Consider the following 72,089-nt stretch of genomic DNA (forward strand, 5'->3'; position numbering starts at 1 on the left):
GGGCGGGGCGGGGCTCCACCAGCTCCAGCATCCTGACCGCTCGGCGGCTCAGGCGGTGGCGCCCGCGGCTCTTCCCGAGCCGAGCGCAGCCTCTCGGGCTTCTGTGCCCGGCGCTCAGCGACCGCGGAGACAGCTGGGCCGAGCTTACCTGCAACAGGGACCACCAGTCCTCGGTCTGAAAAAGTGTGCCGGGGCCGCAGGAGTTAAAACGCTCTAGGCTTTCGCTGCGCCATCCTCACCTCCTCTGGGAATGCCTCCCCGCCCTCGGCGGGCTTGAACTCGGCGGTGCGGGAACCCGACTTATCTCTGTGGCCTTGGCCGGGACGGCGTGGACGAGTCCTGCCCTCAGCATTCGGAGCCACGCTGCCCCCTGCTGGACAGGCCTGGAGGGGCGGCCCAGGAATCGGGGCACCTCGTGGTGTCCTGCCCGCAACCCCGAGTAACTTCCGCCGCAGGTCCTGTCTGCATCTGGTCTTGCCCTCCAAACCTTCTTGACGGGTCCCAGAACCCACTGAGAACGAGGGGCGGGGCGCTGCCGGTTCTGGACCGGCCTATGGTATCTCCGCTAGTCAAGCAAGAGCCCAAGCCTTCTTACCCCTCGGGTCCAAAAGGACTCGCCGCAGGAGAGAGCGGAGCCCGTATCCCAGAGAACTGGGACCTCTGGGCATGTGGAGGGAGGGTTAGTCAGTGGGTTTTGGGCTTCGACGGCTTGGGCCCAGGCAGCGCAGGCTGTGGTATGGGTCGCGCTTGGCCGCGACTTGTGTTAGCGCCCCAGGGGAGAAGCCACATCTGTTCCTTTACTTGCCCGTTTAAGTGATTGTTCCAAGATGAGGACAGGGCGTGGGTACACACACACATACACACACACACACACGCCCCACTACGGAGAGCTTTGATCACCTCTGAGGACCTGAAAGAGTGCCTCATTCAGTTCCTTTACTGTTTTAGGGAGTCCGTTTTCCTCAGGGATTGACTGCTGCTGCCCCGTGTCCCTCACATTGCACCACCTCCCACCTCCCCAGGACACAAAGAACCTCTGCCCCAACTCAAGGACTTAGTAAGGACTGTGAAATGGGGAGGTTTGCCAAGGAGGGTTTTCCTTTCTGGCCCACCCACCTCTGATACCATGAATCCCCGCCCCTCCATCCCCAGGCCCTGCCACGGAGAGACTTTCAGCACCGAGTGTCCGTCCTTGGAAGAATGAATTCCTAAGCGCAGAGGTTTGGGGGATGGGGTGGGAGTGGGTGCTGCCCAGAGACCTCCAGCCTGTTCTCAATGCCTCTATCATCTTGGTGGACGCAGAAACCACTTAGCAGCGTAGCTGGCTGCAGTCTATCCTCATGGCAGTGATTTCATACACTGCAGTAACAGCGACTGCAAATGGAAGGGCAAGCCTGGGTCGCGGACCACCAGACCCCACACAGGCTACAATTCCCTGATCCTACTCTATGGGTCGCATGAAAAGGCAACGAGACGGTCAGAAATGCTGGGTGTGTTTTATTGCCTGTCCACTCTACAGGTGGCCAATTTTTTCCTGCTACACCTCTGGAAGATTCTGAACCACCCCCCACCCCCCGTTTTCAGACATTAAGTGTCCTTTGGCCTCACATGCCCAGCGTGGCTCAGGCCGGTTTTCGAGAGGGAAGGAGATGAGAGTTCGGCTGGGGCCCTTCCCAAAGTTGCTAGGCCTGCGATTCGTCTCTAGCGCAGGAGGTGGGGCAGCTACCCGGCTGGACTTCTCTGCTGGGCGGGTGGAAGGCGCGAGAGACCCTCGGCGCAGCCCGGAGCTTCCTAGCGCTCGCTCTGGGAGGAGAACAGGAGCGCCCTGGGGGAAAGAACAGCCCGCAAGGGCTCCTTCCTAGAGGAAGAGTTCAGGTTCTACCCCCTCCTTCCGGAATGTAGCTAGGGGTTTGGGGCGCACGAAGGGCCTTTTTCCTCCTTGTCTCGGGATTCAGGGCTAGTATAGGGTCCTGGGGGGAGGGAGAAACGCAGTAAGATGGTCTAGGGCTCCCGGACGGCACCTCATCTGCAAGAACGTGGGACCTGTGATATCATTCCCACCCCCTCCCCTGGAACCTTGGCGTCCGTAGAACCGACTCAAAGGCGTCCCATCCCACCTCCCAGAACATTATGGCACTGTGACGTCAGGGCATCCTCCCGATGACAGTGATGTCACACAGGCCTCTGGCAAGAGCGCAAGGGGTCCGCGACGTCTACATCGGTATCTCATTTCCGTACTTCCATGACGTCACAGATGGGCCACACCTGAAGCAGTGACACTATTGCTCCCACATTTCCCGGTCCCGCCCCTCAAATCCTGCCCACAGGTGCGCCAAGAATCGGTTCGTCCCCACCGACAGAATCCGCAGAACCGAAGCTTTGGCAGGTGCCCTTAGTGAAGGAGGGTGCCCAGCAGCTTCCGCCTCCGGGATCTGGTGGTTTAGAACAGTCTCCTTGCCCTAGGGTTTCAAAGCACCAGCTGCCGTGGGGTACTCGCCCCGCCCACCTGGCCCCACCCGTCCGCCTCCCCGCCCATTGCGCAGGCCCGGCGCGCAGGCGCAGCCGGAGCTCACCACCCCGAGCAGTGGGCGCGGGGGCGCGGTGTCTTCAGGCGGACGTGGGCTGTCGCTTCCGACTTCTGTGTCTCACTTTCAGGGATCACAAACTCGGGGTAACACTGGCCCGGCGGGCACATCCAGCTGTTGGCGTATGTGAGCGCCAGAGATGCCGACGAGAAGAGGGCAGCTCCGGGTTTAATGCGGGCTGGAGACCCATGGAGTTCCTTTGGCGTCTCGAATCCAGCGCAGCCGTGGTCTGACGGAGATTCCTGGGATTCGAGCCGACAGGGATGGTGCGGCCGGACCCTGCCCTAGATCAGAAAGTCTCGTACGTCCCCAGCCTTTTCGGGCACCCGGGTCTCTGAGGCAGAGGTCTCGAGCCCCCGGCGGGGCCGAGCTCTTAGAGGCGCAGGCTTGGTCACCCACCCTACGCGTCCAGCCCGGCTTTTGGGGCCACCTCTAGGGCCACACTGATGGTTGGGCCCAGTTTGCGTGTTTCAGATGAAAAATTCACAAGGGACATGAGATTCATGTCTCATGGGGATCAAACCTCATGTCAGTGGCACAGGAGGAATTAGAAGCTGTGTTTCCTTTGAGACCTGAAGATCCAGCTCTAGGTTTTCCTGCTGCTCCCAAGCTTTGGGCAAAGTACCTACACTTCTCTGAGCCTCATAATGGTGATAATACTCTTCCCACTTACCTCATTCAGTTAATGTAGAGGTCAAAGTCATACATGTTTTCTCAGTCATTTATTAACTGCTTGAACCCAAAACTGGACCCTAATGTGTTGCAGAACAACTTTGGCATTTTTGAAGCACCGTGTAAAAGTATTATTAGAAAAGCTTCTCTCAGCCTCCTGAAGTAACCTGCCTCCCAAGCTGCCTTATTCCTAGGAGAATCTTCATCTCCACTTTATCATAGCCCAGGGATCCTGAAGTGGGATGGAAGAAGGGTATCTGACCTGGACTGGTGGTCTTGAAACCTTCTGGAAAACTGGAAAGAAGACTTTTTTTTTTAACTCCATGGAGACAAATGGATTAATCAGTTCACAGATTATCATTATGTTTGGTTGAGAGAGGAAGTCTGGTGACAAAATGTAAGTGCCCCATTCACACCACTCCTTTGAGGCATAGGCTTAGGGAGAAAAAAAATCCCCCCTGTGGGGCAGGGCAGGGGCCTATGTATGTGGCAGGTGTCACTGAATAAGTGGCAGGGCGTCTTCCACTCTGCAGACACCTCCCTCGGTAGTCTCCTTTGGATCTGTGCTTCCTCTGACTTGTGCTAGATTGTCCTAGCCCACAGAAAAGCTGGTCACATGATACTATCACAGGGACATATTTGCAGGAATGTTTGTGTCATCCCCCAGCCGCCTAAGCCGTGGCATCTGCTGCCATTTTTTTTTACATTTTTAAAAATTGAACTATAGTTGATTTACAATGTTGTGTTAATTTCTACTGTACAGCAAAGTGATTCAGTTATACATATGTATACATTTTAAGAAATATTCTTTTCCACTATGGTTTGTCATAGGATATTGAATATAGTTAGTTCCCTGTGCTATACAGTAGGACCCTGTTGTTTATCCTTCCTGTATATAATAGCTTACATCTGCTACCCCCAACCTCCCACTCCATCCCTCCCCCAACCCCCTCCCCCTCGGCAACCACAAGTCTGTTCTCTATATACGTGAGTCTGTTTCTGTTTCGTAGATAGGTTCGTTTTGTGTCATATTTTAGATTCCATGTATTCCACGTATGCTATCATATGGCATTTGCCTTTCTCTTTCTGACTTACTTCACATAGTATGACAGTCTCTAGTTGCATCCATGTTGCTGTAAATGGCATTTTTTCTCTTTTTTTATGGCTGAGTACTATTCCGTTGTGTATATGTGCCACATCTTCTTCATCCATTCATCTGTTCTTCCATTCTTGGCCATTTTTCCTGGCCAGTGCCGGTTCCAGCTCCAGCAGTAAGAATATAGAAGGACTAACCCAGAAAAGTGGGATGGTTTGAGATGGATGAAAGATGGGATGAATTGGCTGAGAGTTTTGTTTTTCCTTTCCAAACACTTAGCTGGCTCATTTAGCTCAGCAATCTCTGGGGAGGTATAAAGCGTAATTAATTTATTTTTCATGATTGGTTTGATTGAACTCTTTTACTGGAGAGATAAGGAGTTTTGTCATGACAGGTGCAGGGATGGATTGCTTTTTGTCATTCACAGCAGTGGGTACCACTTGGAGCCTGTAGGTAGGTGGTGGCATGAGATGAGAAACTTTACAGGGGACATGAAAGAAAACTAGAGGAAATGGGGCAGGAATGGCTAGATTCTTTGCCACTCCAAGGACCAGAGAGGGAAAATGAGCTTTCAGAGAATACAGGCCTTGCCTTAAATAATGAGATTTACTTGGAAGATTGGTTCACTTCTTATTGACCTGGGTCAGAAGCTGAGCGTCTTTGTGCAGTCAGAGTTCAGAATATCTTCAGTATCTCACAGCACGCGTAGCTCCTCCTGTAGGTCTGCAGTAGGCCAAGAACCAGAGCAGGTGTGATGCTGTTGCTATCAGGAACAGTCTCCATGGTCTTGTCACTGGAGAGATCAGCTGACACTGACATTTTTTTTTAAATTTTTATTGGGGTATTTACAATGTTGTGTTAGTTTCAGGTGACACTGAAATACTTGAGCAGTTACTCTTAAGGCAGGTGGGACAGCTTGAAGAGTTCTTGTCAACTGTTACAGCGATCTATGTATCATAAAATCCATCTTTTTTCATGATAAGGTTCATATCTTCTATATTCTTTCTAATTTTTCCATTTCTTTGTCTATTAATTCCTAACTCTGGTACTTAATGTGTTATAAACTCCCACCATGATGGGAGTTGTTTTCTTATTGTAGTTCTAATACATATTTCCCGTAAAAGTAAATTTACCCCCAATATAAGTATATTTTCAACATACATACATAACCCAAAATTCGTTTGCCTCTTCACCACCACCAACATGCTTCTCAGTACTCCTAGGCCTCAGGTGCTCACATAAGGGGCATTAACTCCTTTAAATTTTGGGTACCTTCTGGGAAAACCAGATTATCTATAAGCCCAGCCTGGTCTTGTCCAGGTTTGTCTCTCCCTGACAATCAGTAATACTCAGAGGAGACTTCTCAGTTTGATGGTGTGGACAATGGCACTGCCTGGGGCTTTACCACTATGGGAAAAGTGTAAGGCATTGGTAGGGTTTCTCCAGCCAGGAAGCCAGGCAAGCTTTCTCCCATGACAAATGATAAGTTTTATTTTAATTATGATAAGTATGTATTTAACTGGGCCAGGGAGGATTGGGCATGCTGGGGGAGGGCATTGAGTTTTGATATGTTCCCTCAGCTTCCCCCTCCCAGTATTTTAATTTAAACATTTCCAGGCATACAGAAAAATTGAAATAAATTTATAATGAACACCCAGTTACTCATCGCCTAAATTTCCCAATTAACATTTTACTATACTTGCTCTTTCACATATCTGTCCATCAATCCATCCCTCCAACGTTTTAAAAATGAAAATCTACAAACATACCAAATAATTGAAAGAATAGTACACGGGGGGAGCACCCTCATACCTTCCTTAGAGAGTCAACAATTGACAATGTTTTATTTGTTTCTCGCTGTCTTTCTCCTTGAACCATTTGAAAGTTAGTTTGATTATATTTCATCCCTAAATACTTCAGCACACATCTTTTAGGAATAAAGGCATTATTGTGTATAACCACAACATTACTATCACACTGAAGAAAACTAACAATAATTTTATCTAAAATCATCAAAAATATCCCATCTATATTAAAATTTCCCCAAACGTTCCAACCTTTTGAATTAAAAAAAATCATAATCCAATCAAAGTAGATTTTTGTTGCGTATATGTCTGTAGCATCTTTTAATCTAGAACCATTTCCCATTTTAAAAAAACTTTTTATTTTGAAATAATTATAGATATACAGGTATTGCAAAGATAGTACAAAGAGGTTCCATGCATGCTTCACCCATTTTCTCTCAGTGGTTATGTCTTGTGTAATGATTAATGTAGTATCATAACCAGAAAAATCAGTGTTGGTACAATGTGTGTATATTCTTATGCTGTTTTTTCACAGACATAGCGATAGTAATGGGTGGATTCCTGTAACCACCACCACAATCAAGATATAGATTTATATCATCATCACAAAGATCTACTGGTGTTATCATTTTACCACTTTGAGTGAATGTAGAAACCTTACCCCCTGTTATGGACTGAATGTGTCACCCCAAAATCCCTGGGTTGAAATCCTAATCCCCAGTGAGATAGTATTAGGAAATGGGGCCTTTGGGAGGTAATTAGGTCATGAGGCTAGAGCCCTCATGGATGGTATTGGTGCCCTTTCAAGAAGAGTCATGAGAGAGCTTGCTTCCTTCCTGCCTTTCTCCACCGTGTGGTGACACAGCAAGAAGACAAGATGGCCATCTGTAAAACAGGAAGATAACTGTCACCAGACACTGGATTTGCTGGCACCTTGACCTTGGACCTTCAGCCTGTTGTTTAAGCCAAGAAGTCGATGGTATTCTGTTATAGCAGCCCAAACTAACTAAGACACCTCCTTTTAGGCTCCCTGTTTATGTCATAATAGTCTTAAATATTTACTCTATATACATTGAGATGCAGGCCAAACAATGCTATGCTTTTTGCTTCGACCATCAAGCATAATTTAGACAACTCGAGAGGAGAGGGAGAGTCTATGTAGCCACGTTTTTGCTTTTACCATTGTTCTTTCTTTCTTCCTGATGTTCCAAGTTTCCTTTTTTAAAATCATTTCCATTCTGTTTTGAGAACGTTTTAAAGCCATTATTTTAGAGCAGGTCTGGTGGTGGAAAATCCTCTTACTTTTCCTGTATCTGAGAATTTTTTTATTTCTCCTTCATTCCTGAAAAATAATTTCACAAGGTACAGAATTCTGGGCTAACAGTTCTTTCGTTTCAGCACTTGAAAAAGGTTGTGCTAGAACCATCCAGCTTCCATGGTTCTGATGAGAAATCTGCTGTCAATTGAATTATTTCTGCCCTTTATGTGAGGTGTCATTTCTCTCTTGCTGCTTTCAAGATATTTTCTTGGTCTTTAATCCTTTAATTGTCTGAAGTTTGATTATGATGGTTCATGGTATGGATTTCTTTGGGTTTATCCATTCGGGGTTTTGCACAGATTTTTAAATCTATAGGTTTACATCTTTTTCCATATTTGAAAGAACTTCAGTTATTCTTTCTTTTCCATATTTGAAAAATGTTCAGCCATAATTTCTCCAAATACTTTTTTCAACACCGTTCTCTTTCTCCTCTATTTCTTAGACTCCAGTGACACAAGTATTATATCTTTTGTTATGATCTCACAACTTTTTGTGGTTCTGTTCACTTTTTTTCAGCCATTTTCTCTCTGTTGTTCAGCTCAGGTAGTTCCTATTGTCTCTTCCACTTCACTGATTCTTTCCTGTGTCCCCTCTGTTCTGCTGTCTTTAAAACATTCAATGATTATATTTTTTAAAATTCTAAAATTTCCATATGGGTTTTCTTCACATATTCTGTTACTTTACTGAGACTTTCAGGGGTTCATAATTGCCCACTGAAATATTTTTATGATGGCTGCTTTAAAATTCTTGCCTAATTCCAACATCTGCGTCACCTTGAGGTTGATGTCTGTCGATTATCTTTTCTCTTTCAAGTGAAGATTTTCCTGGTTCTTGGTCTGACATGTAATTTCCAATTGTACCCTTGAAATTTCTGGTATTATGTCATGAGAGTCTGGATCTTATCAAAATCTATTTCAGCAAGTCTCCTCTGACTTGCTGCGCTGGTTCGGGAAGAGGGAGGTTATGCTTTGCTACCATCACGTGGGGGTGAAGGTCCAGGCTCCCCACTTGGGCTCCCTGGGCACCCTGGGAGGACAGGGGTGCTTGCTTACTACTTGGTGGAGGTGCTAGGCCTCCGCTGACGCCTCCTAGGCTGGGAGGAGCGAGGTCCAAGTCCCTTCTTGTTGCTTCTGCTGGGGGTAGGTAGAAGGCCTCGTGACCTCTGGGTACTGGTGTAAGTTTGGCTTCCCTCTCAGCCTTCTCTGATACACCCGGGTGGGGCAGGGGGGAGCACCTTTTTACAGCCAGGCAAAGATGGAAGTCCAGGCTCCCCACTCAGTTTTTGCTGCCTGGTAATCGGTGGCTTTTTGGATATCTTGTTGCTTAAGTGAACCAATATTGGCCTTACAGAAGTATACACCAAGTGACAGATGTCTCCACAAATTTCCACTTCCTGGGATTGCTTCTCCATTTATTGTTCTAAGATGATCCTGGGTTGCCACTCTAATACACTGTGGTGTTTTACACTTCCTAATGCAAAATTATCACCCTATGTTTTGACAGAAAATGCTGTGGAGTGGTACTTTATTATAAAATTACAAAACTTTTGCCTGCTCTCAATTGTTGGTATGTAGGGTCTCTGTGGATAAAAAGAACAATCGATATTTTTAGATTAGCTGTAACCTCTTGAGTTTTGATCCAGTAAGACTCAGTGTTTTATTACATTGTTTATGAAAAAAAAATCTAATGTATATAGTGGCTGGGAGCATGGATTTATTTTTTGCCCTACTCCCTTGTCTGGATTTCAGATCATAATTTAAAATATACATTTGTCCATAGAATTTTAAGCCTCATTTAATTTTTGCCAATGGAATTTCAGGAATCTATCCAAAATTTTCTAAAATATTAGGTTAGTTTTCTTCACTGTCAAAGTATTTCCTAAAGGGATAGGATTTTTCTTTTCTCTTCCAAAATTGTGCCTGATAGATTTCTTACTGTTGCCTTGGTCAGGAAGAAAAATAATTATTAAAGCAAAAACTTCTCTTCAGTTAATATTATTTACTGACTAAAGTCTATGACTTGCACTAGAGAATAGGCTAAGTGTGGACATTATACAAAATGAGATCAACAGTCTGTGCTTTTTCCAGATATATGTGTTACAACCTGACGTTCACTTCAGTAAGTCTGGCAGATAAGCCACATAAAAGGAACTGGGAAGCAGGAGACCTTAGTCTCAGCACAAGTTTATTGCTGAACTTTGCTGCGTCACCTTAGTCAAATCCCGTAGCATCCCATGGTCTCAATTTCCTTACCTGTCAATGAGAATAAAAATACTTATCACTTCTAACTTCTACAGTTTTTGTCAGAGAAAATTTAAATTTGTGCCATAAATATAGATAATATTGCTAAAGATTATCTACCTTTTTTTTTTTTTTTTCCTAAAAAAAGTATCTGAAAACGCACCTAGCTTTTCAGCTGCTTCTGGTCTCGAAAATGTCTTCGAGCAAAGGGAATCAGAAAACTGCTAGGATAGATTAAAAAATTTTCAGACTGCATCTACAGGATTGACTATGTCCATTTTTGCTAGGAGTGAGAACCAAATTTATTTCTCTCTCCTGGATACTCTGATTCTTTAGCTGTTGGGCATCTAGTTATGTCACCCATGCGGATTAAGGCAGAAGCCTGGCACATGGTTTGTAGAACTGTGTAGCAGACATACATGGGTTGAAATAATTGTAATTAGAAAGTCAATCTCACCTTTAGGAAGTAGGCTGAAGCATGTGGATATTCTGACTTGTCCCAGAAGCACAATAAAAATAAACCAAATGCTCTCCAAGTAAGAACAATGATAAAAATACAAAATTTGAAATGATGAACACAAAGATTTGAATCATAAATATTTATTTCTAGAGAAACAGTAAAGGCAAACTCATTTCCTGTTTCAGAGGAAGAGGGCTCAGTGGTAGTTGGACCATACCAACAGTACCGCTGTGTCGAAATGGGATTTTCTGCATGAGGCCTTTTGTAGGGGGCAAGAAGCCCTGTCGCCACCCTCATGGTGGACAGGATCTCTCTCCCTGCATCTCTGGACTGGTTCTTAGATGTGATAAGGAACTCACGAAATGACCTTGCAGATTTCATCTTCTATTCATAACTTCAGAGTCTGAAATTAGGGAGTGAGCCAAAGCTAGGTATTCCATGGACTTTCGCTGTGGATGTTAAGGTCGTTTCACAATTGGCTGTGAAGCACATTTTTGACTGGTAGAAAAACTGCAAAGCAACGTTTAGAGTTTTCTTTACGTGTCTAATAGTGGTTTACTTCCCTGCCGTGTAGATGGCTCTGAGGAGTGCAGTATGTACGGGCCAGGAGGCCGTGGGGAGGGAGGATCAGTGAGACTGCGGGTGTAGCCGCTGAGGAAGCCAGGTGAAGTCATTCTGCCTTCCCAGCTTGTAGGTTTCATTGTTTTACACAATGGGGTGATCGTCCGCCTGCTTGGCCAACGCCAGGCTCTTTGAGGTGCCCAGAAAACCCCCATGTAAATGCACAGCTAGACAGTTGGGTGTACAGCTGACTCTGTGTCTCATGCAGCCCTCGGGGCAGGCTCCCCTCTGGCCCAGGAGGCTTGCCTCTAGGTTGTGCAGAGAAACTGCCTTACTTGAAAGCATTCCCGTGGGCAGGGTGATTTCAGAGACACCTGTGAGAGTCTCCCTCCCTCTGAAAACAAACAGAGCCCCTCCCCTGCCTCCCTTCCCTTCTCCCCAGGGACCTAGAATCCCTCACGTTCTCATGAAAGCTCTTCATTCGTTAGCGCTCACGTTTAGAATGCAGGCCCAGGGGAAGGAGCTGCGATCGCTTGAGGCCTTACCATATAGAAAACCCTGTGCCGGGAGATTGACATCCAGAGATGTTATTCTTATTTTTTTAGATGAAGAAACAGAGGCTCGGAAGTATACCTTTGCACAAGGTGACAACGTATGTCATAGAACCAGCCTTCAGACCCAGATTCTTCAGACTCCAAACTCCCTGCACTCTCTGGGCCCTCTCCTGTCTCCCTGGAACTGAGATTTACTGACGTTCCCACATTCCGGTTCACCTTGCCTAGAAGGACACAGAGTGCTGGGCTTTAACCCCTCCTGGAGACAGAGAGGGCAGCTAAGCTTTGTGGGCTGAGAAAGCTTTGGGCCTCCCAAGGTGCACGGAGTCCAGGCCCAGAAATGATGAAGGCTGGGGTCCTAGCTCTGGCCTCCAGGCACAAGGCAGGGACCCTCCTCCTACACCACGGGGCGACCTGCCAAGGTGTCTCATTCAGGCTGGAGCCCCTTGAGGGAGAAGGGGGAGAGGGTATGTGTGGCTGACTCCCACCTGCACCAGGGCTCTCGTGCCCCTATTCCATCCGGAGGGCTGCAGCTTGCTTGAGAGGGCAGTGCGGGCATAAAAGGTTCCTGTGCATTCTGTTCATTTCACCAGGTTCCTATGTGTTTCTGTTAATTTTACTAGGTTCCTGTGCATTCTGTTCATTTCACCAGGTTCCTGTGTGTTTCTGTTTGTTTTACTAGGTTCCTGTGTGTTTCTGTTTGTTTTACTAGGTTCCTATGCATTTCTATTCATTTCCCTAGCTAGGGTATAAGCTGTGAGCCTGAGTAAGAGTGGAGCACCGAAGCTGGGCTTGTCAAGGGCTGATGGCAGCGTGGAGTGTGAGGCCCCAGAGGGCTCTCTGGTGCTGTCTTGACGGGACATGCCTGCAGCTCTCCACTGCCCTTCAGAGAGGTTCATCTTGTAGTTGAGGCATGAATGATCAGTGTGGCTGACACACAGCTGGAGAAGGCAGTCGGAGTAACTTAGGTCACTCGGACTAGACCCCTCACCCTTCACTGTCTGGTCCGGGCATCTCTCCCATGTGCTGCTATAGAAACCTCAACCTCTAAGACTGTATTATGATTATCTGTTTACTTATTGATGGCAGGTTCCCTGAAGACAGCAGCCAGTTGTGCTGGTCTCAGCACGCCCCGTGTCTTTTGTGACACCTGAACGTGAGGAGATGTTCCTAGCTAAGCTGGAACCGGACAACAGCTTTGGCCCAATTACAGGAATGAGGAAGATTTCATCGGGAATGGGGAACAGAAGGTAACTGGTTAACTGTGTTTCTGGAAAACGTCTCCTTCTGCTCAGTGGGGCTGTGAACGAGAACCATGCGTGTGAACTGGAGTAGGAGGCACTGACCGCAGCTGCCTGGACCCTGGCTCCAGCCGGGGAGACGGGGCTAGCTAGAGGGACTTTCCAGAAAAGGGAACAGCAACCTTGCTCTGGGACAAATCCTATAGTGCTTTTTCAGGTAAGTGTAATCTTTCCATTTTACCTGGTATTTAAAAAGAAACCCTTGAAAATTCAGAAGGCAAGTAAAGCAATCCTGCCAATTTAATGAAGAGGAAGCTGTAGGCGTGTCAGCCACTCACTGAGGAACCTGGCAGCCAGAGGGAAGGAGGGGAAGGGCTGTGCTGTGACTCATCCCACGAGGCCAGGACTTTTTCTAGTTTTCTTTCAGCACGTAGGGTCTCTGAAGGGGGCGTGGGGAGCTCTGCTATGAAGGAACCATCCAGAAACCTCAGCCCTGTGAATTTTCCCTTCCACTTGCCTTGTTTTGTCTCTCCACGATGAGATGGGAGGAGTGACATGGCTGTCAGAACACCCTCATCCCTCTGGGTTGGTGAATGTCTCCCTCTGGTACCTCTGAGCCAAGGGGTCCGTACTGAAGACAAGCCTCTGTCCGGTGCCCTCTGAGGCACACAGCCTGTCTACAAAGCTAGTCAGAATGCAGGGGAGGGAGGCCTGTCTGTCCTCTCAGTAATCCCCTTGTCACCGCACCTCCAAGGGCTGCTCACCCTGACAGAGGGGATGTGACGGGCAGCCTGTCAAATAGATTGTGAGTGCATTAGCAGGATTAGCGGTGAAGGCGAATATTTCAGCCTTTCCAAAGTTCATTCACAGCCTCTGAGACTGGCCTGCTCAGCGTTTCTGTATTTTCATTCCACAACAGAGTTTAATTTATAATATTAGTATAGAATGCTATCTGAGATTTCTTTTCCTTCTTACTGATAAGCCAGCTGAAATACTTTAGCAGCCCTGCAAAACCAGATGCTTTGTTCTTGGCAGGGATTGAAGTATGACTGATTTTATTTTTGGTTGTTAAAGTAATATACCCTCATTGTGGAAAAATTGGACCAGAAAAGTATAAGGGAGAAATTTAAAATATTTGGTCCTTTCACCAGATATTACCTCTGATGCCATCTTGTGTCTTCATGCAGTTTTTCATCTATGCATAGATATTAAACAAAATTGAAATTATATTGTATATTGGATTTGGTTTCCTTTTTTAAAAAAACAAATATATCATCAACTTTTGCCAGTTTTCTTGCACTTTTAATGAAAACACCTGTGAAATATTTTATGTGAATATATTTGCAGTACTCTATTGATGTGTAACAAATTACCACAAACTCAGCAACTTAAAGTAATACCCATTTATTAGCACACAGTTCTGTAGATCAGAAGTTGGGGTCTCTGCACAGGTCCCAGAAGGTCAAAATCAAAGTGTCAGCTGGGATAAGTTCTCCTCTGGAGGCTCTGGGGAGAATCACTTACAAGCTCATTCTTGTCATCAGGTTTCAGTTCTTCGAGATGGTACGGCTGAAGTCCTCATGTCCTTGCTGGTTGTTAGCTGGGGACTGCTCTGAGCAGCTGGAGGCCACCTGTCTTCCTTTGACATGTGGCTCCCTTGATCTGCAAGCCCGCAGTGGTGCATTGACCCCTCATTGCGTTTTGAATCTCTGGCTTCTTCTCTGATCAACTGAGAAAACGCTTTGCTTTTCAAGGACCCATCTGATTAGGTCAGGCCCACCGGAATACTCTGTCTCAAGGTTGACTGTGTCCTATAACAAGACCTAATCAGGGGAGTCAACTTCATCATATGATAATCGCCAGGATTATGCAGGGCATGTATCTCTACTTACCACAATATTATAATTTACTTAATAGTCTCCCTGTTTTAAAAAACTGAGTCATATGGCCACAATTTCTTAGTTACATCTGCTTCCTGGATAAATGAGATACATTGCCTCTTTGGAGCTTTGTTTGGGAATCCTGCTTTTGGTGAATCAGATGTGAGAGTGGGGCTATTGCAGTCTTTTGCTGCATTGTAGTACAGTTGGTGTATTAGCTTTCTAGGATCACAGTAACAAAGTATCATGAACTGAGTGGCTTAAAACAATAGGAGTTTACTGTTTCACAGTTCTGGAGGCTAGAAGCCTGAAGTCAAGGTGTCAGTAGAGCTAAAGTCTCTCTGAAATCTGCAGAAGAATTCCTTCTCGCCTCTTCTTGGTCCCTGGTAGTTAGCTGGCAATCCTTGGGTTTCCTTGCTTTGTAGCTGCATAACTGCAGTGTCTGCCTCCCCCATCAGTGCCATTGTTTCTGTGAGTCTGTGTCTCCACGTGGACATCTTCATATAGGGACACCAGTCACATTGGATTAGGGACCCACCCTACCCCAGTATAATCTCGTTTTAACTTAACTAATTACATCTGTAACAATCCTATTTTAAGATAAGCTCACATTCTGAGGCTTTGGGTGTTAGGACTTTAGTATAATTTTGGGGGGTTGGATACAATTCAACATTTAACAATTGGTATAGAATGTTAGGTGACTAGCTTAGTGGAAACTGAATGGACACCTAGAGTGGTAGGTCTTGAATCAGAAGCAGATGCCACAGGTGTAGTTATTTCAGCAAAGATTGGGTAAGCTGGCTGGGCCGTGGGGTAGCATGCTAGCAGGTGGTGCTGGGCCAGGTTTGACTACTAATTCCTGTATATAGGAATATAGTGATATCAATATCCTGGGGTTAAGGCCATGCCTGAAATTTCCTGTTGTAAAATCCTTTGCCCAAGCTCTGACTAGTGGCCCCGAGGTTCAGTGAGCTGAGCGCTGTAGACAAAGGGCAGATACAGCTAAGGCTTCTCTGAGAAGTGGTCCTGGAAGCAGTGACTATGTATAGTGTTGGAAAATGTATTTCCACCTCTCTTTTGCTTTTGCTGTTGACTTAAGTTTGCACAGATCGTTTTAGTTTGGAAAGTGATTTCACAGTTTATTATCTTTTATAATTTTCACATCCACCCTGTGAAGTTTGAAATGGCTATTTCCTTTTAGGTATAGTGAAATTAAGTATTATTATACAATAACTGCCAACACAATCAAAATTACATATTACTGTTTAATTTTACAGATGAGAAGCTAAGAAAGGTTAAGGGACTTGTCTCATGGCACTTGTAAGCTGTAGAACTGGGACCGGGACTCATGTCTGTGTCCTTCCTAGGCTTGTGCATTGTCCCCACGCTGTGCTACCAAGCTGACCACTAACTTGGACCTGCCTAGAGAATGTCAGCACCAGCATAGCACAGGGATGCCAGAAGCCCCACGTTCAAAAGTATTCTCTAGACTCAACACTGTGTGACCTTGGAAACTTAGGTTAATTTTCCTTGGCTTCATTCATTCATTCATTCATTCACTCAACAATTTTTTCTTACAGTTTCTTTTTTTTCCAGCTTTATTGAGATAAAATTGACATATAACATTTTGTAAGTTTAAGGTGTATAATGTGATTATTTGACACATGTATATATTGTGAAAATGATTACTACAGAAAGATTGGTTAACACCTCCATCAACTGACATAATTAGCTTTTGTGTGTGTGTGGTGAGAAGATTTAACTTTTTTAGCATCTTTCAAATATACAATACAGTATTGTTAACTATAGTCACCAGGCTGTGCATTAGATCCCCAGAACTTATTTATCATAGAACTAAAGTTTGTACCTTTGACCGACATCTCCCCACTTCCCCCACCCCCAGCTCCTAGCAACAACCATTATACTCTGTTTCTACGAGTTCAGCTTTTTTAGATTCCACAAATAAGTGAGATCATACAGTATTCTTTTCTTTGTACAATTTCTTTGCTTATTTCACTTAGCGTAATGCTCTCAAGTTCCATCTATGTTTTTACAAATGGCAAGATTTCCTTTTTTTAAATTTATAAATTTGATTATTTATTTATTTTTGGCTGCGTTGGGTCTTCATTGCTGCACGTGGGCCTTCTCCAGTTGCGGCGAGCAGGGGCTACTCTTCATTGCGGTGTGCAGGCTTCTCATTGTGGTGGCCTCTCTTGCTGTGGAGCACGGGCTCTAGGTGCACGGGCCTCAGCAGCCGTGGCATGCGGGCTCAGTAGTTGTGGCTCACAGGCTACAGAGCACAGGCTCAGCAGTTGTGGCACATGAGCTTAGTTGCTCCACGGCGTGTGGTATCTTCCCAGACCAGGGCTTGAATCCGTGTCCCCTGCATTGGCAGGCGGATTCCCAACCACTGCGCCACCAGGGAAGTCCCAAGATTTCCTTTTTTTAATGGCTAAATAATATTCCTATATTTACGTTTTTATCTAGCTATCTAATGTATGTATATATAAAATGACATTTTATTTATCCATTCATCCACTGATGATCACTTTGGTTGTTTCCATATTTGATTATTGTGCATAATGTTGCAGTGAACATGGAAGTGTAGGTATCTCTTCAAGATAGTACTTTCATTTCCTTCAGATACATATCCAGAAGTGGGATTGCTGGATCATATGGTAGTTCTATTTTTAATTTTTCAAGGAAAAACTCCTACTGTTTTCCATAGCAGTTGTACCAATTTACATTTTCACTAACAGTGCACAAGGGTTCCCTTTTCTCCACATCCTAACCTACAATTGTTATCTCTTGTCTTTTTGATAAGAGCTGTTCTAACAGGTGTGAAGTGATATCTCATTGTGGTTTTGATTTGCATTTCCCGGATGATTAGTGAGGTTGAGCGCCTTTTCATGAACTTATTGGCAATTTGTATGTCTTCTTTGGAAAAGCGTCTATTCAGGTCCTCTGCCCATCTTTTTAATCAGACTATTTGTTTTTCTGCTACTGAGTTGTATGAGTTACTCCCCTTCATCCCTGGCATTTTTGGTTTTTGATGTCACGATTTATGTCTTTTTATACTGTGTGTCCATTAACAAATTATTTTAGCAATCGTCTCACTCTCTCCTGACGTGCAGAGTTTCTGCTGAGAAATCTTCTGACTAGCCTTATGGGGGTTCCCTTGTATGTGAAGAATTTTTTTCTCTTGCTTCTTTTAAAATTCTTTCTTTGTCTTTGATTTTAGACAGTTTCACTATAATGTGTCTTAGAGAAGGTCTTCGGGGTTGAAATTATTTGGAGATGTGTGAACTTCATGAACTTGGATGTCCACATCTCTCCCCAGTGTTGGGAAGATTCAGCCATTATTTCTTTAAATAAGCTTTTGCCCCTTTCTCCCTCTCTTCTACTTCTGGGACTCCAATAATACATGCTTTTTTATCTTATAGTTCATATAGGCTTTCTTCAATCTTTTCATTCTGTTTTCTTTGTTCTCCTCTTACTGGATAATGTAAAAAGATCTGTCTTCTACCTCACAGATTCTTTCTTCTACTTGATCCAGTCTGACGTTGATGCTGTCTATTACATTTTTCATTTCATTCATTGTATTCTTCAACTCCAGAATTTCTGTGTTGCTGTTGTTGTTGTTGTTTTTGATAATGATTTCTGTCTCCCTGATAAACTTCTCATTTTTTAATTGTTTTCCTGATTTCATTGAATTGTCTGTGTTTTCTTGTAGTCACTGAGCTTCCTTGAAATGACTATTTCATATTTTTTATTGGGCAGATCTCAGATCTTCATTTCTTGGAGGTTGGTTACTGGAAAATGATTGTGTTTCTTTGGTGGTGTCATGTTCCCTTAATTTTAAATTTTCCTTGAGGTTTTGTATTGCTATATTTGAAGAAACAGTCACCTCCTCCAGTCTTTACTAACTGACTTTCAGAGAGAAATACCTTCCGTTTCTCTAAATATCATCCATGTTAGGAATTCTGAGCTTTTCTCAGATCTTTTCTATTGATGCTCCTTTTCCATAGTTCTTGTTCCCTCTTGGTGGGGGAATTCTGACGATTGTACACCTTCTCTCAATCCTGAAAAGTCACACTTGGTGTTAGCATCCTCCATTTTGCTTTCCGTAGGACCCTACTGAATGCTCACATTTGTGTGTTTTCTCACAGTTCTGCAGATTTGGGCTGGCTTTCTGCATGTGTGCACTAGCTTTCTGCAAGGGCTTGCTCTTGCTGCCATAGGGGGCATGCTCAGGGAGCTGACCACAGGGTGGGGCGAGGCTGTGGAGCATTGGGGGTGTCTGTACCAGTTGGGGGGATCTGTGGGTGAGTCCAGTGGCTCATTGGTGGGCTTCCTGATGGAATGTACAACACAGTTAGTAGGATCCATGTTCTTTTGATGCTGCCCAAGACCCCTAGCTGCTGTTCTCCAAGCCCACTCCCCAGTCATGCAGCACACCTCAGTATTCTGGGTGGGGTGCGAAAGAATTGGGTGTCTTTGGCGGTGTCCCACATAGCTGGGGAAGCTGGGTGCTCACTCACAAGCTCACATTTTCCCTCATCAGAAAAATCACAGGCTGAGGAGGTCTCTCTTGGCACTGAGCTGTGCTGTCTTGGGGAGGGGTGATGTAGGTAAAATGAAACTGACCCTCTTACCCTCTTGATTGCATCCAATCTTGGAATATTTTTTCCTCCAGCCATGTGGTGGAACTTCTCTACTAGACTTCTGGACTTCCACAAAGGCACCCTCATCTGTAGGTGATTATTTAAATAGTATTCTTTGAGAGGAAGGTGGTAGAAAACTCTTATTCCACTGTGCTGATACTCTCACTCTTCTTTTTTTTTTTTTTTTTTTTTTGCGGTACACGGGCCTCTCCCCACCGCGGCCTCTCCCGTTGTGGAGCACAGGCTCTGGACTCACAGGGTCAGCGGCCATGGCTCACGGGCCCAGCTGCTCCACGGCATGTGGGATCTTCCCGGACCGGGGCACGAACCCACGTCTCCTGCATCGGCAGGCGGACTCTCAACCACTGCACCACCAGGGAAGCCCCTGTCACTCTTCTTAACATTTATTTCTTGATCACTTAATATGCCAGGCTCTATTCTAGGCCCTGGAATTATAGCAACATAAGATAAAACGCTTGAGGAGTTTGTCTTCTACAATTGCATCAGTTTCATTATTTGGAAAGTGGGGGTAAAAACAATTATATGCCTAATTAAGTTGTGAAGAAAATCATTCATGTAATGAGTTTAGCCCAGTGCCAGGCACATCATAATTGGCAGTAAATGTCAGCTATTTATATAGAGATCACACACAGTGGGAGGTGGGCCTAAGTCTTGACTCTTTGGGGACTTCAGTGCACATGGGGTGGGCACACTGAATAATCTGGGGGAAGGTGGACGTTTGGATCCTTGGAAAGCACACCTTTTCCAGATCTAGGATTGAAACACAAAGCTGGAATACAGTGTTGTCTTGAGGGCAGTGGCAGGGCCTCCCAAAGAGCAAGGTTTGGGGGACATGCACCAAATTCATCTACTCATTCAACATATGCTTCTCCACCCCGGTTGCCCAGAGCTGTGGCCAGAGGTGAAGGATTCCACACTGCAAAGGAAGAATCAGTGCGGACCAAAAGCGATGCAACACCAGTCACATTGTGTGGAGTGCATTGCTGGTTTTACACTTTGTTTTGCCTAAGTGGCCCACTGTATTATTAGATGCCTCTCTTAAATTCCTACACCTCAGTATGTGGTATTAACTCCAGTAGAAAACATGCAACCCGCCCAAAGCTAACACAGTTTAAGAAATGTAATATTTTATATGCATCACATTTTAAAAAGCTGTTTTTTGTTGAGGAGAATGGGGTAACCACTACCGGACATTTTACTTTGCCTCGGGGATACAACTCTGAGAGTTGGAGTTTATACTATAATTTAGCTAATCTGCTCAGATTCAGCATCTGTATTCCTTTAAGTAGCATTTAATATTACAGCAGGAAATCTTTACTGTTTTTCTATGATAAAGAAACATTACTAGACTATACTGTATTATGTGCTCAAACTGGCTTGCCATCTCTAGTGAACTGTAGACAAAGTGGAAACAGATAGTGAGTGGAGAGGAGATGCTTGCATGATCAACCCACAAGGGTTGCATCCCACAAGGGTTATAGGTCTGCAGCATGCATGTCGGGCCCACAGAGCAGGGCTCAGGTTTTCTAGAGCCCCCTGAGAGGGAGAAAGTGATGTCTGTCTCTCAGGTTGGTTGTGATGCTTATATGAGATAGTATGTACAATAAACCTCATCCACTGTGGGCATTCAGCAAAAACAGTTTACTCTCCCTTTTTTTAATCTTCTGCTTTATGAATTCAGTTTTCTTCTGTATTTTTTCAAAGCAGTTATAAATTAAACCACATTAATTTCTTATTCCTAGCTGGAGGATCTGGCACACAGAAGGGATCAGTGGGAGTCTGTGGGGTGAGTTGTTTGTGGTATTTGGTGTAAAGGTGTTTCCTGTCCAGGTCCCTTGTTGGCAGCAGTAGGGGAGGGTTTGGAGATTCAGTACTGTCTCCCAGCTCTTGAGCAGCCCACACAGACAGGTTAGACTTAGCTGGTTAGGCTCTTTCCAGGTAAAGCTCATGGGAGAGTTATTCCCGTCTCCATATTTGAGCTATGTAATACATATGCCCTGCCTTTAAATCTGCCTTTCAAATACCTGGTCACATTCTATGTGCCTGGAACAGTACCAGAGTTTGAAAATTCACGGAAGAACTAGATATCCCCTACCCTTAGGAAGTCAATGATTAAGTAGCAGAGAAAGTACTAGACAGACAGACAGATACACACCCAGACACACACTCATGCATACATATACATATGTGCTTGTTTGTGTGTGTGTGTGTGTGAGTATTTTGGGAGGTAGCGTTCTAAAGTAAGGGGAAGCACTCAATGTGAGAGATTCAAAGTTGTGAGTGTGGGGACCATGTTTTATATGTCACAATTAGGATCCATTGTCTGATAAGAACATAGGTCCATAGAAAGTCAAAGGAATAAGGCTTAAAGTTGAAGTAGTCCCAGAATAAGGCTGCCTCCTTAAGAGGTAGTTCTTGTTCTCAGTAAATATACAGTCTAGTTAGAGAGACAGTCACGTGCACATCCCTGGATAAAAGGGAGTGCAGCTCGGTGAGATGTGTCATGGAGGCAAGAGGAGGACCCAGAGGGGGACCCGCGGCTCCTCAGAGCTATGGGAGATGAGGAAGGAGAGGGAGAGAGTTTAGTGTCAGTGAGTGTCAAAGGGCTCTTGGAGAAGAGGGAGTGCTAGGTCTGGAAGGATGCTGTTAAAAAGGACTGGCTGCAGTCTTGTCTAAGCAGGGAGATCAAAGAGCCTTTACTAGATTTAAGACAATGAGGCACACATCCTTGGGGAGCCAGGTGCTTCTGTGGCCAAGGACTTTGCAGCTTGTCTGGCTGGCTCTCAGTAACACGGTTGAGAACAGACATGCGGGACTGATTAGAAAACTGCTATGCTCGGGAAAAAAATATAGACATCAGAGACATGAAAATGAAAACATACAAGCAGTTGTAAGTGGAATGTGCCTATCTTTGTGGTGTACGTGCCCAAAGACCTTGTGAGCAACCTGTAGATACCGCTGGGGAAAACATGTCTTCGGAGGCCCCTTCTTTCTCCCTTGTACACTGATGGCTCTGCTTGGATGGCACCTGAATGTCTCATAGTTTCTTTTCTGAGGTAGGACCTTCCTCTCACTGATTGTTAGCAGGAAGTGAACTGATGACCCACTAAACTCGGGCTTCATCAGACTCTCAGGAGGAAATGTGTGTGTGTGTGTGTGTGTGTGTGTGTGTGTGTGTGTGTGTGTGTGTGTGTGTGTGTGTGTAAAACAAAGGGATGAAGGACCCACTCTGGAGACCTATTGTTGACATCTGGAAAGTTACCTAAGCTTTCTGAATCTTAGATTCTTCCTCAGTAAATGGAAATAATAATACCTATATTGCTCAGTTCTTGAGAGGACTAAATATAGTAACAAATCAAATAGGTTAGTACAATGCCTGGCACATATTAGGTACTCAGTAAATCTCACCTGTTGCTATTGCTGTTTTGGGGGTACAAGGTGCTATAATATGGGTACATTCTGGGTATCGTTAGAGCAGCCTTAACAGTCGTTTAGGTGGGGGTGTGGGCACAGGCAGACACATTGCTGTCCATAGTGCTGAACCAGCCTTGCCTAGGGCATGGCTGTGGCTCCCAACCCCATCCCACTGTGCATGCTGCTCAGTCTCTCCCAGGAATTCTGAGCCAGGAACGCTGAATGAAGAGACCCAGATGGTAGAGAAGCAAACTAGCAGTGGCTTTTGGATAAGTCACTGAGAAATTTCTATGGAGAGCAAAAGAGACATTTTAATCCCTTTTAGATACTTATATGACCAAAAAAAAGAAAAACCCATCACCCTAAACGGACATAGCCGAAAATGCTGATACTAGTAAGACATGCGTACTCTGTGATGGAAAGCTGTGCACGTGTTAATGTGAATGGTGAGTTTGGGTAGTTAGCAGAATCCGAGAGGGGTGGAGATTGTTTAAGGGAGGCATCATTAACAACTGGGTTCAAACAACATTTTAATAGACATTTAAAAATTTTGGCTCAATAAAATATTTGTAATTTTCACACTGTCACAGAACAAATAAAACCAATATTTTATAATGTACCTTGTCAATTTCATGTAATGTTGAAAATTCAAGCACGCTTCTGGGTGTAGTACATTTTTTTTGGAGTGTGGGAAGTTTTGAAGGGCATGTGTCTCCCTCTCATTCCTTTCCTGGGTTAACTCTGGTGATGATTCTGGGTGTATTGTTTTCTCGGGGGCCTCTTTCTCCATTTCCCTCCACTTCTCACAACAGTCAACAGTTAACCTGCCTCCTAATGTCTACCCGCTAGTCAATTTATCCTTTCATTCATCCATCCACTTCCAGATAGTCAAATATGCGACTATGGAACATCTACTGCATATTACATATGCTGGTGCTTTGTTGTGTATTTTGCACCAAGAAAGGAGCTCAACTAATCTGCTTGTTATCATGACAAACCCTGACCTTGGACCCAGCCCCTCCAGAATCCGCTGGTACCGTGTTTATTCTTTCATTCAACAACACTCACTAAGCACTTATTATTACCTAGCTACTGTTCCAGGTAGTGGGGACACAGCAAAAAACAGTGCGATCCAGGGACTGGATTACTGAAATGGGCTTTTGATTGATTCCGTTTTTGTCATCGACCTCCTGCAGTTCACTGTCAGTACAGCCAGAGGTCCTTTTAAACCTAACTTTTGTCATCATTTCTCTGCTCAGAGTCTCCCAATAGCTTCTCATCTTGTTTAGCTGGGGGGTAGTGGTAGAGGTGATGAGAAGAATTTGTATTCTCTCTCTCTGTTTTGAAGGCAGAGCCTATAGGACTCACTGACAGATCAGAAATTGGGTATGAGCCGAAGAGTGAAGTTAAGACATCTCCATCCTTAGCAAATGGGAAGAGAGAGCTACCCATTACTGAGCTAGAGAAGAGTGACAGGAGCAGATTTGCAAGTGAAAATTCCAGATCATGGTTTGGACACGGGAAGTTTGATGTACCTGTTTGACGTTTAAATGGAGAACGAGCATGCAGTTGGATATAGAAGTCTGGATGGAGTTCAAGCTGGAGATACATATTCTGGAGTCATTAGCACGTAAAGGGCATTTAAAGGCACAAGTCTACGTGAGACTCACAGTAGAGAGAAGAGTTCACAGGACTGAGTTCTGGAGCCCTCATCATTTAGAAGGTGGGAAGATGAGGAGAGACAGGATGGAGACTGAGTAGGGACAGGTGAAGAACTTGGAAGGAAACTCAGTTTGGAAGTGAGTTGTGTCAAGGGAAAATAGACTTCAATAAGGAGGGTGGGGTGAGGGCTAAAAGTTGACTTCTGGAAATCACAGGAGGTCTTGCTAAGAGCTGTTTTGGTGGAATAGTGGAGTAAAAAGCCTGACTAAATTGTGTTCACAAGAGAATAAGAAGAGAGGACATGAGAAAAAGTAATGGCAACTCTTAAAATAACTTCAAATATGTCAAGGTATCTCATGATTTTCAAAGGGCTAAACATGAATAAACCTTGAGTAGCTTTGTCATTGCTGTGTTGTTCTAACGTTTCCAAATACTGCATTGGTCTAAAGTGAGGAGGCATCAAGGTGTGAGTATCTCTGAAAAATAGCTGGGAAAGTGCTGAGTCAGCAAAAGGCCTCACTACCTATCGCTTCTCTAGAAGTCACTCAAGGCTTGTCATACAGAGTCACTTAAAACAATAACAACAGCACCAGCAATAATAGCAACAACTTGTAATAGTACATGAGAGCTCTTACTCTGTGCTAAGCATTATACTACGTATGTGTCATGGATTATCTTGTTTAATGCTCACAACCCAATGAGGTCGGTATTGCTGTTATTTCTCTCTCACAGACTTAGTGGCTTATAGGCAGAGCTGTAGTCCTTTGGAATATTTAGTAAGACCCTGATTTTTATTACTTTTTAAAATATAGGCATTATTTCAAGACTTTGCCAAAGAGCAATGATGTGAAATGATTTTTTCAGAAGTGATGTAGGGAATAAATAAAGACGGTGTTCCTCAAAGACTACTATGTGGATTCCTACTTCATTTCTTATTCACGTCTTTTGGAAATAAAGGTGCCTTTTTAATGGTTGCTGCCCGGCCATTAATAGGCAAAGCATGCCGTCTTCAGGGGCCTTGTGTGACTGTGAAAGCGGCCTGTCCTTCTTTCTCTGGTCCATCTCCTCTCTGATTCCCCCTCTCTGCTGCCTGTGCCTCTCCTCGCCCCATGTAGAGTGAGGGATTTGCTTCACTCAGAAGGAAGCAGAGTGCAAAGTGAGGTCACTGGTTCCTGCTAACTCCTAAGACCTTAACTTTCAGAAACATTTCAGAAATGTTGCCTAAACATTTACAAGAAACAAGAGGTATTTTGATAGGCTTATAAACTTTATTTAGTTTTAACAAATACTGAAGTTACTGGTTTACTATACCAATAGGAATTAAATGTTGTGCTATAAAATTAAAGGCCAAAATAGTTCAGATAGCTATGGCTCTAATTAAGATTTCAGTGCATGGTGGAGTGTGGGGAAAGTAACATTGCACAATCTATGGTCTATTTTTTAAAAAACAGTGTAGCTACTCAAGTTCCATTTATTTAAAAGAGCCTTTTATGAAAAACTTAGAGACCATTAGATTCATTAACAGCACTTGTAGGTTTCCATGAACAAATATGAATTGACCATGACCTCCAGAAATTAGGAGTCTGTTTGGAATCTATTAGTGTAGCAGAGTTTTGTGCAGTAGCTTTAATCTTTTTCTCCTTGGATAGAATTAAGTACTCAGTTTTTCCTTTTTCTTTTTTACTACCTCTTTCTCCTTAGTTTACTTGCACACATAGTTACACAATTTCATATTGTATTCCCAAAGTACAATTTTCTCTTTACTCATATTTCAATGTATGTTTTTATTTGCATGTTTTTATCCTGCATTAAAAATAATATATTTATATTTATGTATTATAATTATATAAAAATATATTATTAATATATAATGTTATATATTAATAATATATTTATATTATATTATTATTATTAATGGAAATGCATTTGTAGATATTGTGCACTTTTCCCCAGCTTTACTGAGGTATAACTGACAAAGTGTATATATTTAAAGTGTACAGTGTGATGATTTGATATACATATATATTGTGAAATGATTATCACATTCCAGCTAATTAACACATCCATTACCTCACTTAGTTACGTTTTTGTTCTTTTGCTGTAAGAACACTTAAGATCTACTCTTTTAGCAGATTTCAAGTATGCAATAACTATAGTCATGCTGTACATTAGATCTCCAGGATTTATTCATCTTATAACTGAAAGTTTGTACCCTTTGACTAACATCTCCCCATTTACCTACCCCCCCAGCCTCTGGTAACCACCATTCTACCCTCTGCTTCTATGAGTTCGACTTTTTTAGATTCCACATATAAGCGAGATCAAATAGTGTTTGTCTTTCTGTGTCTGGCTTATTTCAGTGTAATGTATTACAGTTTCATCCATGTTGTTGCAAATGGTAGGATTTCCTTCTTTTTATGGCTGAATAATATTCCATTGTATGTGTGTGTAGTGTGTATATATATATGTGTATTATGTGTATATATATGTATGTTGTCACACATATCACATTTCACACATACCACATTCTTTATCCATTCTTCTGTTTATGGACACTTAGACTGTTTGCATATCTTGGCTATTGTGAATAATGAATGCTATTGTGTGTTAACACTCCTCCAAATGATCTTCTCAGACTTCACAACGCTTACTAACCCCACAGGAACAAATCGGAAGTTAAGTAAGATATTTAAGGAGGATTTTCTTTACTTTCTTTCACTTTGAAGTTTTTGGAGATTAAAACAATGAAAAGCATCAAGGAAATAAACAAGCTCTGTGTGATTCTGGTTCCCCATTATGTAATCCTTAAGGGATTTTCAGGGGTTGTTAGATGTTTGTTATGAAAATTATGAAATACATTTTATTTTAGCACCATTATTTTCTACTCCTCATTCTTTTCTCCTCTTCCTTTTCCTCTTCTTTCTCCTCCTCTTCATCATCAGCATCATCATTATTATTTAATTAACTTATTTTAGATACAGCTATCCCACTTTTTAAGATTTATTTAGCAGGCCCCTGACTTCAAAGGGTCTTGGGTGAAAGTCTCTCCAGAGTTGTGAATGTCTTCACCCTTTCAGCACGTTAGTGTCAGAAGTCTTTTTTGGCCCTTGATATTGATCAAACACATTTTCCACTGCATTTCACAACTATCTGAAGCCCCTTCAAGTAAGGCTTACTATTCTGTGTGTGTGTGTGTGTGTGTGTGTGTGTCTCCCTGCCCAATTCCCATTAGGAACGTGGATTTGAATCTCTTCTCTGCTATTTATTAGGTATTTGAACTTGGGTAAATCATTTAATCTTTCTGAGCATCTATTTCCTTATCTATAAAATAGGGATAATAATATCTACCTCATATATTGGTGCTGATTAAATGGGATAAATTTGACAGGAGAAAAGCTCATTGTAAACTGTGAAGTTCTATTTAATATTAATATATAAATTAGTAATAGTAATCATTTAATTGGAAAAAACTAGGGACTAGAGTTGAAGACTAGAGGTTTTTTTTTACCATGACACAGACTATTTTAAGTGGTATGGTATAGTTAGACCACACTTTACATAACCATCTTCTAAATTGGCAATTAAATTGTTTCATACTATTTGGGCCTATAAAGAACACTACATTTGCCATGCTTACGCATAAATTATTTATCTCCACCTTTGAATATTGCTTTGGAGTTTGTCTCCAGAAGGCTAGTCACTTTCTCGCAGGGCCGCCATTGCTCTGGTCTTCTGTCCTGTCAACACTGCTGCTCTGCTCTTTGGAGACTTCCCTTTCCCTTGTGTTCTCTCTGGATCCTAGGAGCGACTCCAGAAAGGCCTGGACAAGAGTGGGGTTGCTAAAGGATGGGCTTTGTGGTGGTTTGTTGGATGCCGAGGCTGGACTAACAAGGCCAGGGGGATCTTGCTGCTGGGAAAGAGGAGGCTCTGCCTGGAGACAGGGTGGGCCCTGCAGAGAACAAGGACAGTGAGGGCACATCAGGTCAGGCCCTGGGTGCATGTGCCTGCCTAGAGCCTCTGGTGGGTCCCCCGAGCTCTCCCAGCTGGGCTTTATAGGATTACAAGTGAATTCACAGCTCAGTCTCTGCCAGAGAGAGCAATTCTGTCTGCAGCAACCCCTCACCCTCACACTGTGGCATCCAAAGTGAGGGGCGTGGGGGAAAGCCTCCAGGCTGCTGACAGCTCTGCCTTTGAGTGAATGGCTTGTGAAATGTCAGAGAAGACCTGAAACCCTCCTCCCTGGGTGGATATCACCGTCTTCCTTTGGAGTTTGTGAAGAACCTGATCCTCTTTGCCTGGATGGAGCCAAACAAACGGGAGTCTCCGAGGAGCTCGATGGCTCAGCCATGGAAGTCCCCCAGCGACGTCTGGTTTTGCTGTGTTGCTGATGGATACGATCATGATCAGAAAAGGAGATCACTTGTGCCAGTTGGAGAGAAAGGTCATGTTTTTAATTTAACTTAATTTCCTACACCAAAGAGAATTTTCAATAGGATATTCGACTTTTGCACCTTTAATGAGACCAGATGCTCTGGGGCCTACAGCCATGAAGGGAAAACACACTTTCTAGTTTACACTTCCACTCTGAGCCTTTTCTAAATTGGGCATGTGCAGTTCCCTTAAGGGCGCCCCTCCTCACTGGACTTGCTTTCTTTTCTTTTCTTCCTTCCTTTCTTTCTTTCTTCCTTCCTTCCTTTCTTTCTTTCTTTTTCTTTTCTTTCTTTTCTTTCTTTTCTTTTCTTCCTTCCTTTCTTCCTTCCTTCCTTCCTTTCTTCCTTTCTTTCTTTCTTTTTCTTCCTTTCTTTCTTTTCTTTCTTTTCTTTCTCTTTCTTCCTTTCTTTCTTTTCTTTCTTTTCTTCCTTTCTTTCTATCTTTCTTTCTTTCTTTCTTTCTTTCTTCCTTCCTTCCTTCCTTCCTTCTTTTTCTTTCTTTCTTTCTCATTTTCCCCCTTTCTCCATTCTCTCTCTCTGTCTTCTTTTTTCTCTTCCCATCCTTCCTTCCTTCCTTCCTCTCTCCCTTCTGCTCCTTCTCCTCCTCCTTAGAGTTATCTTTGGTTGAACACTTAGCATGGGCTAAGCAATATACTTAGAGCTTTACAAATATATATTCAATTTCTATTTTACAGATGAAGAAACTGAGACTCAGCAAGGTTAAGTAAGGAGTCTGGAATATATGGTGTAGTAGGATGATAGGCTGAATAGCATAGCCATTACAAGCTCAGATACTGAAATTAGATCCTCTGGGTTCAAGTCCAGGCTTGGCTGTTTATTTGTAGTTAATTGGGAAAATTACTTAACCTTTTAACTACCAGTTTATATTGATTGTCTTAAAGCTACAAGTTTAATTTTATTTTCAATGATGACAGTTAAACATACAAAAGGGCATATGTATAGTTTATGGGCTAATAAAACAAATGCCTGGATACTTTTCAACTAGATTAAGAAATAGAGCATCATCCATACTTTTGAAGTCTTACATGTGTTCCTCTCCTATGCAACACGCTTCCTCACTTAACCTCCAGAGCTAACCATGATCTTGGATTTTACTTTTGTTTTTCTCTACAGGTACTATATATATACACACACACATGCCCCAATCAATAAACAATATATTGATTAGTGTTGCTTGTTTTTGTATTTCATTAAACTGAGAAATACTGTAATGTATTTTTCTTTGACTTGCTTTTTACACTTTTAACTATATTTATGAGATTTAATCATGTAGTTATAGTTCATTTATTTTCAGTCCTAAGTGGAAAGCTGTTATACAACTTCATCTCTATTTAGTCATTCTCTTCTCAGTGGGTATTTGGGTTGTTGCAGCTTTTCGGTATTACAAACAATTCTGTTATGCACATTATTAGACTTTTTTTCTGGGGCACATCTGCTGAAGTCTCTTTAGGGTGTAAACCTAAGAATGGGGTGACCAAAGTTATGTATGTTCAATGTTATGCTCAACTGCTTTCTACATTTGTTCTAAAGCCATTTACTGACTCACAGAGTAGAGATTTTCCATTTCTCTACTTCTTCACCAGCTCTTGGTATTGTCAGATTTTAAATCTTTTGCCAATATGGTGAATGCAAAATATATCTTAATGTTGTTTTAACTAGCAACTTCCATTTCCAATGAAATGGAGCAACTTTACATATATTTATAATTATTTGCATTTTCTCTTAGGTAAAGTGCCTGTTTATGTTTGCTTATTTACTTGTTTGTGTTTTTTGCCCATTTCTCCTCTTAGTCTCATCTTCCCCATTTATTTAATGGGAGAACTATTCTGGAAGCTCTTTAAGAGCCCTTACAGCTCTCTGCTGTGATTCAAAGACTGATATTTTGTTGCTGCTCTCTGTTTTCACATGCTGCACTCTCCTCTTTGAAACATGCTTGTATTGTATGTCTTAGGGATTGATGCCAGCTCATGGCCCTGTCTCCTAGGTCAAGGACAGTATAGAATAAGTCTTCTGTACAATAGCCCAAGAGACTTTTCTTTCACTGATTATTTTAAAATTCCCACTGACAATTAAAAATAAGATTTATTTTTTCCTTGTTTATATTCCCTCAAATATTATAAGTTGGGCACATATGTATGACTGGCCAGAATCCAGATTTTTCTGTCAAAGACATAGTGGGATGGCTTTCTCTTCTCTTTTCCTGCTATTCTTCCATGGTGGTAGAATTAAGGGGAAAAAAAATAAAGCCTATGAGATAAAGTCTTCCTGTTTCTACAAAGTTAAATACATAATCGTAGCTTACTTTTAAGATAATTTATTACATGCCTCTTCATTGGCTGTTTCTAGCTCATGTTTTCCTACAAATCAGTGGTTTCAAAAGCAACAAAAAGTCGAAACAAAACAATTCCCTCAAACCAGTTAACTAACTAACCAACAGAAACTTAAACCCAAACCACCACAAAAGAAACCCAACAAGCATTATCAAATCTAAAATTACCCTTTGATTTAGATCAGGAACTGCACAGGAGCAGCTAAAATTTCTTGCACAATTGCCAGTGTCTGCTCCTACCTCCCCTTATCTTTGACCAAATCAGGGATCTCTGAACCAAAGCAGAAAAATGGGATGTCAGCAAGGTGATACAATAGGAGGTTCCCTGCTTTTATTCCCCCCATAGCAAGGGTCCTGGCTGTGCACCCTGAGATAGCTGTGTGACTTGGTTTGAGCTGAACCCAATCATAGTCTAGGGTCAGTTCTGCCCACCCAGGGACCCACCCTGTGATGAAGCAGGAGCCCTCCTGGGGGCACGGTGGGAACCATACCTTTCCACACACACCTGGTAATAGGCTCACTGTCTGAAGACCCAACTGCAGACCCTGAAGTGGACCCTGTCCCAGTGCCAGCCCTACTGACCAAGGTCCTGGAGGCAGTTCTGTTTTCCTAGGGACCAGGCAGGATCCACACACACCTGCCTAGGCTCCTGGTAACTAGTCTACCAACTGCAGACCCCAATGTGGACCCAGCAGCAGCCAAATGATGCAGCTCCAGTCCTGCTCAACTGCAAAACAAAACACAATCCCATCACCCAGAGATCTGACAGGAGAAGATCTTTATCTGCCAAAACCAGTCTGTAAAGACTAGAAGAGGTGTTTGCTTCTTCAAATACACAAAGACATCAATGCAAGGCTACATGGATTATGAAAAAACAGGTAAATATGACACCATCAAAGGAAACTAATAAAGCTCCAGTAACTGAAGTGTAAATCTACAGATTGCCTTAAAAAATTAAAAATAATCATCTTAACAAAGCTCAACAAGATGGAAGAGAATCAAGAAAACAATATATGAACAAAATGAGAAATTCAATAAATAGAAACCATAAAAAAGAATCAAACAAATCCTAAAGCTGAAGAGTACAATGACTGAACTGAAAAATTCAGTAGAGAGCTTCAATCACATACTTGATTATGCAGAGTGTAGAATTAGCTAACCTGAAGACAAGTCATTTGAAATCAGCATGGTGACCATAGTTAATTATACTCTATTGTAATTAAATTTGCTAAGAGAATAGATCTTACATGTTCTCACCATACATACATAAAACATGGTAACTATGTGAAATGATGGCTGTGTTAATTAGCTTATTTGTGATCATCATTGCACAATGTGTATATATATATATATATATATATATATATATATATATATCACCTATTACATTATGCACTTTAAATATATACAATTTTATTTGTAAAATAAAATTATTTTACATTATAATAATTATACCTCAGTAGAACTGGGGAAAAAAACCAAGAAGGAAAAATGTGATATAATGGGAAATCAGAAGGTTCAATGTTTGGCCACTTATTAAGCATCAGCATTGCTCTCATATTATCAGAGGCTCAATTCAGTATAAAATTGCCAAGTGGCTGCGATGAGAACTTTTGCATCATAGGTGAATAGTAGAGAATATTGCCTGATTGGGTGGCAGGTGGCGGTAGTTATAGAAGTCTCTTGAAAGCATGTTGCCTTCCTAGAGTTCCCTTCCGACATCAGGTCCATGGTGTGGAGTGTCTTGCCTCTGCCTCTTGTAGGCCTTGGAACAGAGCTCAGGATCAGAGCAGAAAATTGGGCCCAATCTTCAAATGACTGGATTATTGAACTCTCTGTCCCAAGGAGGGATGTAAATGCACTGAAAATGGTGGCAGTACTTGTGAGGGTACCTGGCTTTCCTAAGGAAGTTATAAGAGATGGTTAAAATGACTTTGGAACTAGTAGCCTCTATTTTATTTCCACAGGGCTGAACAGCATGGAGCTGGGATGGGCAGGGAGTATGTGTCAGTTGGTTGAAGACAGCGAACTACAATGTTTGAAGAGCATGCACGGGTTTCGTTAACTTCATTGTTTAAAATCCCTGAAAGTTTTGTTGAATCCTGTCAAAGCTGGAAATAGAAGGGTTTGGAAGCCTAGGGCATTTCTCAAGCAGCTTGCTTACCTGTCTACTATGCACTTTTCTTAACAAAGTTATATTAGTCTGGGTTCTCCAGAGAAGCAGAACAGATAGGGTGTGTGTGTGTGTGTGTGTGTGTATTTACATATAAAAAGAGATTTATTATAGGTAATTGGCTTAAGTGATTATGGAGGCTGAGAAGTCCCAAGATTTGCAGTCTGCAAGCTGGAGACCCAGGAGAACTGATGGTTTAAGTTCTGAGTCTGAGTCTGAAAGCAGCAGAAGACACTAATATTCTAGCTCAAAGACAGGCAGAGAGAGAGAATTATATCTTACTCTGCCTTTTTTTTCTGTTCAGGTCTTCAACAGATTGGATGAGACTCAGCCACATCAGGGAGGGCCATATGCTTTACTCAGCCTACCAATTCAACTGTTAATCTTCTCCAGAAATATCCAGAAATACCCTTATAGATATACCTAGAATAATGTTTAACCAAATATCTGGGTGCCCTGTCATGCAATCAAACTGACATATAAAATTAAACATCACAAAAGCGTTCCAACATTTAAAAGCAGGAAAAAGTGAAAATCCATGGTTCGCAGCATAGTCAGATGGTAGTGAAGGTTGTGTGGATGTTGTGTAAATTGTGACCGAGGCCTTGTTGGCCAATTTTCCCAACCACACAGTGATAGTTTACCCTCTAATTGGTGAGAGGTCTTTGCATAACTTTATATATTAACAATGTCTAATGTTTTAGGAAAATATCCTCACACATAATCTCTGTGATTTTCCAAGACTTTATATCCATTCTTCCCTTTGCTGGTTCTTACTGCTACTCGCAAATCCCACCCCACTTCTACCACTGAATGTCATGACCCTTTGCTACAGTGCACTGGCAAGTCTGTCCTTTTTGCCTGTCTTCCCTGGCCCCATGGAAAAATCTGGTTGAGTTGTTTTGGGGAATTTATTTGCCTAGAATTGGTTTCTGGTTTTGTCTATATGCTAGGTCATTGCTTCTTAAGGTATCACCTGGAAAGCTTTTAATACACAGACTCCTGGGCCCTATCCCCAGATGATAGATCAGGCGCAGGGGTCATAGAATTTACATTTCTAGCAAGATACCAGGTAATGCTATTGTTGCTAGTTTGAGGACCTTAATTATGGTGGTGCTGTTCCAGATGGTACTTGCAAAAACAACAAAATTGTTTACATTTAGTGTAATGCATGATAGCAGTTTCATTGGTGTCTTTTGGTTTCCAAACACATAATTTTTTATTATTTGAACCTTTTTTTTTTTTTTTTTTTGCGGTACACGGGCCTCTCCCATTGCGGAGCACAGGCTCCGGACGCGCAGGCTCAGCGGCCGTGGCTCACGGGCCTAGCCGCTCCGCGGCATGTGGGATCTTTCCAGACCGGGGCACGAACCCGTGTCCCCTGCATCGGCAGGCAGACTCTCAACCACTGCGCCACCAGGGAAGCCCTATTTGAATCATTTTTAATCATTGTTTACTTCTCACTAAGTTGTTGGCTCTTTGAAGACCAAGTCTTACTCAGATTTTGATCCATTGTAAAGTCAGTTCATACCATGCTCAACAAGTATATGTTGATTGAATTGAAAGAGAAGGAAGAAATGATCAGTTGATGGAAGTCCACAGCACGCAGGGCTCCAGGCTCACCCCTCACACGCTTATACTGCATGTCATCCAGACCCTGGAAATTGTGCTCTCTCTCACTTCCTGCAGCAACTCACTGGCAGCCCTGAGACCACCCTGCCTCAGGCTGAGAAGTGAGAAATTCTGAAAGCATCGAACACTGTAAATTTTCACAGCAGTTCAGCTGGAAGCTGTTGGGCACAGATGTTTCTGTAATTGTGATATGCTGGGAACACTCTTCGGGCTCCAGGCACACAGGGCCTCAGCTTCGTTCTTCCACCTGGGTGCCTCAGTAGGCGAGTCTCACTGTATTGAGGCTGTAATGGGAACCAGGTGGCAGCATGTATCCGTCTTAAAAGAGCTGAGCAAGATTCACGTCCCAGTCCTAGTCTCTCCTTCCCTCTTGCCCCAGCTCGTTTCTCAGGGAGCTGGCTTTGGTGATGGCAGACCTCTCTGCTCACTGCAAAGTGGGGTGGTTCTCAGCCCCTTGTCCAAGATGGAAGTGGAATCTCATGCTTGCTGTTGGGTAGAGCCCCAGAGGCCTTCCAGCTGCTCTTTGATAGGCTGTAAGAAAAGAATCAGGAAAAGGCTTTGATGGCAGGAAGGAATATGACTCTTCCAAATGATCACTTTGTGATCAGGATCACTTCCATCATTTTAAAATCCACAGAAGGATTTTGAAACTTGTGACATATTCCTTCCAAACTGAATTTGCTTTTGCCTATAGTATTCCTGCTTTTAATTAGAGATAGCTCTCATTTGCTTCAGGGTTCTTCCTGCTTGTGGGAATATGAAGAAGGCTATGAATAACACAGGGGAAACATCTGCCACTGCTTGAAATGTACCCAACAATACTGACAAAAGTTCAACGAAGTGGGAACATTCTTCACGGATGTTTCCAGTTGGGATAACTTTAACCTCCTCATACTGTAGCCAAAGGTGTAAAGAGGACAGGGGATGAAGGATGTAGAACTGGAGACCTAGGAAGAGGAAACAGACATTTCTTGAGAGGACCACATGCAGTCGTTAGCTTCCTGCCCTGGTAACTCAAGCTAAGTGACTATCCTGTGCTTACAGCTGTCAGTGTTGCTATGTAACAAATGTTCTTCCGTTTCTTTTCACAAGACACTTTCCTAACACAGCTGTTGAAAGACGTGTTTTTATAAACCCTCGTATAACCTTTATGCCTTAATTTATCACATTATCTATACAACTGTTAAAAAAAAAGTTTACCCTAAACAGTATTCTCCAATCTTCTAAGAACCGAGAGGAGTATTTACTTCCAGTTCTAACTTTTATGTAGAACATGTTCCCTATAAATAGAGCTCAATCTTCCTTCTTGGTTCCCATTATTCACCATGTTGTTATTTCTTTAAAAAAGTAACTTGCTCAGCTTTTTAAATCTATAGTCTCCATATAGCTAAAACAAACAAACCAAAAGATTCCAAGCAGGAATATTTGCTGTGACTGTAGCTCAGTGGGGTAATTGGTAAGATCAACTTAAAAGAAGCTTCTGTAAAAAGAAAAAAAGTACAACAAACCATTAGAAGCAATAAGTTTGTTGTCAGATCTGCTCACATATATATAACATTAGTTTTCATCAGCAATAATCACCTATCAACTAAAAACATAGTAAGAAAAGAAGGTAACCTTCATAATATCAATAAAAACTATAAGGTATCTAGGAGTTAACTTAAGAGTACACAGGATTTCTATGGGAAAATGTTAAATTTTATTGGAGTACCTGGAAGATGGTTTATTGAAATGGAGAGACATTCCTTGTTCTTGTATGGCATGAGTCAACCTTATCAAGCTCTTTCTACCCAAATTAATTTACAAATTCAACACCATTTCATTTAAAATTCCAGTGAGATATCTTGAAGGACTTGATAAAAATATTCTAAAAATATATGGAAGGATTAAGATCCACAAAGAGCTAAGTGAATTTTAAAAAAATAAAGAGAGAATGTTTTTCTTGCCAGCTATTAAGACATGTTACAAAGAGTGAGATTTGTGTAAGTCTCCTGCTCTGCTGGGGTAGTGTAGACTGGCGCAGACATTCTGGAGGGCAATCTGGCAGTCTTTGGCTAAATTAAGTATACCCATACTCTATGATTCAGCACAAAAATGCTCACATAGGTCCATAGGCAACCTGAATGAGGGTGGACATTGCAGTGCTGTTTATGGTCGAAGGCACTGGATGCAAGCCAGTGTCCATCCCTTGGGGAGTGGATCGTTAAAATGTGGGGCAGCATTTTATGGGGTACTGTGCTATAAGTCAGAAGCAGTGGACTACATATGATGGACCTTAAAATATAGTGCATAATTAAAAATCAGGAAATAGAATGAGATTACACAAAGCAATGCATATTTTATGGGGACAGAGAGAAAAAGATGTGGATTAAACACATGAGAATGATTAGGGTTAGGGTTAGCATTAGAAGGACAATGAGTCAGAAATGGGCTTTAAAGGGGAAAAACAATAAAAGGAGAGGGTGTACAGAATAATGATGATAATGTGCCCTAAACTGAGAAGCATGATTAATTTAAAAGTTTCCATCTTAAAAAATGAAGAAGGAAAAAGTAAAAAAGTTTCCATTTAAAGATGCCAACTTCTCTGCTTTTCTGTCTTTCTAGGTGGTATCAAGAAAACATTTTGGAGCAGATCTTATTCTTTTCAGAAAAAACAACACAATAAAAAACAACATTTGAGTGACGACTTTACATAAATGTAAGGCCAACCTTGTGGCTTCACCAAGTCAGTCTCTCCCAGAACTGGTGGATAAGGCTAGGAGCTCCTTCCCTTAACCAGCCCCTTCTGTCCAGGGAACAATAGCTGAGCATGTGAGGAGAAAGCAAAGACCTTGGGAAGTCAAGCTGGGGACATCCTTGGCCAAACCCAATTCTTGAGTACATTATGTGGGGTTGTTTCTCTGGAAGAAAGCGCTACTGTTAGCATAGGGATCTGGACCAGGAAGTGTGTTATCACTGCTGTGTACCCAGATATATCTATTTCTGACAGAAATCGATGTGGCAAAGACCTGGGGTTTTAGTTTTGGACAAACCTGATTCTCTACTTCTCACTTTACTTGGAGTTTGAAAGTTAGACTAGACCCTTTGGTTTGAATAAACATTGGACTCATAGGCAATTCTAGGCCAAGGAAGAGAAACTGGATATCCTGATAATTTGGATAGAGATTTAAATGGTTAATTTGAATGTTAGGAAGAAAGGTGACAGTGTTTTGGTGAAGTGGGTAATACCAGTTACACAACCAGATTCTAGTACTTCAGTAAACAATTTAGAATACCCATTATGTGCCAGGCTTTATCCTAGAAAATGAGATGGATTCACTATGACTTACACATGACTTTCCTTGAGATCATAATGAAATGATTTTTTTTTCATATAGCAAGCAGTCAAGCTCCTTGGGGTTCATTGTGATGTTATTTGCCAAGTAAGGATAAGGAGTGTATTTACCTGTAGTTTATTGACCCTCAAGAAGGGTTAGCATGACCATACATTGCACTGTGGATATCCTATAGGCAAATCAAGAACAGTTTAGAAATAGTACAACCATTATACCCCAGCCTCTCATTTAATTGTGTCTATTGTGGAGCTCTGTGCTTGACGTTCTGAGATGCCTAGGAAGGTCATGTGGACTGGCACTGCTTAGGTCCTGCTGTAGCACTGGGTCAGGGCAGTTGTTGGAAGAGCATCTCTGACAGAATTATCTTAACCTTCTGGGAAAGAAAGGCTTCACCTCGCAGAGACCTCTGTGGTTCTTTTTCTCTCTGGTCTGTTTGTTCTCTCCTTGCCTGTCATAACCATGTTTACGTACCACCCAACCCTTCCCATTAAAAATGACAGAGATGATGGGGCCCTAATGAATCACTCTCTAAGCATCTAAGTCACAATAATCAATTACAGCTCCCTGTCACCAGGACAATGATTTCTGTGAATCGGTGATCTTTATGTAAGCTTGTTAAGAGATCCATTAGGAGGGGGTGTGGACTCTCTCTCCCCTTTGATATATTGTTCCAACAAGAAGCCACATGCCTGTTAGGCCCTTCACTCACAGGACTTGAACCTTTGAGTCATAGATTGGCAGTGTGGGAATTAAGAGGACCTTTGGTATTCAACAAATTCTGCCTAAGAGAAGGTATCAGCCTACATTTAAGGGTATTGCTTTCTTGCACTTTGTGGGGAAGGCTGCAGTGTTTGGGGCTTTATTTTCTTCCTCTTCCTGAAGAATCTACCCTCTTATCTCATCTTGGCCCATATCTAATCAGGGATTAGATAGACTGACAGAGCTGTAGGGTGACTAAGGGAGTTGGCTAGCCATGGTGGTGATAAATCACCCAGGGCAAAGGAAACATTAGGATTCTGTTTAAAGAGACCCCAGTGGCGTTGAATATAGGAAGAAAGTTCTCTAGAAATTATATTTGTGAATGGGGGCAGGCAGCTATTTGGAGAAGGGATCAAAGAACTCGGGACTTTGATGCCCAGAGCTTCCATTAATGAAGTGGTGAGCTCACGGTATATGTGTATTCAGGACACAGGGTTGGCGTTGGCATCTCCAAGTAGCATTGCCCTGGTGTGCCCCCTTTCTGCTGGATCTGCTGTAGAGTCTGGCATGGGTGCTGCCATCTCTCCTCTACAGACTTGAAAGTGAATAAGGGATGTCTATTTGCAGAAATCTGCATGCAGAGGAATCCCAGAAGAGCGATCACTGGGGCACAAGGGTCCTCCTTGCATTTGCCGTGTTTATAGCTAGCATCTCCTGGTCTTGGTGGCCCTCAGCCTCTACCTTCTACAGCTCTTCATTTGGGCTCTATTCTGTCCCCTGTAACAATCCCCATGGAGGCGGGAGGAACCAAGTGAGCCCCTCTTCCCTCCCTCCCCTCTCCACCTGATGAAGGCCTGCTCCTGAGACCCTCCCAGGTCTGGATCAGGTTCCCAAGACAACCACCAGGCTTCTGTGTCCCCCTCCCTCAGGTCACTCTTGCTCCATCCTCGTTCCTAGTTACTGAGTGACTAAACGGCCAGGCTTGTACACATGGCATCTCATTTAATATTTGTTAACAATCCAGTGAAAGAAAATTAGTATCCCAGTTTTATAGATAAGAACATTTAGGCTCAGAAATTTTAAATAATTTCCCCAAAGTGACACAGCTAATAAATGATACATCTGGGGTTTTGTCTTGAGCCTGTCAAACTCTACTTTTTTTTTTTTTTTCTGCTTCTAAGCTATTTGATGCTATGGACTAGGTAGTTTCCTTCTTCTTGCATTCTTGGGTTGTTCACCAGTTCCCCACCAGGGGCCTCTTTGGTTTCTATGTCCACTCCACACAGAAAGAAACTTTTAAAACAGGCCGACCGGGCCATGTTTCCAGTCCATGCCAATCCATGAAATCAAGGGGCTAATGTTAGTAGATGTTCTTGGCTGGGGATTTTTAAACCAATGGAATCTCACCTTTAGTGCTTATGCAAATTTGAGTTGTTCTTCAAGATGTTTGGGCATTTTTTTTGCAAATTCCAGAATAAAGCTTTTCCTTTTTCTGCCTAATTGAAGATTATCCTGTTGCAATGCAATTGGTTAAAAAGAACTATTTATCATTTCCAGCAACTTGTCTCTGTGACAGGGAATTATATTTTCCTTGGAAACTGTAGAACCAAGACAAAATACTGAAATAAATTAGATGCTGCAGGTGAAATAGAACTGCCACTGTCATCCTCTGTTTCAAATTTTCATTCTAATAAATTAATTCCATTGTTCTTATCAATTGTTCTTATAGTTAGTAAATGTATTAATTTCCTAACTGGTTTTTAAAAAATTGTTTATGTGTTAGGGTTGTATAGCTTTCATTTTAAAAAGAGGGTTCATCTATTAAAAATGTTTGAAAACCACTGCATAGACAGTTGCTCTGCTAACCCTCATTTCTACTTCACTCTCACTAAACCCATCTTTAGAGACACCCCCTACCTGCTTGCATGTGTTCATAGTTTAGCTTTGAGCTCTGGGTTTGGGTCAGGAGCCCTGGGTTTTGAGCCCTGGGTTTGGGTCACTTCAAAGAGCAGATGCTCTTTGAAGTGGAAAGGGACTTAACTGCCAGGCAGAATGGTTATTGGGACATTTTCTTGTCTTCCAGGAAGAAAACATACTTAGAAGGGAGTATGGACATGGCATGGGTTTGGGGATTTCTTTGATTCCCTTCTTGCTATTTTGAAACTTGCATGAGGTTTTCGACTTTGCAAGTCTCAGCATCTGCCATTTTCTCATGTCAGGACTCTGCTTTTCAGTCCAGCCCTGCAGAAGCAGCTTCTTCCGAGGCTGATTCCTGCACATGGATCCTGAGCTGAACCCCCATTTGGAGGTGTAGACTAGTCTAGCTCTCTGCTCATTACTATCAGAGGGGCCATCTGGGAGTCCCAGAGATGAGAGCCTGAAGTTTACATTGTCCCTGCCCACACGGCAAGTCTGCACATGGGCTGAGAAGCAGGATTCTTGGCAATGGGACCTACCACTCACTGCCCAATCATTTTGGGGGCCATTTAAAACACAAAAGTTTGCACTCTTCCAATTAAGCAGTATTGGAGGAAACACAGAGTTCCTGAGTCCATGCCATGTGATATGCTAGGCGGTTCCTTGTGCATTTTCTCTTGTTTGCTTCTGGCTTGAACTAAGTGGAATAAACAAAACAAAGAACCCATTAGAGAGCACTCGTGAGATTGGGTTGGAGAAGTTTGGTTTTATAGGGGAAGAAGTAAAGGGAAGTATTTGCCACCAGGGCAGGGATTTATTTATTCTGCTGGTGGTTCTCAGATTACACCTAAGGGCTCCAATGCCTTTGGAGAGCACTGAAGGATCCTGTGTACATGGGTACACTGGCACTTTGAACAGAGCCAGAGGGATGATTTCTGAAAATGTTCAGGACACCCTCATTTGCCAAAGGACAAACAGCATGAGAAGGCATGATCTTTGTTTTCAAGGAGCTCATAAGCTGGCTGGGAAGAAAAGGCATGATATGTACAAAGTCATTAAAGATATTAACAGCATGTAGTCATGCATGACACAAACCTTCAGGGCCCAGGAGAATGAGTGATTCGGACAACCCAGGGGTCTAGGCAGCCACCTGGGACTAGGCTGATCTGGGCCATGTTTGATGGGATGCTTCATGTCCTCTCCTTTTCCATGTCTCATGTGCAGTCTTTGTCTCCACAGTATTTTCTGCTCCTGTCCTTACACAGAGAGGAGATCTACCCGTGTTACTTCAAGTAATGGGCGGTGGGCATAGGGGTTAGAGTGAGGGTTTCTTATAAGGAATTGAGGGGCCAAGAGGCAATGGGAGCTTATAGCATTTAACTGTTCTGTGACTCAATTTCTTCTAATGGGACTAATAATAGTGACCACTCATTGGGTTTTTGTAAAAAAATAAATTAGATAATCCATGTATTGCTTAGCTCAGTGGGTGGCACTTCGTAGATCTTCAATATATGTAATTTTTATGAGCACTAATAATTTCTGGCTTCTCAGAACTTTTACTTGCTGTGGGCTCCCATGCTCCAATTCTATATTGCCTTCAATCACTCTGTCTTGATTTCAGGACTTTCAAACTCCTTTCAATTTTGCCTCTTATTGGCCTTGCTGGATTTTCTTGTTTCCAACAATGTTCTTAACAGAAACTCTTGACTGTCTTAGCTCCTGCTTTTGATTGGGCCGTGTCATGTGTGCCTGGCCATTTTATTAGCAGGCTTCCATTAAGTCTGTGACCTCTTCTGGTCCAATCATCAGGGAGTATTGGCAGGAAGAAAACATACTTAGAAGGGAGTATGGACATGGCATGTTGGGTGGGTGGGTCTTGGCGTTGTGCTGTTTACCCTGCAGAGCCTAACTCTGTACAGATATCTGTCCCGTTCTGATCTATACACAATCTCATATGCCCAGTGCTGAGAGCACACACAGATGAGGAATATATAGTCCTTGTGAGATCTCTCCACTGGGATGTGGTTTGGGGTGAAGAAAACTAAAGTGCCCAGAAGACTGTAATGTATGTCAGCTTCTGAGAGCAGAGTGAGGGGACAGGCTGTAGAGGTCAGTGGTGAGAAAAGTGATCCTGGGTGAGGACTTCGGGAGTCGTGCAGGCAAATGGTAGCAAATAGGCCAGGTCTGGTGCTAAATGCTTTAGTTAGTCTTTACGGTGTTCCTACAAGTACCATCACTATTTAAATTACACATATTAAGAACAGATGTGCAGACAGTTTAAGTAATCTGCTGTAGGTCACACAGTGCTCGTAAAAGCATTGGAAAAGGAGTGATTCAGACCCAGGCGTGGAGTTCCCACAACAAGAACAAGGGCACAAGGGGAAGAAATACTTTAAGCTCATTCTGTCAGGAAAGGCCCTTCAGTCTGTTTGGCTGGAGTTCAGCGTGCCTGCTGGGGAGTGTTGGGGAAAGACTGGAAAGGTGTGTTGGGAAAAGACTGTGGCGGGCCCTGAAGACTGAGTAGATGGGGGTCGGGACCAGAGTCTCAGTTGCAGCCGTTGGCCTGGGGCTTGCATGTTGTGGAAGTTCAGCAGATGTTCTTTGAAGTGGAAAGGGACTTAACTGCCAGCCAGAATGGTTATTGGGACATTTTCTTGTCTTTCGTCTTGGATACCCAAGCCTTGTTCCTCGGTCCTGCTTTCCTTTTCTCTTTAGTTCCTGCTTCACATGGACAGCAGAGTGATCTTCCTAAAATCTAGGCCTCTTCATGTCACTTGTTTGCTCTACAGCCTCCAGTGGCTCCATGGAGCTCTCAGAACAAAGTTCAACTCCTTAGTCCACCATTCAATAAACTCCCAGTCTGGACTCATCCCACATCCTTGTCCTCTTCTTGATGTTCCTGAAGCTGCTACAGTGAACTGCTCACCCTTCTCTAAACAGCCCATCTGTTTTGAAGACTCCATGTGATTGACAGGCCCTCACCCCTGTTCTGCCTGGAATGCCATCTCTTACTAGCTAGCATTGTCTGCTAAGCTCCTTAACAGGAGCTCATTTGTTAGCCTCCACGACAACCCTGTCAAGTAGACTCTTAATTCCATTCTATAGATGAGTAAACTGAGATTCAGAGAGGTTAAAATGCTTGTCCAGGGTCATAGAACTAGTAGGATCAGAAGCAGGATTTCAATCTGGCAGCTTGTACTCTTCCCACCATCTTATATGGTCTCCCTCCTCTATTTTTTCACTGGGTGTATTATTTCTTATTCTACCTGGATCAGATCAGATGCCTCTTCTATGGCATTTTCCTTTACTGCTCCCTCACCCCAAACCCCCTCTGTCAGATGAGTCGCTCCACAGTTCTATAACAGCATTTATCACCTCTTATTAGAGTTATTTTTTAGCGCCCTGTGATGGACTGAATGTTTGTGTCCCTCCCAAAATTCATACGTTGAAGCCCCAACCCTCAAGGTGACTGTATTTGGAGCTAGGGCCTTTATGGAGGTAATTAAGCTTAAATGAGATCATAAGGGTGGGGCCCTGATCCAATAGGATTAGTGTCCTTATAAGGAGAGACACCAGAGAGCTCACTCTCTTTCTCTCTGCCATGTGAGGATACAATGAGAAGGCAGCCATCTGCAAGCCAGGATGAGAATTGTTATGACTTTGTTAAATTAACTTTTGTTAAGTGGAGCACAGAGTCCTGGATGGTGAGCCACAGTTCAACAGTCATCCAAAAGGGAGAGTGAAATGGAGAAATTTATTCCTTATTGATCCTGGAGGAATTACCCAGCACACCTCAAGTGGCCATATGGGGAGGTGAAGCAGACTGCAGACAGAGGGCAGGGGTAGGGCCACCTTGGGCACATGCCTTTATTAGGGACTGTGGGGTACAGGGCTTTGGGATTCCCAAGCTAGGGCTGGATTGACTGATTCAAATGGAAAGAGCAAGGTTTGGGTGAGCCCCACTGGGGTGCAATAAGGCAAACAGGCACTGGGAGGCAGGGGGACTGTAGATCGCAAGGGTTGCTGGGGAAGTCCTACTGGGAACTTAAATTTGCTTGTGACTCTGGGCTGCTATCTAGGGCGTGTGCTTGCATGAGAGGGCTAGTGTCAGTTTAAGGTCCCCGAGGTCTGCTTGGCCAAGCAAAACGGATGCCGAGGCAGCAATTCCATGGAGTAGCTTAGCTCAGTTCTCCACAAGAGCCCTTATAAGAAAGTGCCCCTGTGGGATCTTGATCTAAGCCTTCCAGCCTCCAGAACTGTGGGGAAATTCATTTCTGTTGTTTAAGCCTCCAGTGTATGGTAGGTATTTTGTTATGGTACCTTGAGCAAACTAATAGAAGCTTTCTTCCCTGATTGGGTCTCCCTTCTGGAAAGCAAGCTACTAATTGGCAGGGGTCCTCTCTGTCAGTGTCCCTGTATTCCCAGCATCCGGTCTGGTGCTTATTGAGGGAAAGCGCGGCCCGCTGGAGGCTCTGGGAAGTTGGTGGAATCCTGCTTCACTGCACCTCGTTACCCTGGTCCTCAGGATCCCACAGCTACAAGCGACTCCGAGCCCTCCCTCCTCTCCCGCCCGGTTCACCTGTGCTCCCTGAGGCTCTGGGGGCGGGGCAGTCCCTTGTGGGCGGAGCCTCCCCTGGCTGCTGATTTACTAGCTTCTTGCAGAGGGCTTGGCGGCCTGCTGTCTCCTCTGGCCCTCGTAAAGCAGCCCCCTCGCCTTCGCCCCGTGCCAGCGGCCGCCCTGCCGACGGCCTGGGCAGAATTTATGACGCGTATTCATCAGATTAGGAGGGACGGGGGACACGGGGACTTCTCCCACTGCGTGCAGAATGCGGTTGGACGGCATTGCAGGCCCCTCTGCCTGCCGAGCAAACCCACGCGGTAATGCTTGGCATTTTCTGACCTGAGGAGTCATTTGGAAACGTTTTGATTGGACAAGAAATAACTTTAAAAATGTTCTGGAGCTGAAGAGAAATTTAACTGTTTGGGGCGCCGCTGGTGCAACCTCCTGCCAGGCTCTGGGACCTCCCAGGGGTCCGCTCACCATGGTTTGCTCTTTACCAGGACTCCACTTTCTCTTCCAAGAATGGAACCTTCTCCCCAAGTCCCGAAAGCCGCTCATCTGCCCTCTTGCTGATAGAGCATCTGTGAGGCAGGGGGCCCCACGGCTGCCTCCTGTCACCCCATCATAGTTTGACCACTTTGCTTCATAGAAAGATCTTCAGAACGTAAAAATCGTTTCACCTAACCTCTTATTTTTTGCATCCATTGATCTTCTGCCATTTGGGGCAACAGCTGAATTAGTAAAAAGATCTGCTTCGTCTTTTAGACAGCAGTTTTTCACCAAATAATGCTACATCTGTAGATAGCAATGGGTCTCATTCACCAAACATTTATCAAGAGGCTGCTCTTCTGGGCACCGTAGGGGAGAGATGAGCACAGGGCTTCCACGTGCGATCGTGCAGCGGTGACCCGTGCAGCTCCAGGGAGCTCCATGCACGCAGTCCACCATCACCTGCAAGGTCATAGGGGGCTGTCCTGCATGGACACTGCATGCTTCTTGCCCTTGAGACCTCACAGGGATCTGCCAAGTCCTCTTTGCCCAGATGACCCTCCTTGGCTTTCTTTCAATGATTCCCTCTTAATCATGACTTGGAGTTTATCTGTCACCTTGTTCTTCGTCTCCTGAATACGTTCTCATCTGTCAGGGTCCTTCTGCTAGTGCGGGGCCTCCAAGTACAGCCTGATGGTATCAGAGTGATTTAGGACTATCACCTGCAGTTTGGACTTTGACCTCAGGAAGAGCTATCTGTTTAAGGTTTTGCTTTAGTGAGTGATTTCTAGAGGTCAATAAGACTTGGAGATCATTTGACATGGATTAAAGAAAGAGATATCTATTTTTCCACCACATCTAGCATTAACACGTGCCATTTAGGATTTTAATTATCTATTCATATATTTGTCTCCCTTATTCGTTTCTTTATAGGAGGGGCTAAATTTTATTTTTCTGCATCTTTAGAGACAGCAGAGTGCTGGGCCCAGGCAGCTGCTTGGTAGAGTGGAACAGATGACAGCTGCTGTGCAGGCCTCATGCTAGGTGTCCTGACAGAGAAAGCATGGCTTCTGGTCTCACAGAGGCTTGACATAATCAGTGGCTGACTAAGTGGTGCCTTTTGAGGAGCTGCCTTTGCGGGAGACCGTGCTCTGAGTAGGCTCACCATCTCATGGGATTTGCTGTGCCCCAGTGGAAGGCTTTGGCTTCTCAGCAGCATGAGTGCCCTTTTTGATCTCAACAATGACACTCAAGCAGGGGAGGCAAACTTGTAGCTGCTTCCGGAAAGTCTGGATTTTTAGGGATCATTCGAGGCTGTAAGAGGAAAAGGCTTTGCAGGACTCAGCTTTTGATTGAGCCCCAGTATTCCTAGAGACACCATTATCAGTTTTTTGAGGTTGTAAAGGTCTGTGGGGGGCAAGATGAAAGTGTGATTGGTCTTTCCTTGGAGGCCGCAAAGCCTGGTCCAGGTCACCTGCTCAAAGATATTTGTGTGGGCGCCTACGTGAAAAAATTAAAAACACGTGAAAAACTAAAACACGTCAAAAAGATCAGAATTAGGGCTTCCCTGGTGGCGCAGTGGTTGAGAGTCCGCCTGCCGATGCAGGGGACACGGGTTTGTGCCCCGGTCCGGAAAGATCCTGCATGCCACAGAGCGGCTAGGCCCGTGGGCCATGGCCACTGAGCCTGTGCGTCCGGAGCCCGTGCTCTGCAACGGGAGAGGCCACAACAGTGAGAGGCCCGCGTACTGCAAAAAAACAAACAAACAAACAAACAGAATTAAATAATGAGACAGGAAAGGCATTGAGGGTGAGACTTTGCAGAGAGGGGAGGAAGGAGGGAGGGAGGATCAGCCCTTGAGTGAAGGAGGTGTCAGTGCTGCCTGTCGGCCCTCCTTGGGGAAGGCTGGCCAGGTCACTGGATCCTGCAAGTGCTCTCATGATTTCTCAGTGTCAGCTACAAGCCGTAATAGCTGTCCCTCCTCCATTCCAGCTGATTCCTCCCTGGTGCTCCAGAGACCAGCAGAGCCAGGCCTTGACTTCAGCTCTCCTGACCCTCAGTCCTGTAGTTTCCCACAGCAACACATGTGGCTGCAGTTTTCACTCATTCACTGGTGTCTATGCCATGATTTTATACAGCTCTAATCAGGTCTTCCCAATCCTTGGGCCAAAGAAAGGCCACTAGACTCAACTTTAGTTTAAGACAACAAACTAAAGCAACCTCAGTTTTTGGTCGACCTCCACACCTCCCATCTCTCTGTTTTGTTCCAGAATGCCTGTAACTCATGGCTGTGACATTTTATAAATTTAGCTTGTGAGGTTGAATTCATAACAATATTTGGAAACGACCTTAATTTTATAATTAAAGATTAAGTGGCTCATTCAGCCTTCTCTTTCTCTCCCCACAACTAGTCTAGCTGTAAAACAAATCTCTTCTGTTAAGTGGTATTTATTTAATTGCGATTTGCTGTAGAGCCGTTTAAGAGTGGGTCATTAGGTTAAAATCATTGTGCTTGTCCTCTGAGCAGAGGGTGTCCTGCACTGACTTACGTTTGGGTGTGCTTTCCCTGAAGCTGAGCTAACACAGCCGTGTTTACATTACACACATTCTCTAGTTGCTGACATTTTTTGTTCCTCCAGAAGGAAAAAGATGCAACATAAACAAATGACCTTATTTGATATAATGTGTTGGGTCAAGCTGGACCAATGGTTGATACTTTCCACTTGCATTTCACTACATTTTCTTCCCATCCTTTCTAATCTTCCTCATCCCCAAATCAATATTGAAGAAGAAACCAGTAATTTCGTATGGTCTGAATCCTTCATGGCTTGTACCGAGAGTCCCTGAAGCTGCACAGAGTCTCGGGGGCTAATGAACCAGTGGGCTTCTTATGCCCAGACATAAGAAAAGCACTTGAGCCCCTGGTTTTCTCCAAATGAATAGGAGTTTGGAAACCCACAGAGAACCTTTTCTTCTTCTTCTTTTTTTTTTTTAAATGTGGAAATAAGGCAGAATTTACATACAATGAAAAAGGAGGTACAGGGAGGGCAAAGCTCCCCACAACCACCCCTGTCCCCCACCCTGTCCCCCGGGAGCCTTTCCTCTAATAGTTTTTCCAAAGTCCCTCATCTTCTTCCCATTCAGAGCCCTCTTGGCTTTGCATTTTCTAGGCAGATGTGAGAAATGTCACCACATTTCCTAAGAGGAATGGAACAAGATAGATGGACTCTACCCCAGCAGGACACCTGGATGGCAGCCTTATCTAGAGCCAAAATGGGACTGCATGTGCCTGCTGTTTATTTATCCTCCTCCTGTTTGGAGACTTTCCCTGATTAATTACTTTCTAGTAATCGAGGCTGCTAACTAATGTCTCATCTGATTAACCTGTAGTTTGGCCCGGGGTCCCAGCGGGTGGGCTGGTCATCCCGCCTGGGGAATGAAGGAGGTCATTGGCCAGGGGCCCCTGGGATGCCAGTTTGGGGCTCGTTTATTTGCTCTAAGTCTTGTTTGCTATTCCTGCTGCAGTGACTGGCGACAGCTCCCCCCCAAGTCCCATCCAATCTAATTGGCCTGCTGAAACAGCAGTGAACACAAGATTTAAGAAATGTTTTCTTTGAAAACTTCTGGTCGGACAGACACTTTGAGATCATATTTCACCCTGTTTCAATTGCACACCATTCCCTGGGACTTTCAGGAGAAATATTGTAAGTGAGTCTTACAGGAGAACTGCTGCTTTGTGGTCTGGGGGGGGCGGGCTGATGAGCTGGAGGCTGGAGCGGAGGCTGTGCCGAGGCAGCCCGGCATCTTCAGAATCTAGAGACCCTGCCAACGTTAACACATCCGAGGAGGTATTCAGTATCAAAGTCTCTAATATTTGGCTCCATAAACACGATACCGGTTGCAAAAACAAAGCTAAGGAGCTCATGCTGATTACTTCAATAAAAGCTGTTTAATTATGAACGTTTGGGAAATGAAGTTACCAACAGGACCAGGAGAGCTTTGGTGTCCGGTGTCCCTGCTCCCAGCATCCCACTGTTACACCAGATTGTCCACTCAGCTGAAAAGCCTGACGTTGAGCAGGGCACACCCTCCGCCCTGTGGGATGCTACTCACTTGCCAGTAACACTCCGTCTTTCTGCAGTGGCAAATTTAGGGGATTGATGAGTGAAAGAATGATCAGATGTTATCAGTACCGTTTGTAGGCCATCCGAGGGTTACTTGGGGTGGTAGTCAAAGCTCCCAGAAGACCTGCATTTGTCTCTAGGTAGCAGGGTTCCAGCACTAGGCAAAGTAGAAGAGAATTCTGAGCAGGGAGCCAGTGGGTCATTGTGACAATACATTCTGGAGTCCTTAAATTCGTTTTCTTAATAACGGTGTAGGAAACATGATCGTCTTAATGCTTCTGGATAATTCTTCTCTCTCTTTATGGGGTTATACCAGTTATTTTATGTCAAGTGGAATAGGTAAAAGTATCCATGTAAAAGATTAGTGAACAAAATGAGAGTTGAATCTGTGTATGGAAGGAAAGAAATATGGGGAGATACACATTGTCAAGGAGTGAACTCTTCCTCAAAAGTGACTTGTCCCATATATTGTTGATTATTTCTCAAAAAAACTTTTTATATTTTAAACATTTTTGGTAGAAATCTTTAAAACTTGTTCTTATTCATCTGCAGATATTGAATACAAATTGACTACGCCTGATCAGTCCTGATGATTCCATGCTGTAATATACCGAAACATGCAGAAATTACTGAAAGACTCCTGGCTCTTGTGCCCCTGCACTGAAACATAATGACAATCGCTTCATTTCTTAAACGCAAAGCTGGGGCAGTTATAACTGCTTCGTGGTGTCATGATGGTTAACAGACACGATACATGTGAAAATAAATGAAAGAATATAATATGCAACACTAGCTATATATATTTTTTCTGTCCTGTGTATTTTATTTGCTTCTATGCAGATGCTTTGGCTGCTGCCCGTAGCTGCTTGCTTATTTTATGCTACACAATTTAGGGGAAGACTTGAGGACTCCAATCAGAGTGATTTATACAGAGTTTAGACCGCTACCTATCACTGGAGACATTGCATGAAACAGAGAAAAGAGCATGGAATTTTTATTCAGAGAATCCTGAGTTCAAATCCTAGGTCCATCTTTTATAAGTTATGTGTCCCCTGGCAGTACTACTTAACATTCCTGAGCTTATATTTCTATTCTGTAAAGTAGGAATAACAATGTGTATAATGAAAGTTCTGTGAGGTCTATATTTTGCGGGTTAGGCACCCAGAAAAATGCCTGGTGCAACTGGGTGTTTGATATTTTAAGTCCTTTTTCAGGAGAATTTTCCTCTGTTAGATTACTAGCTGTGCCCTGGATGGTTTGGGATTCCTGACCTTCTGAATAACTATCCAGTAATTCATGTTTATGGCCGCTTGTGTGTGTGTGTGTGTTGGGTCTTTGTATCATAAGGATGTTCTGTGCTCTTGTAATGACTGAATATGTTCTTGATGTTTATTTCTCCTTAAATAATATAGTAATAATTCTCTTCTTTCAGTGAACGAGACAAAGACCGTAAGTCAGGAGAGATTCTGAGTGTCGGGGCCAAGTTCTTGCTTTAAATGCAGAGTGCCTGAAGAAAGTCTGGAACCTCACAGGTGGCTGGTGAGATACAGTGAAGGGGAGGGGACTTTGTGGGAGAGGGTGGGGGAGTAGGGAACTGGTTACCCTGGTGTTTTGTTGGCTGTCCTGGAGTTAAACTTCAGGCCCTGGGGCATTCACCTGGAGAACACGTGCCAAAACTTTTCTTTTTCCCAACTTATATTCAAAAATTCAAGTGAAAGGGTAACTTTTTATGCATGGTATACAAAGTTAAAATAACACCTTAAATTCCTCTGTGTATGGGTTTGTTTTCTCTCCAAATGGTCAGAGTTACTGAAAGGAACTTAGAAAGAAGGTTACTTAAGGTTCACAAGACCCTCTGGGAAGAACCCACTTAATCAGACCAGCCTTGGGGACTTTGAGAAAGACCAGTATAATGTTGTTACCTGCCATTAGTGAGAAAGGACCCTCACTAGTTCCCAGGAGCTGCCCGTGTTGTTATGAACTGCAAACACCAGAGTTTGTAGGGCAAAGAAAGGAGACCAGACTGGGGATCAGGACACCTAGCTCCTGGTCCTGCTATTTGTGTGACTTGGGATAATTCTCTCAGTCTGGTTCCTCCTTTGTTTTGTAAGGCTAATAATACCAATTCCTTAGAATCAAAGGTGAAGAAGATATAAACCATCTAGGTAATGAATTGTACAAGAATTTTGCAAAGATTACAATATGCTGTACAAATTCAAGGGCTAATTCATTCTGTATAATTTAGCCACATTTAAATCCTTCCAGACTCCATATGGGGTATAATGTGTTAGAGCAATGATGGTCTTAGAGGTCATCTCCTCGAGTGCTCTGATTTTACGTATAGGAAACTGAAGGAGAGAGGCAGAGACAAAGGGACTTGCCCCCAACATAATATGGTGTGTTAGGGCCAGGGCTGACGCTGGAACTAGGAGATCTGTTTCCCTTTAGATGCTTCTTTAAAAACAGCGTCTCTTCTAGAGAAGACGCATAATCAATAATGGTTAAGTTCAAATGAAACAACTTCGGGTGTTATGAAGCAATGAAATTCAAGGAGAATCAGGTGGGGTGTCAAGAGAAGCAATGCTGAGGCCATCCTGCCTTTCATGGCTTTGTCTCCAGATCATTATAAGCTCTGTCCCCTTAGGGAATAACACTCTTCACGTTTCCTTTTTCCATCTTCTAAACTCACACGTGACTGTAAGGTTTGGGGACTCTCAGCACACAGCTGGTCACCTGGTCACTTGTAGACAGATCCATGTCTTACCTCTTTGGGAGAAGGGAGCATGACTAAGATCAGGTCAGCACATGAGGAAGGACCGGCTTTCTAGGTGAGGGTCCTAGCCCAGGAGGGCTAGTGTACATATTATGTCTTTTTCCACAATAGCAAGGCCTCTGAAGAGCAAAGGTGGGACAATTTTCTGTTGATTGCCCTTCCTTTCACCCCAGATTTTGTTCTTCATAATGGATTGTGGGGTAGGCCAGCCCCAGCCAAGAGTCCCAGATTCAGACATCCCATGAAATGTAATCAACGGTTACCGGGCAGTCAAGCTTTTACGGGGTAGCCATTAGATATTTTGAATTTTTGATGCTTTAAATTTCACTTTACACTGAAGCTTCTCCCCTTCCTCAACTCACTAATACCTCAGGCAGGGAAGCCTTCTATCGGAGGGGGGAAACGTCTCTTCCTCCCCTAATACCTGTCCCTAGTCAGCTCTGGGCCTTTAGGGCTGCAGAGGGTTTGTGGGAGAGAGTTAGGGAGCAAGGAAGGTGCGGCTTGATGGGGCCTATCATGATCAGTTATTGTTGCCCTGGGGGTTTGGTGGTAGCTCAACGCTCATACTGGGGATCAACTGCTGTTCCTTTAACACAGTCAGTGCCCCTTCAGGCTGGCCACTTCCGACTCTAGATATCAATATCTAGCCTTGCTTGGGGTTATCTAGCTGCCCAGTTCCCAGGAGGATTCCTGGGCAGAATTTTTCATAGCATGATATATTCTGGTATCTTTATACAGGATCCTTACGGAACCCAAGGGAAACTCCAAACCCAGGCTGTTTCCAATGCCACCTGTCTCCTCCCTCTGCTTTTAGGGTGGCCCATCACTGCCCCATCTTGTGGCTTTCTCCAAGCTTGGAGCCAGCACTAGTCTCTGTGCCTTTAGACGCCAGGTCGAGCTCTCCAAGCTGTAATCCTGAAGCCTCCCACAGGTAAAAGGGATGCTTTCCCTTTCTTTTCCTTGTGGAATGTGTGTAGGGGTGGTGTAATTCTTAGCATTCTTGCCAAAGAAATCCTTTCTTCTTGGTCTCTTCAACCTCAAAGTTTTTCAGAGTGGATTTTGGACTAAGGATTGCAAATGTGATTTCTGACACAGTTCCTTTGCAAGTCCTGCATTGGTGGGTTAGCATCTCATTTTATTGTTTTTTGTTTGTTTGTTTGTTTGTTTTATGCGGTACACGGGCCTCTCACTGTTGTGGCCTCTCCCGTTGCGGAGCACAGGCTCTGGACGCGCAGGCTCAGTGGCCATGGCTCATGGGCCCAGCCTCTCCGTGGCATGTGGGATCTTCCCGGACCGGGGCACGACCCCACGTCCCCTGCATCGGCAGGCGGACTCTCAACCACTGTGCCACCAGGGAAGCCCACATCTCATTTTATAATGTGTTATTAGGAAGAATCTCATTTTAACTCCTGTTACCCTTCCACTTGAGGTGCAGGCAAATCACATTGGAGCCTGCCTTGTCTGCCTTGAGGGCAGGTTTGAGGGATTTCAAAAGTGGTCATGGAAAGAAAGAAACTTTGCAAACTCTAATATCCTGCAGAAATGTTGAGCATTACTCTTAACATTATCCTTTCTAATGTAAATCAGAAAATCCAAATGAGTAGATAAATCATGTTTCTATCCTTTAGAATAAAGTTGCTGAATCTTTAGTAATATTGACTGGCATTTTTGGTCATTGAGGTGATTCATTAGCAAACAGTTGCTATCCAAGATCAGCCAGGTTCAAACCATGTCTCTCTCTTTAAAGGAGAAACTATTTTTATTAATGCCTGATTGTCCTCATGTCAGTGGAGTGGTGGCCTTTGGCTACTCAGAGGCACAGACCAAGAATATGTCACTGTAGCCTTTGGTATGAACTCTTGGTACCCCACAAAGAGGAAATATGTTTTTGCTGTTTGCAGAGGAATTCAAGACCTTTATGGTTACCAAGAACTCATAAAACCAATGAGCCATATATTCGAAAATGATCCCTGGGTCTAGTCTTCAACAAGCCAGTGTCTGCTAATCAGTTTGGGAAACAAATATGAGCAACTAGGGCTTTCGAGTTGAGAGTGTGTGGTGCCGGGGGTGAGCGGCATTTCTCCCGAAGGCATCTTGTCTTTCTGTACGCTTTCTCTATGGAAGAACATGAGTGTTTAAACAGGTTTATTTTATGTTTTCATATGCTAAACAACTACAGCAAGTAAACAAGCAAACAAAAAATAGGTAGAGCAAAAGCAGAGAATTGAATGTATGTTTCCAATCCCCAATTTTTAAAGTTTATTTGAAGTTTTAAGCTGTAACCAAAGGATGCATCATAGCACTATGTACTTTCACTTTTACCTGTCCCAGAGGTATAATCCCTCAGGAGGAGTGAAAAACAGAATTGGAAACTTGGGTCTTTCCTGACCTTTCTAAATTATAATTTCCACATGTAATACCATATCTTTTATTTCTTTATCTTTGCGTATATTAGCCTAGATGAGCTGATCACAAGTGTGTCTAAGTGTATGTGTGTGTGTTTGTGTGTGTATGGATATTGAGAGAGGGAGAGAGAGTGTGGGGTATGGGGTTTAATTCTATTCGAAAGTTGGCACCCAGGATTTAGTATGTAGCCCCCAGTGTGGCTAAGTCTGACATTTAGTCTTTCAACAAGTATTTATTATCTCCCAGGTTCCAGGAACTCTGATAGTTGCTGGGGGTACACAGTTAATTAAACCCTGTTCCCTCAAGGTGCTCACATTGGAGTTGGAACTCTTTCACTGCAGTATGTGGAGCACAGAGCTTGAAAATTATTCACTGTGATACATCTTTATTCTTTATGTGGTACGCAAACAACGAGACAATCCTTGTTTAAATACGTTTTAGAACTTTAATTTGAAAGTGCTTTTTGCATAAAGAATTCTTGTGTGTAGAGATCGTAGTTTTATGAGGAGTGGGAATTTTTCTTAGGCAGATTTTCTTTGTAAATTTGTAGTCATTGATGAAGTGGCAAGAGTGGGAGATTTAGTGGGTGGCAGAGAGATTCCACGTAACATCTTTGGAAGTTGCTAAAATCAACACGAACAAGATGTTCACTATCATAGCTTTCAGAATTTGGACCCATAAAGGTATTGTGGTTGTGTCTAGGACCAAGAGGCATTGATTTTTATTTTACTGTAATATTGCAGATTCCACCACTGGCAACAGAACTTATCATAGCATTCTTTTGGCAAGATAAAACCAAGTGGTTACACTTCATTCTGTAGTAGGGTTGCCCACAGATCTGGAGAAATTAACTCAGTTGATGGGAGTCTGGGGCCAATGGGACTGGGTTGCTGTTCTGATTCCCAGTTAGACATCAATCACCTTCGCAGGAAAGAAAAGGGGATTCTTCGTTGCCTATGGCTGCCACATCATGCCAGCTGCCAAAGCTAATCATATGATTATTAGAAGATATGGAGAGGGTGTGAAGACTTAGATTCTCCAATCACATCTCCCAAAGGGATAATTCAACATACATGACTTTATGAGTCCAGTTGCTAAGGTTTTGGCAAGCACTGCAGATTAATACCTACCAAAATGGAGCCCAGGTCCGTTGGCAACTTCTATCAGTGAAGTGAGCAAGTCTGCTTCCAGGGTCTAACTTTGCCTTGATTTTTCCTGAGATAAGAGGCCTTAGTTCTCATACTGCCAGAACTAGTTCACTCTTCAGCAGGATAGGGTGCTAGTTAGTGTTTGGCTCTCCTAGGTATCCTGTGTGAATTAGACCTCTTTATGTGGAGGACAGAGCGGAAGTCTGCCTAAGAAGCAGGCTTCTGGCTTCTGCTCTTCCAAATGTTACTCAGCATTGTGCACATGCTGTCAGGCATTGTCTTGGGTTGAGAAAATGACATCATGCAACCACAACCAGCTTCTTGCCAAAATCTTTCATAAAATGCACAACAAAGCAGCATTTTAAAGATGAAACATTTCTTGTTGATGGAGCAGTCACTGAAGGTCCGATTATTCCAGGAGACAAGAGGGTAGTGGTCCAATGGCTGCCCTGAATTGAGGTCGGTGGAAAGAACTAATAGATCGTAGAGATCTGCCAAAGGATGCAGTTGGCTATTGGCACTGAAAAAGGAATAGGGGACAGATGAGAAGTTGGTGTGGCATGTGTCCCTAGTCAGGGCAGTTCTACAGTCCAAAGCTGGGTGCCCTGGAGAAGAGGTTGAGGGGTGGCTCACGATCATGGAATGTGCGTCGACTTGGCATGGGCCAGGCCTTCTAGGGCTACAGGGGATGATGGAATGGTGTCGGCCATGCCTCACTACAGTGGCTTGATATATATGTATAAGAAACTTTCCTCATTTTTCCAAACTAAATCACATTGCTGTGCACTAAAGACTAAGTGTCCTTAGCTCAGACCTTTTCAGTATGAATTACTTTGCAGCCATCCATTCTTCTGTAGCTGATGATAAATTTTTGTCGTCTTCTAAAAAATAGCAATCATGCCCACATCCTTTTGAGACCAGGGTGCATCCATGGGTATCCTTCATACCGTTCTCCAGCCTGGGCTTGATCCAAGAGTGCAAGCCACATTGACAGTGGTATTACTTAAGAATTACACTTGTCACATGGAAGCTCCTTCATTCATAGGTGTTCCCATTGCCCAGAATCTTAGCACAGGGGAATCCCCTGAAGGCTTTGGGCCCATTCTTTCTGATGTGACCTCATAGATCCTGCTGTGAATCCATTGCCTTCTCCTCCCCATCTATGTCACTGACAGGCCTGTAAATCACACGCATTCAGAATGAAGGCTCTCAGGATTTGCTTGTACGAGATGTATGTTTACTCTCGCCCTTGCTCTCTCTGTCTGTGTTTGTGTGTGTTTTTAAGTAGCTTACCATCTGGCTTAGCTGAGGCCACAGGAGAAGGGAAGAACATGATGAGGAAGCAGAGGTAAGGCATCGTCTAGAAGAGCCGTGGCCTCACAGGCAACCCCAGTGTGTCTCCTGGGCATCTGTGCACATACACATGCATGGATGTCATCAGTTTGCACTCTTGGGGCGTCCATCACTAGGTAGCCCAAAAAGAAGGTCTGAAAGTTTCTTGTCACCCTGAGGACACATTTTGCCTTTAACTGTTCAGTCCCAATTAACCTGCCTTATTAGTACAGTTGTGTTCACCTGGGGTCCAGGAGGTCACTTAGCTCCTCAGCTGAGACTCAGCAGGCAGTGCTGGCTGAGCAGGAAGTCCCTGAAAAAGCATGGTGAACCAGTGGGATGAACCCCGGCCCTGAAGACATAGCCCTCAGTGCTCACTCTAAAGGCAATGGGAAGGGTAGTGTTATCTTAGTGTTAGGAGGCCTGGACTTCTCGACGTTTATGTCCACGGTCCTTTGTAATCCACTGGGGAGAATGAGACGGGACCAGTGGACACTAGGCCACTTTGGATGACACAGGTGTGTGAACTGACTCTTTTTCCCCTTCTCTCCTGACCTACCTGTGATCTTCTTGGGCCTATTATGTAGGAAGACTCAAGAGGGTAAAGTGGAAAGTCCACTTTTATAGTTTAATTGCAGTTCTGGAACCTCTCCATTCTTCATTTGCTGTCACAGTTGGCATGATTAAGACCCACTAGAGACTGCCAGTGGCCCAGTGTATAGTTTATAGTTTTGCTTGAAAGAATCTTTTTGCATATGTCACGGGCAAGCTCTTCTAGCATGGTGGCCTTGTTCATTGTTCAAGTGTTCTTTCCCTTTTGAACAGATACTGCCTGAAATACAGGCCAAGCTTCAGGAAGTCAACCTCCCAATTATAGGTCAACTTCTTACTTGAACAAAGTTGTGCTTAGGAAAAGCACCATCCTTGCCCATCTTCGGCCCAGGTACCTGTGGGGGAGAAATGGGGCCCAGTTTTCATGGGGCCCAGCCCTGCCCTACCCATTCCACCAGAGCTGAGTCTACCGTGTGCACTGGTTGAAAGGGGGGGGGCAGGAGTGAAGGCTGTGGCTGTGTCCGTGTTAACACACACCCACACACACATGCACAGGGGATGCCTTGTGGACTCACGTTCCAGATAGCTGGGCCCTTCCTCACTCCTGACCCCAGCAGGAGTTCTGGGAAAGTATGTCTTCTCTTCCCTTGGACTAGGACATTAGCAAGCAGAAAGCGCTGCATCTGCACAGTTGATCCTCTTGGGATCAGAGCAGTGTGTGCTGTGTGGAAAGCACTCGTAGCTCTGGACGTGCAGGCATGGAGGATGCCCTCAGTGACCTCGCTTGTTCATCACCTACTGTACACAGAGCAGTGTGTGAAACACTGCGGGGGGCACATCGGTGTGAGGGCCGGGTCTGCCCTCCAATGGATCAGTCTGGAGAGGACACAAGCGAAGCAGTGATGTGGCGAATGACGGGATGGGTCAGTGGAGACGGCAGTTGCCAGAGGAGGTTTCAGGCGGCAACTGGGTCTGCGGGAGGTAAAGATATGAAAGAAGGGTGGTGGTTCCCGCCTTCCCGTGTGGACAGGTGATGAAGGGACATGGAGGGGGGCTGGAGGTCTCACCTGGAATGCCCACAGGCACCCAGATTTTCCAGGGAGAGCGTTCAGCTCAAGGCTACCTCCCTGCAATGGCAGAAGGCTGGAGTTTAAAGTAAACGTCCTCCGCTTCAGCTGGGCGCTGTGCCTCTGGGCCTGGAGGATTCTCGGAGATGAAGTCACGGGGGCCACTCTGGGCTGCTTGCCCTGAATGGCCACTTTTTCATCTCCTCAGGGTTTTCTTTGACCATTTAAGTGACAAAAGGGAATTTCTTGGAGGGGGAGTGGGGAGATATTTTTAGAATGAAGGGCATTTAAAAAAATAAAACAACTACTGCAGGATTTTGAAATTTGACAGAAGCAGATGACGTTTTCCATCCCCACCATGAAACTTTGCCCAATTTCTTGGACCTTTAAATACCACAGATAAGCTTCAGTTTCTGGCTAGGAGGAGAGGGGCTCATGCAGAGATCTGTGGAGGCTCAAAATGACACCTGTGCAGGGGCTGCCAGTGACTCTGGTATTTCAGGCCCAGATTTCCTTCTTTTCCCCTAATGATCCGGATGCTAACCCTCTATGGGTAGGATTTGGCTTCAGGACGCCGAGTTTTCAATTCCAGCTTCAACCGTTTACTGGCTGTGTGACCTTAGGTAAGTGAGTTCACCTCTCTGAGCCTTATTTGTAAAATCAGGACAATTCCATTCTAAAATCACATAGGTTTGGGGAGGCTTATTTGCTTTATGGGAGAGTATTGCAGGCCGAGTGCAGTGAGAGATGCTGGGCGTATAATGTAGGGCTTGCAGCTTAATACGAAGACAGATGATCAAGGCAATAATTCTAATATGACATGAAAAGTGTGACAGCGTGTTCAAAGTGATGTAATAGGTGAATGTGTGTGCAGAGGTCAGTGAAGGCTGAGAGAAAAGGGTGGTGGAAGCAGAGGTAATGGGTCAGGAAGTGCTGTGTGACTGGATATTTGACCTGAGACTGGAGGGTGGGGGCCAGGGAAGCATGAGTGGGTGGGGCAAGGGCAGCCTGAAATAGATGATTCTGTCTGAGCAAGGACCCGGAAATGAGGCGGCCCGCGGGCTGGGAGTCACGACCGGGTGGGACTGAAGCCTGTGGCCTGCGTCGGGGGCGGGCTGGCTGAGCGGAGAGAGCGTGCTGACGAATCCACACCGTGGAGGCAGGTCTGACACTTTGGATGGAGCGAGTGTCTTCTTAGTGGCATCTCTCACGACTGGCTTTTCTGAAACATTGCTGTGGTCCTGCCCTCAGCCACTCTCTAGCCCACTCCTCTGCTTTCCTTTCTTCAGAGCAGTTCGCACTATCTGTCATTCTTTGTCCACTTTATTACTATTATTATTATTTTTGCGGTACGCGGGCCCCTCACTGTTGTGGCCTCTCCCGTTGCGGAGCACAGGCTCCAGACGCGCAGGGTCAGCGACCATGGCTCACGGGCCTAGCTGCTCCGTGGCATGTGGGATCTTCCTGCACCGGGGCACGAACCCGTGTCCCCTGCATCGGCAAGCGGACTCTCAACCACTGCACCACCAGGGAAGCCCCTTTGTCCACCTTAAAATTTAACTTTTAATTTAAATTAAATTCTTATCTACTCTATCTTCAGTGTTGATACATATAGTTGGCGCAAACTAGACACAATAAATACTTTTTCAAAGGATGAGTAAGCAGCAAATGATAAAATGCATCTGAAGACAGAATTAGCAGCAGCCTGCATCACAGAATCTAAGAGATGCCCTAAGAGACGTGGCCGGTTTTGTGGATGAGGAAGGAAGAGGTCCCCTTCTGTGCGGCAGAGCCCTCTGAGGCTGGGAAATTGAACGTGCTTCCCATTATTTGGGAAGGACGGAATGAGTGTCTGTGCCTCTTCTGGTTTCTGCAGAGAAGAGAGGCAGAAAGAGGCAGTGGCCGACTCAGAGGAGCTCAAGAATAGCAAGAAGGGATATGTCGCCTCCACGTTTCTGCCACAGATGCAGAAGTCTTTATGATCTTGCTCATAGGATAGATGTCTGCTTTGGGCTCCTGTTACGTTCTGAGGTTTGACACCCCCTCAGATACTCTGCCACGCTGTAAAATACATGACGTATTGGGTTAATGTGGCTTCATAAAATGCATCCCAATGAAGCTCATTTCCATGATCATTCACAGTAGCTGCGACTGTCGCTTTTATGTTTCCCTTGAGAAAAGATTTTCTGAAGAACTCAGGAGGCCATTTATGATCTCTGACTCCTCCTAAATTGTCAAGGAGTGATGAGATAAGAAGAGGAAGCATTTGACATCTTTACTGCTCTGAGCAAGTTGATTGCACATACTCTTGTTGAGAGCACCAGCTTCAGACTATACATGCCTTTTATAACAGCCATATTCCTGCAACACCTGTTAACTGAATCCTCATTTTTCCACTGACCTTTTTATTCAGAAATGCCAGAGATGCATTTTCTCTGGCCCTAATAACTCTTTCTGTGTGTGTGTATGTGGTATGCGGACCTCTCACTGTTGTGGCCTCTCCCGTTGCGGAGCACAGGCTCCGGACGCGCAGGCTCAGCGGCCATGGCTCACGGGCCCGGCCGCTCCGCGGCATGTGGGATCTTCCCGGACCAGGGCACGAACCCGTGTCCCCTGCATCAGCAGGCGAACTCTCAACCACTGCGCCACCAGGGAAGCCCCCCTAATAACTCTTAAAGTCAGCTAGTAGAGCCTAATATTGACTCCACTTCCGTCTGGCCAAATAGCTGATGGCTTATGCATCAGTCCCGGGAGGAGTTTAGTGAGATGACATTCAGAGCAGGGGCAGGGAGAGGTGAGCAAAGGGACTGTGCACCCAGGGTCTAGCCACCATGAGAAGCCATTAGGCCTGAGGGGCAAGGCAAGGCAAGGGGCCAAGAGTGTTACTGGACCCTGGTGAGACCTGGGTCCCTGAGAGTCAGGCTACAGCACAGCAGCTAGGACTAACTAGAAAGCAGCTAAAGCCAGAACTGAGATGGGATGCAGCTGGGACTCCGATGGGGAGTAAGTACACACCCCAACCTCTCTTCCTTCCTACCCCTTGGTTTCCTGCTGGTGCCTTCCATTGACCAAAATAAAATGGAAGCTCCAAGGCATAGAGCAGAGGGAAAGGCAGAAGACTATTGGAAGATTGTGGCAAACAGGCTAATCAGCACAGAACATGAACAGACGTAAACGCACCCAGAAGGTTCCTCTTCCCAGAATCTGGCAGTGAGTTCCTTTCTAAAGTGAAGAGTCCCAAATATCTAAATAGATAAATGTCTTCTTTTAAGAAACAGGCATCAAATGCCTTCTGTGGTTAAGCTCTATATTTGGTGCTGGTGATTTTACTTTGAGTTCTCTTCAAGTGAGGTACTTCCCTATACAGCCACCCTGGATAATTTACAAAAATAACAGTCAGTGAGTCTTCTGGGATTTCTTTTAAAAAGTCTGGCCCCAGGTTTGAGGACTGTTTTATAACTTCTTCCTACACCTCAGCTTGGGCCAGATCTGAGCGTTGTTGTGGTGAGTGACCGAGGTCTTGCTACGTCCAACCGGGTCTTGAGTACTGGCTGTATTTGCACTCAGTTGGGCCTGTCTTTGGTTATCTGTAGAGACATCTGTTCTCTAACTAGGGAATCATGTGTAATTTCTGTGACACAGAACTGTGACACAGAGCTAGGGAAAGGTCTGGCTAGAATGTTTCTAAGCCCACTCGTGGCCTGGGTGGAGCTGCTTGACCAGCTCCAAGGAACTGACTGAGAATTTTGAAGATTCCATGTCCCGTATTGTGTGAGTCTGCTTTGGGTGTTTGTCATTTTAGGTTAAATCATTTTGATGCAGTTACTGGGTATTTCACAGAAACTGCTGAACATTTCTCCATTGCTGTGCATAAGTTTCTGTAGTAATTGGTGAAGATTTCTTCACGTTGGAGAGAGATTAGCCAAGTAGGATAATCAAAAAAAAAAAAAAAAAAAAAAAGGTTAAGCTGGAAGAGACAAAGGGATTATTTCAACCACTCTCTTTTTATAGGTGGAGAAACTGAGGACCCCAGAGGGCTGGGGATGTGCTCAGGGTCATACCATGAAGACAGGGACAGAGCCAGGGATACAAGGGGGTGGGTCAGGCGCAGCTGAGAAGCAGGCGGGCCATGGCCAAAGGCTCAGCGGCATCCTCTTGGTGCTCCTGCCCCCCTTCCGGGGACACTGTCACGGGCAGGTGAGGCTTCCCTAACGCAAGCAACCAGAGCAGTTGCTTGTGCTATTCTCACAGGTTCTTGAGGCTTTCCTTTGCCTGTATCCTTCTCTGTGAATACTCAGAAAGAACAGAAAGTTTCTCTCATATAGTTTAGAAATTGGTGTTGGAAAATGATACAGTTTTTAAACCCTTCAAATGTGCAGAGCTTGGGACACGAGGGCCTGAGATTCATGCCTAGTTAGTCATGCTGCTGCGAGATTTATGAACTCTGCCACCAAACTAGGATTCTTTGCTTGCAACACTGAAATAAGAGCTAATATTTAGTGGGTCCTTACCACACACGGGTCATTGTTTTAAGCAATTTACGTTATTAACTGATTTAGTTTTTACGAACATCCGATGACGTAGATACTCTTTTTATTCCTATTTTTAGATAAGGAGGCTGAGCTCAGAGGTCATGCGACTCGCTCAAGGTCAGAGTCAGTCAGTAGCCACAACAGACTTTAAATCTCAGTGTTTTGACCGCTCAGCCCGTATTCTTGACCAGGGAGCTATACAGCCTTTCTTTTTTAGTATCACCACTGCTACATCCATGAGATGTGGTTTGTTTTCTGAGGACCTTCCATCGCAGAGCCTCAGGTATTTCTGCCTGCTTCAAAAAACAACCAGAATAAGTTTTTGCATTACTTATGACTGAGTATTCACGATGCCACAGCAGTCTCCACCTAAAAGCCTTCCAAGCCAATATACTGGCTTTCTCTGGCCCCCAAACTGGACAGCCTTATGCGTGAACAAACTGTGTGTCTGAACAGCCCAGTTCAAAGTGTTCTGGTTCAGTGACACAAGTAAAGATTACTCAGTGTTCTTAGATTTCCATGAGTTTTTAGGAAGAACATTATTTTGTTATTATTAAAGTTTTGAAAAACCACAGATAATAATTATAGCAAAGTTTTTTCTTACACAGCATTAATGTACAATGTTGCAAGACCACAGTGTTATTATTTACATTTTATAGCTGGAGAAACAGAGACCCAGGCTCATATTCTACAATGATACGGACAGCAATGCACTGCGAGCCCCCCGGTCCCTTCTTGACTCTGCTTCCACCTTGATGTGTGACTTTGGGTGTCTCCTTTTCTCTCTCTGGGTCTCCTCTTACCACTTATTATATATGAGGCTAAATATGATTTCTGAGTTCTTTTCCATTTCTGAAATTCTATGACTTACTAAGATCAAAGCAAGTTGCTTGTTAACTGATGTGTTTTATAGATGACATAGTTCAAAAAAGGAGTTGAGGTGGCTTATAGGATTAAAATGCACTTAAACCAGGATGGTTAAAAATAAAAAGAGAATTGAAAATAATAAAAAGCGATGCAAAAGAGTTGCTTCAGGCACCAAGACTGAGTGAGTCACTGAGGGTCAATGTTATGTCTGGAGTCCTGTAATCCAAGGATGCTGCTGAAATTAACTCAAGAGACCGTGGCTTATCCGCATACATGCTGGCTTCTTAAGTTTCTCCTGCAGAGCGTTCTGCTAGTAAGTGTATGTTACTTTCAAATGAAGCAGACTTGGAAATCTCTCTTTCTGACCCACAGAACTGGTGAGTCCAGAGCCTCTTGGCTGTAATGACATGCAGAGGTTTGGCAGCTCAACCAGGAGTGGACCCTGGGTCTCCTGACTTTTTCCCATTGCTCTGTCCATGGCGGCTGCCACCTCCGCTAGTGACAATGACTCCTCACCATATGGTAATATAGTACAGGCAGGGATTTGTGGTATACACAGTTTTTCCGTAAACAGGATCTCTCTGATTCTCTTAATCTCCTGAAGGGTAGGCAGGAAAGGTTCTATAATTCCCATAGTATATCTGAGAGAACAGGCCTAGAAATGTTGAGTGTTTTCCCCAAGTTAATGGAGAACTGTACCCACCTTGTTGACTCTTTGAGTGTCCATTTCTGGCTTTGTGCCATCACCATGGCCGGGCTCCTGGGGACTCCAAGCGTTCTATATTGATGTGCCAACCGTACATGTCTCAGGACGTAAAGTCAAAGCAGCTTGTCTAAGCCCAGCCCACACATGGCCAAGCGACCATCAGAGGGAACCTTGGGAAGCAGAGGATGGGGGTCCCCAGCATTGAACCCTGGCCCTAGATGCCAGGGCTTAAGTTTGAACTCTCTCATCTCAGACGTTACTTCTAAGCTCTGTAAGTGCATAAAACATTGTGCTATGTGTTGCACAGGTCTTGGGACTGAGACTGATGATATTGTGGAAAGCCAGAGTTTGAAGCAGGTTAAACCTCTCTGAGCACAGCAGGGGCTTTTCATCAACTTCAGCTGCAGGAAACCCTTGAACTGGACCACATTGCTACTGAACTTGTCATCAATCAATCAACAAGTATTTCTTGAGGCAGCAATGTGAGAATTCAATGCGATCACCTAAGTGACAAGTTAGGAGGGTAGCATGGTACAGAGCAAAGACATGGGCTTCAGAGAAATTCAGAAGTAGGTCTGAAGACTGGCCCTGTATTTTATGAGCTATATAAGCCGGACCAAATCACCCGACCTCACTAAGCCTCAGTTTATCCATCTATAAAATGGGTTTATCCATCTATAAAACCTCATTAGGCTTTTGGAAAAGCACTTATTTCCTATGAATTTCCTCTCCTTTGTCTAACATTTAAAAACTATGGAGTGCCAAATCGTTGATAGTTGCCAGTTAATTATTCCTAGGTACTTGACACTGTACAAGACAATAGGAGGGGTAGGAAAGAGGGCGACATGGTCCCCTTTCTCCTTAGAGAAACAAAGACTATCCAACAAATAAGGCAGGGTGTGGGGAGGGGAGGTGATTGAGGGTTTCTGGGCTTAGCAAGAACTTCATGGACAAGGTGGAGATGGATCTTGTTGGGTGGATGAGAGCATGAAATAATGAGGGAGACAGGGATTCCAGGTGAGAGGGACAGCAGAAGCAAAGTCTGGGATGTTTGCAGGACAGCATAAAGACTACCCTGGCCAGAGTAGACAGGAAATAAGGAAAATAATGATAAACAGTGCTCAGTGGGTGAGGCAGCAAGAGAAGTTAACACATGTAGATCTATTACGCTACCTGGCACAGAATGCTGTAAGCTTTTTCAGTAGAAGAGTGATTAGGACTGGAGGCTGGAACTGTCTTCTTTTTTGTATCAAATTTCCATAAAATTTTTAGCAAAGGGCTTGATGTTTAAGGATGCTCAGTAGTTATCTGTGAAGTAATAAACAGGTGTCTATGGAAAGTCAGTCTGGCAAAGATGTGTGTGATGTTGACAACCCTTTCAAATGTAGACCTTCACACCAGACACCAAATGACCAAGCTCAGCCAATGGAAGGAACTAGGAGGCCAAGTTGGATTTGCGTTTCCACATTGATTCGGGCTCACTGCAAATGACTTCGTTTATTTCATTTAGATTTTTATCTTGTGCTTTCTAGAATACAAGAAGTGTACATGCAGGTTGAAAAAATACTAACACTACAGAAATTTCCCACTCATGCTCTCTTCTTCTAGGCTTCTGCCACTTTCAAAGCCTTCTTGTGTTCCTTATGGACCATTTCGTTGGCCTGAAAGTACATAACATCCACTATCGTATGCACATATAGTCCTTTTAATAAATTTTATTGAGGTATAATTTCCATAAAATAAAATGTACCAAATTTAAGTTTAGTGTTTCTTATGAGTTTTAACAAATATATATACCTCTGTTCTATATGAATGAGATCATACTGTACATACTATCCTGCAACTTGTTTAGGCATTCAACAGTGTCACGAACATTTTTTTTCATGACACTGACTTCTTTTTAAATTATTGCACAGTCCTCTGGTATGGATACCTTTAATTTATTGAACTATTTCCTTATAGATTGATATTTATATTCCCTTCACATTTCACAATTCAAATGGAGTAATGAGATCCTTTTACACTTGTCTTTGATACATTAACAGGTATTTCTACAGACCGGATTCCTAGAAGTGGAAATTTTGGGGCAAAATCTTTAAAACTGAAAAGAGAGAGAGAGAGAGAGAGAGAGAGAGAGAGAGAGAGAGAGAGAGAGAGAGAGAGAAAGATTGCAAGCATCCTTGGAGGTATTGAGGGTTCAGTTCCATACCACTGCACTATAGCAAATATTGCAATAAAGTGAGTCGCACAAAGTTTTTGGCTTCCTAGTGCATATAAAAGTTATGTTTAAAATATAGTCTATTAAGTAGACTATAGCATTATGTCTTAAAAAGTACATATCTTAATTAAAAAATACTTTATTGCTAAAAAATACTAACCATCATCTTAACCTTCAGTGAATTGTAATCTTTTTGCAGTAATAACGTCAAAGGTCAGTGATCACAAGTCACCATAACAATTATAATAATGAAAAAAGTTTGAAATATTGTAAGAATTACCAAAATGTGACACAGAGACATGAAGCGAGCAAATGCTGTTTGGAAAAATGGCACCTATAGACTTGTTCGATGCAGGGTTGCCACAAACCTTCAATTTGTAAAAAAATGTAGTATTTGTGAAATGTGGTAAAGCAAAATGCAATAAAACGAGGTGTGCCTGTATTACAGCTTAAGCTCCCATAGGGTAAGAAAATGCCCCTTTTCCAAAGTGTTTTCGATTTGAAGATTATCACACGTTACAAATTTCAACAATCGGATAGATGAAAAATAATAATATGTTACTGTTTTAATTTGCATTTCCTAAATTGCTGGAGAAGATGAGCATTTTATGTTTCTTTGCATTTCATCTGTGAATTCACTGTTCTTATATTTTGTCTTTTTTTACCTGTTTTTCTTTTTCATGTTGATTTGTAGGAACTCTTTATATTAGGTCGTTTTTTCCCCTACTAAGCACTCAAGTTAACATGTTAAAGTGTTTTCTGGAGCAATGTTGCTCAAAGTTTAGTGTGCTGAAGCACCACTTGGGGATCTTGCTTAAATAGAGTCTGATTCAGAGGGTCAGTGAATTGGCCTGAGAATGTGCATTCCTAACAAACTGCCAGGGGCTTCCAATGCTGCTGGTCCATACCATACTTTGAGTAACAAAGTCTTTGGGTTTATGAGGTTTTTTTTGGGGGGGGGGCGGTAGGAGTCCATCATACTCAAGGAACAATGTGTGGTAGGTTTTTCTTTTGTTAAATAAAAGCACTAGGAATGATCTAATGAAAATGATCAGTGTGGAAAGAAGGCAACTGTAATTGTGGAAATGATTGGCGTCATAGACTTTCTAGGGAGCTGATGGGTGCTGATGTGGTGGGAGGTTGGCCTTTAAGGCCCACCTCTACTTACCTGTAGGCCAGTTGTCTTTCTGATTCTACACTGAGAATTTAAAAAGACAGTAATCCCTGCTCAGATTATTATACAGAGCTTTTTTGAAGTTCAAAGGAGAAATATTGATATGCTTTGTGACCTGTAACAAGCTAGAATGTAGTAGGCATTGTACCTGTCCAGGCAAAGCCTCTGGGAGCACATGAGCATCTAGTCTGGCCAATGTCTACAGTGAAGGCAGAGTGCTTGGCAAAGTTTTTTTTTTTTTTTAACATATTTATTGGAGTATAATTGCTTTACAATGTTGTGTTAGTTTCTGCTGTATAACAAAGTGAATCAGCTATACGTATACATATATCCCCATATCTCCTCCCTCTTGCGTCTCCCTCCCCCCTCCCTATCCCACCCTTCTAGGTGGTCACAAAGCGCCGAGTTGATCCCCCTGTGCTATGCAGCTGCTTCCCACTAGCTATCCATTTTACATTTGGTAGTGTATATATGTCAGTGTTACTCTCTCACTTCCTCCCAGCTTACCCTTCCCCCTCCCCGTGTCCTCAAGTTCATTCTCTACGTCTGTGTCTTTATTCCTGTCCTGCCCCTAGGTTCATCAGAACCATTTTCCTTTTTTAAGATTCCGTATATATGTGTTAGCATACGGTGTTTGTTTTTCTCTTTCTGACTTACTTCACTCTGTATGAAAGACACTAGGTCCATCCACCTCACTACAAATAACTCAATTTCATTTCTTTTTATGCCTGAGTAATATTCTATTGTATACATCTGCCATAACTTCTTTAACCATTCATCTGTCAATGGACACTTAGGTTGCTTCCATGTCCTGGCTATTGTAACTAGTGCTGCAGTGAACACTGTGATACATGACTCTTTTTGAATTATGGATTTCTCAGGGTATATGCCCAGTAGTGGGATTGCTGGGTCGTATGGTAGTTCGATTTTTAGTTTTTTAAGGAACCTCCATACTGTTCTCCATAGTGGCTGTATCAATTTACATTCCCACCAGCAGTGCAAGAGGGTTCCCTTTTCTCCACACCCTCTCCAGCATTTATAATTTGTAGATTTTTTGATAATGACCATTCTGACCAGTGTGAGGTGATACCTCATTGTACTTTTGATTTGCATTTCTCTAATGATAAGTGATGTTGAGCATCCTTTCATGTGTTTCTTGGCAATCTGTATTTCTTCTTTGAAGAAATGTCTTTTTAGGTCTTCTGCCCATTTTTGGGTTGGGTTGTTTGTTTTTTTGATATTGAGCTGCCTGAGCTGCTTGTATATTTTGGAGATTAATCCTCTGTCAGTTGCTTCATTTGCAAATATTTTCTCCCATTCTGAGGGCTGTCTTTTCATCTTTTTTTATGGTTTCCTTTGCTGTGCAAAAGCTTTTAAGTTTCATTAGGTCCCATTTGTTTATTTTTGTTTCCCTTTCTCTAGGAGGTTGGTCAAAAAGGATCTTGCTGTGATTTATGTCATAACATGTTCTGCCTATGTTTTTCTCTAAGAGTTTTATAGTGTCTGGCCTTATATTTAGGTCTTTAATTCATTCTGAGTTTATTTTTCTGTATGGTGTTAGGAAGTGTTCTAATTTCATTCTTTTACATGTAGCTGTCCAGTTTTCCCAGCACCACTTATTGAAGAGGCTGTCTTTTCTCCATTGTATACTCTTGCCTCCTTTATCAAAGATAAGATGACCATATATGCATGGGTTTATCTCTGGGCTTTCTATCCTGTTCCATTGATCTATATTTCTGTTTTGGGGCCAGTACCATACTGTCTTGATTACTGTAGCTTTGTAGTATAGTCTGAAGTCAGAGAGCCTGATTCCTCCAGCTCCGGTTTTCTTTCTCAAGATTGCTTGGGCTACTTGGGGTCTTTTGTGTTTCCATACAAATTGTGAAATTTTTTGTTCTAGGTCTGTGAAAAATGCCATTGCTAGTTTGATAGGGATTGCACTGAATATGTAGATTGCTTTGGGTAGTATAGTCATTTCCACAATGTTGATTCTTCCAATTCAAGAACATGGTATATCTCTCCATCTGTTTGTATCATCTTTAATTTCTTTCATGAGTGTCTTATAGTTTTCTGCATACAGATCTTTTGTCTCCTTACGTAGGTTTATTCCTAGGTATTTTATTCTTTTTGTTGCAGTGGTAAATGGGAGTGTGTCCTTAATTTCTCTTTCAGATTTTTCATCATTAGTGTATAGGAATGCAAGAGATTTCTGTGCATTAATTTTGTATCCTGCTACTCTACCAAATTCATTGATTAGCTCTAGTTGTTTTCTGGTAGCATCTTTAGGATTCTCATGTCTTCTGCAAGAGAGACAGCTTTACTTCTTCTTTTCTGATTTGGATTCCTTTTGTTTCTTTTTCTTCTCTGATTGCTGTGGCTAAAACTTCCAAAACTATGTTGAATAACAGTGGTGAGAGTGGGCAACCCTGTCTTGTTCCTGGTCTTAGAGGAAATGGTTTCAATTTTTCACCACTGAGAATGATGTTGGCTGTGGGTTTGTCATATATGACCTTTATTTTGTTGAGGTAGGTTCCCTCTATGCCTACTTTCTGGAGAGTTTTTGTCATAAATGGGTGTTGAATTTTGTCGAAAGCTTTTTCTGCATCTATTGAGATGATCATATGGTTTTTATCCTTCAATTTGTTAATATGGTGTATCACATTGATTTGCATATATTGTAGAAATCTTGCATTCCTGGCATAAACCCCACTTGATCATGTTGTATGATCCTTTTAATGTGCTGTTGGATTCTGTTTGCTAGTATTTTGTTGAGGATTTTTGCATTTGTGTTCATCAGTGGTATTGGCCTATAGTTTTCTTTCTTTGTGACATCTTTGTCTGGTTTTGGTATCAGGGTGATGGTGGCCTTGTGGAATGAGTTTGGGAGTGTTCCTCCCTCTGCTATATTTTGGAAGAGTTTGAGAAGGATAGGTGTTAAGTCTTCTCTAAATGTTTGATCCTGTGAAGCCATCTGGTCCTGGGCTTTTGTTTGTTGGAAGATTTTTTTTTTTTTTTTTTTTTTTTTTTTTGCGGTACGCGGGCCTCTCACCGCTTTGGCCTCTCCCGTTGCAGAGCACAGGCTCCGGATGTGCCGACTCAGCAGCCATGGCTCACGGGCCCAGCCGCTCCATGGCATGTGGGATCCTCCCGGACCGGGGCACGAACCCGTATCCCTGCATTGGCAGGCGGACTCTCAACCACTGCACCACCAGGGAAGCCCGTTGGAAGATTTTTAACCACAGTTTCAATTTCAGTGCTTGTGACTGCTCTGTTTATATTTTCCATTTCTTCCTGGTTCAGCCTCTGTAGGTTGTGCTTTGGAAGAATTTTTCCATTTCTTCCAGGTTGTCCATTTTATTGGCATATAGTTGCTTGTAGTATTCTCTCATGATCCTTTGTATTTCTGCGGTATCAGTTGTTACTTCTCCTTT

The 72,089-nt window shown here is 43.6% G+C and overlaps 1 long non-coding RNA gene across 2 annotated transcripts; it reads left to right on the top strand.

Moving 5' to 3' along the window:
* The first annotated feature begins 2,576 nt into the window (after positions 1 to 2,576).
* Positions 2,577 to 51,416, top strand: LOC308627764. Of its 2 annotated transcripts, none has more exons than XR_014017431.1 (3): positions 2,577 to 3,654; positions 12,381 to 12,749; positions 51,316 to 51,416. It is a non-coding gene; the product is annotated as an uncharacterized lncRNA (long non-coding RNA). The 2 variants fall into 2 exon arrangements; XR_014017432.1 differs by lacking the exon at positions 51,316 to 51,416 and adding an exon at positions 50,436 to 50,635.
* The last annotated feature ends 20,673 nt before the right edge of the window (positions 51,417 to 72,089 follow it).

This window comes from Mesoplodon bidens (assembly GCF_964165515.1).
Source record: "Mesoplodon bidens genome assembly, chromosome: 14".
NCBI lineage: Eukaryota > Metazoa > Chordata > Mammalia > Artiodactyla > Ziphiidae > Mesoplodon > Mesoplodon bidens.